The sequence below is a fragment of the Plecotus auritus genome, assembly GCF_963455305.1.
Source record: "Plecotus auritus genome assembly, chromosome: 7".
In the NCBI taxonomy this organism is placed as follows: domain Eukaryota; kingdom Metazoa; phylum Chordata; class Mammalia; order Chiroptera; family Vespertilionidae; genus Plecotus; species Plecotus auritus.
In genome coordinates, this window is record NC_137774.1 from 8480491 (window position 1) to 8541438 (window position 60948).

The 60948-nt window shown below is 43.2% G+C and overlaps 4 protein-coding genes across 22 annotated transcripts; all 4 read left to right on the forward strand.

Annotated features, from left to right (window-relative positions):
* Positions 1-2641: 2641 nt before the first annotated feature.
* On the forward strand, positions 2642-19792 carry LOC308254276 (uncharacterized protein; the record flags this gene model as incomplete). Of its 19 annotated transcripts, none has more annotated exons than XM_080680223.1 (3): positions 2642-3142; positions 6889-6950; positions 7221-7362. In XM_080680223.1, the coding sequence occupies 3 exons, from the start codon at positions 2642-2644 to the stop codon at positions 7360-7362; spliced, it is 705 nt and encodes a 234-aa protein (XP_080536349.1). The 19 variants fall into 19 exon arrangements, with proteins under 19 accessions (XP_080536349.1, XP_080536353.1, XP_080536341.1 ...); XM_080680227.1 differs by having other exon boundaries at positions 6919-6970; positions 7238-7362; XM_080680215.1 differs by having other exon boundaries at positions 2642-2709; positions 2965-3139; positions 6886-7362.
* A 9890-nt stretch (positions 19793-29682) lies between these two features.
* LOC308254759 (uncharacterized protein) lies at positions 29683-60624 on the forward strand (the record flags this gene model as incomplete). Its single annotated transcript, XM_080681151.1, has 5 exons — positions 29683-30082; positions 39319-39744; positions 50089-50161; positions 52394-52828; positions 60321-60624. 5 exons carry the CDS (start codon positions 29683-29685, stop codon positions 60622-60624), a joined length of 1638 nt encoding a protein of 545 aa, XP_080537277.1.
* LOC308254310 (keratin-associated protein 2-2-like) lies at positions 44210-44596 on the forward strand (the record flags this gene model as incomplete). The annotated part of the gene is made up of 1 exon (XM_080680270.1): positions 44210-44596. One exon carries the CDS (start codon positions 44210-44212, stop codon positions 44594-44596), a length of 387 nt encoding a protein of 128 aa, XP_080536396.1.
* On the forward strand, positions 47739-48152 carry LOC308254308 (uncharacterized protein; the record flags this gene model as incomplete). Its single annotated transcript, XM_080680268.1, has 1 exon — positions 47739-48152. The coding sequence occupies one exon, from the start codon at positions 47739-47741 to the stop codon at positions 48150-48152; it is 414 nt and encodes a 137-aa protein (XP_080536394.1).
* Positions 60625-60948: the final 324 nt, after the last annotated feature.

Genomic DNA, 60948 nt, shown 5'->3' on the forward strand with positions numbered 1-60948 from the left:
TAAAATGCTGCATCTGGTTCACCAGCGTTATGACAACGCAGGCTCAGCACACCAGCCATACCTCCCAGCCGAGGTCCCGTCAGGAGCCCCGGTTGTTAGCACCCGGGGATGTCCACCTGAAAATCAGAGCCAGGGCAGAAGGAGAAACTGGACAGAAAAAAAAAGCAACATGAGGAGTTTGGTTTTATTCGACCTCTACATCCTTTACGGTAGAGAGGGCTCCTCAAACCCATGTCATCAAATCTCCACCACCTGGTTCTTGATTCTTCCTCTGTAAAACCAGCTTGGAGTTCAAGCTCTCCATTGACTATGCTTGGAGGCAGCCATTCCATAAACCATATTCACCATGGTGACTCAAATTTGTTTCTGTGAGACACCCACTTAGGCTATATCAGTCTATGATAGGAATCTGGGGAAAGTCAATCTTACATATAGCAACCATATGACTAACTGATTAGTGTTTAAAAAAATGAGGGGCACTGACAGATCATCTGTTAGCTCCTTATATACAGTTTCCCCTTGAGTCAAAGAAAGTCAGGGAGGGAGTAGGACACTTAGTATAAAATCTGTTTTGTGTGTGTGTGTGTGTGTGTGTGTGTGTGTGAGTGTGTGTGTGTGTGTGTGTGTTTGTATTATGTTCTACCAAATAGGTAACAGCTTCAACGTATAGTTTCTGGATAGCCATTCCTGTCTTGGACTAGCCATCCTGAGAACAGAGCCAAGGACATCTCAACTTGGTTGGGAGTCTTCTCATAAAATATGTAAATGAGAAGTAAAATGAGAGTCTTTTAATCAAAAGATTTGGAGGCCATGATGTTGAGGACAATAGAATATGCTGAATGACAGAATCTGGTTCAAAAAGCCCTAGACATCCTTGCACAAGACTGTAAATCCCGCAGGATGAAAGGTCAGAGCCTTTCGGAGGTCTAGATGAGTAGTTACTAATGCACATAGCACATGAGTTGGGTAGTTCTAACTGTATTTAAAATTTTGGGCTCAACTAGTGTGGGTCAGTGGTTGAGCGACAGCCTATGAACCAGGTGGTCACGGTTCAATTCCTGGTCAGGGCACATGCCCAGGTTGCAGGCTCGATGCACGAAGCAGCTGATCAATGAGTCTCTCTCATCATTGATGTTTCTATCTCTCTCTCTCCCTCTCCCTTCCTCTCTAAAATAAAAATATACTTTTTTTATTTGGGAGAAGAACTGATTTGAACCACCACACACCCTAACATTACATTTCCTCTCAGTGCCTCTTCCCGAGGTGTACCATCATCAGTAAACCTGTTATCAGGTAGAAGAAGAGCTTTGAGAACTGCTGGTCTATACTCTACCTACTGCAAATCTGTAAGAAAGATCGAAGCAGTTTGTAATGAAAAAGACATAGATGTGTACAAGATATTAATTTCCAGGATAAGCCACCCGTACTGCTGACCACTGTTGCCATTAAACTCTGAATTCCAATACTGATACAGTGATGAAAGTGTATGTTACTCAGCCTTAAATAAATTCTGCCATGTGTGACAACATAAATGGACCTGAAAGACATTATGCTACGTGAAGTCAGTCAGTCACGGAAGTACAAATACTGCATGCTCCACTTGCTGAGATATTTAAAATGGTCACATTCATAGAAGCTGAGAATAAAATGGTGAATTTTAGGACCTGGGGGAGGAGGAAGTGGGTTGTTACTGTTCAATGGGTACAGAGTTAAAGATATACAAGATGAATGAATTTTAGAAATTTGCTATACAACATTGTGCCTATAGTTAACAATAATAGTATGATGCACTTGTTAAGAAGGTAGATCTCATGCTAATGTTTTTAACACACACACACACAAAAAAACAAAGGGACACAAAAACTCTTTACAGGTGAAGAATAGGTTTTTACCTTAATTTTGGAAATGATATTATGGTGCATGCATAAGAACAAACTCATCAGAAAGTATATATTAGACGTGTAATATTTTGTATATTACGTACTCCTCAATAAAGCTGAGGGAAAGGAAGAAACATCAAAATTTCATGACTTATTTTTTCCTCCAACACCAGTTACTTATTTCCCATCTAAATGTCTAGAAAGTGGTCCATGATTCACAGTGGGGAGAGGAAATACCCTAAGTCTTATTCTCATGCCAGTAATGCCCTGATTCACATTAAACACTTCTCTGCCCACCTGACCCACAACAAATGAGACATCAAACTAAAATGCAGCTGTATCCCCCCTGGTCACCAAAAGGAATGTGGCTTATTATCACCCAAAGGGAGACATGCTGGGCTGTGCAACATGAGACACACATATATGGTCTATATGCATAAATCACGTGACAGCTTTCTTTAAGGAAGATGAATCAAGAAAGACACAGAAGAGATGATCCAGGAAGAGCTGAAGTGAGGAATCCTAAGCCATCAGGAAAAGGAAACAAGGTTTTCCATCCATCTTGAAAAGGTTAGCCAGGAAAACAAACCTGGCTCATTTCATAATCACTGTTAATTAGGACAACAGGACAAGGAAAGAGCACAGCTTCTGATGACAGCAGCCCTTAGCAGGGTATAAAAGGGGACCTGGGGCAAGCGGACTTCCAAACCTTCCAACACACCTTCCTAGAAACTCACTCAGAACCTCCACCCTCCGACACCATGGTCAACTCCTGCTGTGGATCCGTCTGCTCTGACCAGGGCTGTGGCCAAGGCTGCTGCCAGGAGACCTGCTGCCGCCCCACCTGCTGCCAGACCACCTGCTGCCGCCCCACCTGCTGCATCTCTAGCTGCTGCCGCCCCAGCTGCTGTGGCTCTAGCTGCTGCCGCCCCAGCTGCTGTGGCTCTAGCTGCTGCCGCCCCACCTGCTGCCGCCCCACCTGTTGCATCTCTAGCTGCTGCCGCCCCACCTGCTGCCAGACCACCTGCTGCCGTCCCAGTTGCTGTGGCTCCAGCTGCTGCAGGCCTACCTGTTGCATCTCTAGCTGCTGCCGCCCCACCTGCTGTGGCTCCACCTGCTGCCGCCCCTCCTGCTGTGGCTCCAGCTGCTGCCGCCCCTCCTGCTGTGTGTCCAGCTGCTGCCGCCCTTCCTGCTGCACAACCACCTGCTGCAAGACCACCTGCTGCCGCCCCACCTGCTGCCAGACCACCTGCTGCCGCCCGGTCTGCTCTAGCGGTTCCTGCTGCTGATCATCGTGACCTGTGCCCACTGGTTTTCGTCAGCCAGTCTTCTTGCTGTAGTCCAAATTGAACTGAGTCAGGAGAGTCCAATTGTCAAAACTCAGTTTCAACTGATTCTTTAACTGATTGTGGCCTCCAAATATAATGCCCCCATGCCCCCATATGTTACTCTCTCTCTCCCAAATGAATAGAAAGCTTCAATTTTCTCTGAAATTCTTCAATGACTATGTCATCCCAATTGATATATTTCTTCCTTACCACATTTTCTCATATGAAGATGTCCCCAAATCTTAAATAAATCTTAATTTCCCAAGCATACAAATACAAGAGCATTATGTCTCATTTTTCCTTCTTGAATCAGCATTCTTATCTGTCCACTCTTCTGTTGTTCTCCTCAGAAAGCAGACTATAGCAGGTGATTTTAGAATTTCTAACTTTAGTCCCACATCATCCTCACTCTATTATAGGAAGATGGTTTCCTACAGCAACCACCTGGAACTTCCTCAGTAGAGAAATTCGTGCAGATGAAGGAGCAAGCTCTGGGCAGGCCAAAAGTCAGAGTTAATGTCTCTGGGAACATTGTTCAACCACTGGACGGGAGTTTTTGGTCAATGCTGTAGCTTCTTTTTTCTCTAGTGGGGCATACTGTTGCAGTTTCCAGAGGTTCTCAGTGGGATTGCACCCTAGTTGTCTATAGGAGTCATCTTCTCATTAAATCATTTATATTGTGGGTCAAGCATCCAGATGCAGCTCAGCTGACCTCTCCATTTCATCCACTTTCACAACTCTGCAATCGAGGTGTTAGCTGGCCACTGGGGTCCCATCTAAAGTCTTGCCTGAGCAGGAATCCAGTTCCAAGTTCACTTATGTGGTTGGTGACAGGGTTCAGTTCCTTGAGGCCCATTAGAGTGAGAGCCTCAGTTCCCTCTGCTTGTCAGCAGGGACTGCCCTCAGTGCTTTGCTACATACTTCTCTCCCACACGGCCGCTTACTTCCTTCAGAGCCAGTAAAGGAGAGAAATCTGGATAGTCACCATCTTTTGTAACTTAGTCACTCGATGTTGATTAGAAGCAATTTTCTCACAAGGAGGGAAATATGTAAGACCATGAACACCAAGAGGTAGAAATCACTGGGACACCTAAGGGCCTACCACAGCTCTTACATAATATTGAGTGAGAGAATAAAAACACACAATACACAGATGAAGATTCCACTTATATAAAATTTTAAAACATGGAAAACTAAACTACAGTTATTAAGATGCATACCTAGGTGGTAAAACTGTAAAGCACATCAGTGAAAAGATTACTTTAAAAATCAGAACAGTAAGAATCAGGGGGAAGGAAAACGATGTGTTAAAGAGAAGACACATCCCGGGCCCTCTTGGTGACAGCAATGTCCTATTTCTTGACTTGGGTGTTGGGATAGATAGATGCTTGCTTCATAATTATTTATTACTAGAGGCCCAGTGCATGAAATCTGTGCATGGGAGGGGGGGGGGGTCCCTCAGCCTGGCCTGAACCTTCTCTAATCCTGGACCCCTCGGGACTGCTGGCTCCTAACCACTCACCTGCCTGCCATCCTGATCCCCCTAACTGCTCTCCCCTGCCTGCCTGATCCCCCTAACTGCTCTCCCCTGCCTGCCTGATCCCCCTAACTGCCTCTGCCTCAGCCCCGCCACCATGCTTTGTCTGGAAGGACATCTGGAAGGTCTTCCGGAAGATGTTCAGTCTAATTAGCATATTACCCTTTTATTAGTATAGATATTACACATGTATGTCTTATACACTTTTCAGTATACAGTAGTTTCCCCCCTTGAATCTGAGGTTTTGTTTTCTGTAGTTTTAGTTACCCACAGTCACCCATGGTCTGAAAATAGTAAGTGGAAAATTCCAAAAATAAATAATTCATAGTTTTAAGTTGCACGCCATTCTGAGTAGCAGGTGAAATCTTGTGCTATCCTGTTCCACCCCACCCAGGTTGTGAATCCACCCTTTGTCCAGTAAATCCATACTGTATATGCTACCCACCTGTCAGTCACTTAATAGCTGTTTCAATGGTCAGATCAACTCTCTTGGTGTTGCAATGCTTGTGTTCCTTATTTACTGCTGCTGGTCATCGTGACCTGTGCCCCAAAGCGTAAGAATAGTGATGCTGGTAATTCAAATATGCCAAAGAGAAGCCCTAAAGTTCTCCTTTTCAGAGAAAGTGCTTAATAAGAAAATATTTTTTAAAGCATATGCTGAGGCTGCTAATTTCTACAGTAAGAATGAATCTTCTGCCCTAGCCAGTTTCCTCAATGGATAGAGCACTGGCCTGCTGACTGAAGGGTCCCGGGTTCAATTCTGATAAAGGGCACCTTCCTATCTAGGGCACATGCCCAGGTTGTGGGCTCAATCCCCAGTAGCGGGCATACAGGAGGAAGCTGATCAATGATTCTCTCTCATCATTGATGTTTCTATCTCTCCCCACCCCTTCCTCTCTGAAATCCATAAAAATATACACTGAGTGGCCAGATTATTATGATCTCTGAACTCATAATAATCTGGCCACTCAGTGTATTTGTATCTCAAATGGGTACCAAAAGTATTCTAGACTTTTGCAGGAGATCAACCACCTATTTGCCCTGAGCTTTCTATCAGGCACTGCAAAGGGGAAAACTGACCAGGTGCACGATTTATAGTATCTTTGATATCAAATAAATGAGGTACTCAAGAGAAGTACACTGAGTGGCCAGATTATTATGCGTTCAGAGATCATAATAATCTGGCCACTCAGTGTATATACTGTATATATTTTTTAAAAGAATGGATCTTCTATCCACAAATTTTGATGAAGGAAAAATAAATTTGTATTAATTTGTTGAGAGACCACATTCACGTAACTTTTACTACAGTATAGTCTTATAACTGTTCTATTTTATTATTAGCTATGTTTGTTCATCTCTTACTCTGCCTAATATACATATAAATTAAACTTTAACAAAGAGACCAGCTGGAGAGAGATGCTGCAAACATATATGCCAGCAAAATAACAACGTAATAAACTGTGGGATGTTGTAGTCACCAGAGCCATGGAGATAAATTGTCTGCCATGGTTTAGGATACAGAACATGATCCAAAGTTTGAAACATCTAAGGAAACCCATTCCAGTGGCATAGAGGCCACCAACATCACACACGTACAGCGGTCCCCTTCCTCATTGCTCACAAATGACCCACAGGGGTCATTTTTCTCTTGTCCCATGCCCGATGCCACACTATGCTGATGGAATTTCCTCCACATTAGTCACTGGAAGAAATGCACAACCAGCAATATGTCTGCCCAGATCTCATCCTGAGGGGAGAGTAAGGAATGTAGTCCCACATGCTAAATGGAGGAGGAGAGTAGAACATACCCGCAGGTATGACTCAGAGGAAAAGCAAATCAGACAGAATTTAGCATATCTGGAAAGGAAAAGGTTGTTTCCAATAAGTTTAAACCATTAAACAGATAAACATTAATGTGTAATGTGATAATTACTCAAACATTAGGTAAACAAAAACAAGGAAAGATGTGGACAGCTCACACTGTTCAGACAGTATATAAGAGGCCTTGCCACAAGAAGACCCCCAAACTCAAGAACCTCACTCTCCTGGAAACCCACCAGAACCTACACCCTCTGACACCATGTCCTGTTGTGGCTCCGTCTGCTCTGACCAGGGCTGTGGCCAAGGCTGCTGCCAGACCACCTGCTGCCGCCCCAGCTGCTGTGTGTCCAGCTGCTGCCGCCCCAGCTGCTGTGGCTCCAGCTGCTGCCGTCCCTCCTGCTGTGGTTCCAGCTGCTGCCGCCCCAGCTGCTGCATTTCTAGTTGCTGTCGCCCCTCTTGCTGTGGCTCCAGCTGCTGTGGCTCCAGCTGCTGCCGCCCCAGCTGCTGCATTTCTAGTTGCTGCCGCCCCTCTTGCTGTGGCTCCAGCTGCTGTGGCTCCAGCTGCTGCCGCCCCAGCTGCTGCATTTCTAGTTGCTGCCGCCCCTCTTGCTGTGGCTCCAGCTGCTGTGGCTCCAGCTGCTGTGGCTCCAGCTGCTGCCGGCCCTGCTGCTGCCCCTGCTGCTGCCTCCGCCCAGTCTGTGGCCAGGTCTCCTGCCACACCAATTGCTATCGCCCCACCTGTGTCATCTCCACCTGCCCCCGCCCCATGTGCTGTGCCATCCCTGACTGCTGAATCTCTGCCTATAATCTGTCACACTATGGATGTCCTTACAAGTCACCTAAAGTCTGTTGAGCCAGCCAGTGACTGGGGAATGAACTCTTAGCTGCCAACTCTTCAGATTTGGCATTCAGAGTTGGTGTTCAATTCCAGGAAATGATAAATGAAAACACATTTGTCAAATGGTTTTAACCGAGGCCCAGATGCATCTATTTTTGAACCAACACTGTCTCATCCGAAGTATATACTGTATGTGATGATCTCATATAACATTGTCTCCATATGTTCTTAATAAACAGCCATTTTCCCTAATATCGAAATCTGCTGATTTGTTAACTTGATGTGTGTGTATGTGCATGTGTGTGTGTACATGTGTGTCTTTATGACTTCACACTAAGAAATGTTGCATGAAATGCAGGACAGTAAGTTTGGGAGCAGTTACTTATTTTGGAATCAAGATTCCACTGGGCATTCCTTGCATGACACAGGCAAAGCTATTTAATATCTTTAGGCCTCAGTTGTTTTTTTCTCTGTGAAATGGAGATAATGCATCATGCTCTTCAAAGGTTCAAAGACATAATCCATGTAATAAATACACTTAGCACAGAGGTGAGGAGCATGATGTAAGCTCTCAGTAAATATCATTTTTTATTGTTACTATTATTGAAACACTACCCTGGTTGAGAATACTACCTTAGTATCATGTTCTCTTTGACGGAACCACAAAGTTTGTATAATCGTTTCACTGTCCTCTAAAACTTGTCCCGTAAAAACTCCAGTGAGTTGAATATCATACAGACATCTAAATTTCACTGGACTATATTTCTACTTGCAGTATGTCCCATTATTGGTTGTGTTAATAAATTTGGGTGTTTTACTTAGCTGGAGTACTTCTTCCTCCCTCCCTCCGCCCCTTCCTCAATTTCTCTCTAAATAATAAACTTTATCTCAGAATACTAAGTGTACATTCTAAATACAGATTTCTGGAAATGTATTAAAGTCCATGGCAACTTCTCCATAAAAATTGTAAAACTTTTAAAAGTATGTTTTTATTGATATTTATTTATTTATTTATTTATTTATTTATTTATTTTAGAGAGAGAGCGAGCTAGAAAACATCAATTGAGAATCACTGATCAGCTGCCTCCTGCATGGCCCTACTGGGGATCGAGCCCACAACCCAGGCCCACAACCCTGACCAGAAATTGAATCTCAGTGACCTCTTGATTCAGGGGTTGATGCTCAACCACTGAGCCACACAGGCTGGGCTTTTAAAACTGTTTATTAATAGATGTTCAAGCCCAGATGAAGTGGCTCATTTGGTTGAGCTGCTGTCCCATGCACCAGAGGGTTGCCGTTCATTTCCCAGGCAGGGTACACCCCTGGGTTGCAGGTTTGATGCCCTGTTGGGGAGTGTATGGGGGGTAGTCTACTGATGTTTCTCTCTCACGCTCTTGCTCCCTCCGTTCCTTTTTCTAAGCATGTCCTAAAATTTTAGTATTTCAAACAGAAACTCCCTCACAGTTTTAGCCTCTCATGTCACTGAAGTTTCCTCTCTTCCTGACGGTTTTACTCTCCCGACTTAGGCTTCTGTCACCTTGCTTGGTCTGACATAAGAGCACATGTGCAGGATCGTTCTTTGAGACTCAGTTTTCTTATCACCAAAACTTAGGTGAGAGTGCTTCTCCTTAGCTGCGAAAACATCTCACAAAATATACAATAATATCATTTTTATCCTATATAATAAAGAGCTACTATCCTAATTACACTGAACAGCAGAACGACCATCCAGGCCTCTAGTACTAACATCAGGGTCTATAACTTTTGGTTCATAATCTGAAGTACATTAAAAAACATTTTAAATTCAAAATTTGTGTATATCAGAGTTTTATATATTAGCTGGGTTATATTTCCAAAAAAACAAATGCAACTAAGAGTTATTATTTCTGAAAAATTTTTTGAAAGTTCTAAGGTGTCAAGAAACAAACCATATAGAGGTTGATATAAAATGGGCTTCACCCCAACATAAGTTGAGTGTTAGGGTCTTAGTGAGAGGGTTAGCTTGACACGCAGGCAGACAGGGCATGGGTCCAGTGGGAAACAAAGGCAGGTGGAACATAGGCAGGGGCAGACATGGCAGTTTGAGCAAAGCCTAATCATGGAAACCAACCATGCAGAAACAATAAAACGTTTCTGGACTCCAAGCGGGAGACGTGTGAAACTAGGAAGGGTCTGCAACAATAAGTTGAACTGATGCATAGAAACAGGGAAAGTTCAGGTCCGTTGCTGGGCAAGAACATTTGAGGGAATCAATCAGGTGATGACACAGATAGATACAGAGCAGGCCTGTAGCCAATATATACTCCTAGACTACAAAGCTTCATGGGCAACCCATTATCGGACCCCTCCCCGTTCGGGAAGTCTGAATCTGCTTCTAATAAATTTTCCACACTTTTGCTTAAATCTTCTGGTCTGTGATTTAATTTGGCTTCAGGAGACATGACCCTGGGGAAAAAAACCTTGGCTCCCCACCCCAATTATCAGTATGACTATGTAATGAAGCCTCCAGAAAAACCCAGAAGAATGGTGTTCAGACAGCATCTGGTTGGTGGACATTTAGAGCACCATTTATCCTTTAAAATTTTTAATTGTTGGCTTTTAGGAGGCAGGTGTCATAAATTATACACATAGGTAGTTATAAAATATATAAATATATAGTTAAGGTATCTTTTATAACTTTTCTGAAAAACCCTCCTTATATCTCCATTTTCAATTTGACCCAATTCTCTTCTGATTCTTTCTTTAAAATAACTATTATACTCATTTTATCACCTGATGCTGTGAACACACCTCCCACTCTGCCCCACTTAAACCTTTTAAGCAACATCTCCCCCCAGAAATCCAAGTGTATTTTGACATTTCTAAAGGCAGATCAAAGATTAAAATAAATCATATATAATAAATATATTATATTACTTCTTGCCTAAAGGCTTTTAATAGATCTTCACCATTTCTTGTGGAATTCAAGGCTACCCACAACCCTTCCCACATTCTAGAAACTTCACCATATCTCTCACTATTTATTAAAATAGACCTTCCAGACATATCCCTCTCATCATCACGAGCCAGGGTTATGCCTACTCTCATTTGTATGTTCTCTTTTTAGTTCTTTTTCTGTCTATATATGTGAATAACATGTTCTCAACATCAGTGTGTCATTTTTTATGACCTAGACAAACTCTTCACTTACTAAAATAAATACTCCTTTATCAAAAATGTGTTCTATTTCAAGCTGGGGGATAAAAAGGTGAGTAAAATACTGCCCTAGTGGAGTTGACATTCTAGAGAGAGCTAGCTATATACATACATTTCTGGGAGAGAATGCTATAGAACCCACACATACACAAAGCACAATAGAAGGTCAATGGAGGAAGAACTTTGCTCTGCATCGGCCAAGAAAGACAATGGGGGAAAATGGCATTTGAACTTCCTGATAAAAGATAACTAGGAGAATGCTGAGCTCATGAGAGACTTTGCAGGAAGAGGGAATATCATGAGGGTAATTTGTTCTTTCCTTGAATTAGTTTTTTCCTGAATGCCTGTGGCACTGAAGAAGACCTCTTATTATGACTATAATCATATAGGCAATGATTACAAAACCATTTATGGATGCAATTTCTGTGTACATGTATGTATGATGATGAATATGGCATTTCTATCCCTCTTAATTCATCTAAGAAAATCTTAAATATAAGTGATACTACAAAAACTACTAGATTTTTTAGCTCAGAATGTTTAAAAGAGATTTTAAGAAAATGTCCATAAAGTATAACCATGACATATCTTGATATTTTGGGGGGGATAAAAAAATTTTGTCCCAATTACTCTACCTGACCTGAGAGGAGATTTATGAAGATCAAAAGTAATCAATCCCAGATGACTCTTTGCTATTTAAAAACACTGAGTCACTGCTAACTGTTTCAGAGTACATCAGGGTGATGAAAAATAACACAGCTTGGAATGCCCTAGTAATTTTATTAGCTCAATGGACACCCAGAAAACACAATGAATCATTAGTTTCCTTATTTCTCAAACTCAAAAAAAATGAGCTTACTTCCTTCTTTCCTATCAGCATTCCGTCTGATCGAAACACAAAATTTTCCACCAGAAAACCTAGCCCCATCAGAAGCGCTCCCAAAATTATGTCAAGGTGAGGAACAGACAAGAGATAGTGGCCCGCCTGTGTCACATGATACCCAGGAAGTGGAATCTTATGACACTGCAAACAAGGGAAAAACACAAAAGGTGATTCATGTGGGAACACAGGGAACTTGATAAAAGGAAATAACTGTGTTCTATATAATGAAAGCTTTTACTAGAAAAATGCAATGATATTATTTACTAAATGCATTCATAGTCATATAAACAAAAACAAGGAAATAGTATTTTCATAATCATAGAAGTCCCTCAGCTGGGTATAAAAGGGGACATGTGGTAAGAAGACATCCATAGTCAAGAACCACACTCTCCTGAACACCCACCCAGAACCTCCACCCTCTGACACCATGGTCAACTCTTGTTGTGGCTCCGTCTGCTCTGACCAGGGCTGTGGCCAAGGCTGCTGCCAGGAGACCTGCTGCCGCCCCAGCTGCTGTGGCTCCAGCTGCTGCCGCCCCTCCTGTTGCATCTCCAGCTGCTGCCGCCCCTCTTGCTGTGGTTCCAGCTGCTGCCGCCCCTCTTGCTGTAGTTCTAGCTGCTGTGGCTCCAGCTGCTGCCGCCCCTCCTGTTGCATCTCCAGCTGCTGCCGCCCCTCTTGCTGTGGCTCCAGCTGCTGTGGCTCCAGCTGCTGTGGCTCCAGCTGCTGCCGCCCCTCCTGTTGCATCTCCAGCTGCTGCCGCCCCTCTTGCTGTGGCTCCAGCTGCTGTGGCTCCAGCTGCTGTGGCTCCAGCTGCTGCCGGCCCTGCTGCTGCCCCTGCTGCTGCCTCCGCCCAGTCTGTGGCCAGGTCTCCTGCCACACCAATTGCTATCGCCCCACCTGTGTCATCTCCACCTGCCCCCGCCCCATGTGCTGTGCCATCCCTGACTGCTGAGCACCGTCCCTGAACCCACTCTTTCTCCTGCATCTTGCTCATCACAGAAGCAGATCCTGTGCACCTTAGAGATGCCTTAGGACTGCCCATTCCCTTCAACTCTGTGTCCATATCCTGACCTCAGGCCAAACCCTCTCTTTAGTTGACTTTTCTCTGATGTGGATCCAGAGGATGAAATTAGGTGGCATTTATAATAAGCAATTATTAGATTTATGCACATTCTGTATCTGATCTTTTGATTTCTGGGTTCCAGGTCATCCTGTCCAAAATATGGAAATTCCTGTAGGGCCTGTAGGGCCACTGATGTCACAGCGTCAGATCTGAAAACCTTAGAGGGCCTTATCTTGTATTTCCTTTAAGAGGGATGCTTCAGTATCTTATTGTTGCTTCTAAATAAAGCTCTCTTTCTTGCTTAGAAATACATTGTTCTTGTGTCTCTTACTTTGTGATGATTGTCCTCATTTCCAGGGAAATTATATCCAACACACAATTGAACCAGGTTTTGTAATTCTTGTTCTCACCTTCAGGAAAACCCTAACATGTATTAACATTAAAAGCAAACAAGTCCAGAAATAATAACAATACATAGATGACTCCAAAAGCATTAAAGAATAATAAAGATTTTTATTTAAAATGTGTGGGGTTATATCCCACAGCAAACCTTTCTTAAATATTTTTAAGAGCATATCTTTCCACTCCTCTCTTAGTTGCCTTCATTCTCCTTCCCTCTCTCTCTTTCCTTCTTCTTTCCCCTCCCCACACCCATCCTTTTACCCCTCTTTTTCTTGGAAAACTAGAGTCCTCCTCAAGGTTTATACATCTCTCATGTAACCAAATTTATTATATTCTCAGCTTCTCTAATTTCAGCTCCATCCATTAACAACAAAATAGTTCTCTTTTGGAAATAAATCAACCTTCCTGAGAAGTTGGGGAGTAGCAGAAAATGGAAAACACTCACATTTTAATATTTTCCCATCCGCTTGGCTTTTCCGGGATGTTTATTTGACGGTATGGCCTGGAGAACCATGGGGAATGTGGAGACTGACAAGAAACCACTTAATGGACTAGTTTGGTTCTTAGGTAAACCCGGAAGGCTCCCAAATTCCTATGAACACTATCCTAGGAAAAATAAGGTAAAAATAAATTTCTGAGGGACGCATGGTAGTGAAAGTAGGAGAAATATTTAGAAAGCTTTGTATGAAATGCATATTCTAGGAGTTGTAGGATTAATAAGTAATATCGTTTTTTGAATCATGAATATGCTTGACTTCCATAAATTTTACACATGAGTAATAAAGATAATGAAAAAATAATTTAACTTGTGTAGGGGCATTATTCTCCAACCCCACTCAAGGCACAGAACTCCTGATAGAGCAGAGATGGTAAATGATAATTGGTTGTACCTTCAGTTGGTTTAAGCATAAACATTTTTTGGTTGTTGTGTGTGAGAGGTGTTTGTGTGTGTGTGTGTGTGTGTGTGTGTGTGTGTGTGTGTGTGTGTGTGTGTTTGGGGGGGGGGCTATATCAGTACATTTTCCCCCAAAAAAGATGTAAAGAAGTGAAAAAATTGAAAAGGAAACAAACAAACAAAAAAGACATTTTTTGCAGATAATCTGTCTTCATGAAAAATCTAGGAGAATTTCACATGTATGAAATTGGTATGTGTATTAGTTATTTAGCATCGGTTAAAACTCAGCAGTTTAAAAGGACAAACATTTATTATCTCACACACTTCTGGAGGGTTAGAAATTCAGCAGTGGCATGTTGGGGTCTCTCATGAGCTTGCAGGCAAGTGTCTGGTCAGGGCTGCATTCATATGCACAGAGGAAAATCCATTTCCAAGCTCACTCACACGGCTCTTGGCAAGAGGATTCAGTTCTTCCCCATGTGGGCTGCTCACACAACATGGCTGCTGGCTTCCCCCAGAGTGAGAAGGATCTCAGAAAGCCAGAGCAATAGAAGGAAAACCCAAGATGGAAGCCACAATCTTCTTATAATAACCTAATCTTGAAAACGACTTCCTCTTCCTACTGCTCTATTCCATTTATTCATTCGAAGTGAGTCACTGTATCCAGCTCACACTGAAGGGGAGGGGATTACACAAGGACATGAGCACAGGAAAGCGGGGACTGCTGGAGGCCCTCTGAAAGGCTGCGAGAGGAGATTACAATCTAAAGTGGTTTTTAATGCCATGAGCCTGTAGGGGGTGTCCTGGGTCACAGGAAGTTAAGTGGCTGAAGAGAAGATGACTATGACCTGAGCTATAGGAAACACCAACGTTTGTAAATTGAAAAAGGAGTGACAGCAACCACAAGGAGCCAGAAAGGACTAGCCAGAGAAGTGAGAAGACAACTAGTAGCATGCAGGGTCCAAAAGACAGCAGCCACTTGAAAAGTTGAAGGACAGGACTCCACATCCAGCTATGACAAAGCAGCTAGTATCACACAAATCGCTCAATGAAACTAACTATGAGAATTGGAGAAAATTAAGAAACAATTGTTTTAAAGCATTGGAAACTGACCTATGTGGGCAGGATTGAGGGCCCAAGGTCTAAGTCAGTGAAATCATTTCCGGTGGAAGATAAATCGCCTTAAGCCTCTGAAGTGTTTCATGTTCAATATCTGGCATTCAATTTAAAAAATTACCAGATTTGCCAGAACATAAAGGACCGAATGACTAAAAACAGGGCAAAAGGCAAAGAAAAGATAATAGAAATAGATTCAAAGGTGATACTTATGTAGGTGTTAAAAACTACATTTAGAATAACTATGATTAATATGTTTGAGATAATAGATAAAAATAATAAATTTCATCAGAGAATTGGAATCTGTAAAAAAAAAAAAAGATAAACGAAAGTCCAGTGGAAATCCTAGAACTAAAAAAACTCAAAAACTGAAATTCGGAATTCAATAAATGATTAGACGAAATAGAAGATTATATTGAACAGGTCAGACAGAATAGAAGAGAGAAAAAGCAAAATGGAAGCAGAAAATGTCCACACTGAAGTACAGAGAGAAAAAAGGTAAACGGTACAGACAAGAACATTAGGCAGTGGAGTACAGGGGGAAGGTCTGAGATATGTGTAAGCCGGGGTCCCAGGAAGAGAGAACAGGGCAGAAGCTCTGAATGAAGACACAGCGATGGGCAACTTGACAAAACCGTTGAAACATTTCAAGCCACAGATTCAAGACCCTCTTTGAACCCTAATGGACGTATAGTCTCCTTCAGAATCTTCAAATCATCTAAATTCTTGGAAGTTACACTTCCTTTTCCTGCATTTACTGTGCTACTTATGGTGGGTTATTTTCTGTGTATTTCGTAACATCTCCCCTGTGGACATCACATGCAGTCTCTGCGTGGTCTCTTGGAGGTTTATCTGTTCTGTGGTTAACGCTTTTTCAAGTTGTACTTCTATGGGGGTTATTTCTGTGTGCTGTGATTTTTACTCGTGTTTCTGATGAGTCCAAGGACACTCGCTATTTCACAATAGTTCCTCTCCTTGAGGTTCCTCACTAAGCATATAGTGTAAAACAGAAAACTTGGTGACGTTTCTGTGGTTGAGACGTTCATGGGAGCCTTGATTACCACTTACAATCCCTTGTGGGCAGACTAAGTTTTTCTTGTCTCCATCTTACAAGGTAAGAATGCCAACTTTATTCTGAATCTGGCCTTGTGACAACCTGAGGAAGCATTTCTTGCATCCGCCTGGGTTTTTGACTACCAGCCTCCAATTATGACAGCCTGTAACTAGATACCGAACCTCCAAAGGCCACAGGACATCAGCTACTGTTTTCAGTTTGAGTTGCCTTTTTGTATCTGGAAAATGAGAACTTTTCCTCTCTTTCTTTAAGTTCAGCTTTGTACCTGAAATCTTCCAAGAGATCAACCAAAGGACTTGTATGCATGCATATAAGCCTAACCAGTGGTCACGGACAACAGCGGGGTGGGGGCATGCGTGGGGAGGGGTTTGGGATGGGAATGGGGAGATGAGGACAAATATGTGATACCTTAATCAATAAAGAAATTAATTTTAAAAATAGATTAATTAAAAAAATAAAAAATAAAAGTATTTTTCAAGCATTTCTATTCGCTTGTAGCTGCAAGTAGACCTGTCCATAGCAGCTTATTCAGCCACGCTGCCAGAAGTCCTATATGATCAGGGCCTCAAGAAGAAGAAAGTTTACTGCATTGGTTAGAAATATAAGAAAGGGATCTTTGAGTAGAGGCTCTTACAGAGTAAAATGTATCAAATACTTTCGTATTTCCCCCAAAAGACACAGAGTACTTATTTTTAATACACTAATACTGCAGAAAAAAAATATTTTCAATCCCAATCCCCTTTGATATTTTTTACTTTTTATTTTTGAACATTTTCAGATATACAGAACTGTGCCAAATAACTCCTTTATGCCATTAGCCTTTACCCTGATTCAACCTTTTGCCACATTTTGTTTCTCTCCAATAGAGAGATATGAGTAGGCAGGTAAGTAGATAGATAGATCATGATCTGCTTTAGAGACAGATAGATTTATATCCTAAGACTAAGAACATTTTTTTGCATAACCACAGTACAGTTAGCAAATTAAGTGTTGGTACATTACTATTATCTAACATATGTCTACCATGTAAATGACACTGTCAGTGTGTGCCGTTGATCCCGTGGTGAAGGTTATGCTCTCAAGTTTCTCTACAGTATGGTTAGTACGTCTTCCTTTGAAATGAATAAATAACCGAGGGAGAACTATTTTGAAAGTGTGCAAATAGCCTATTACCTGTCAAACTTTAACCCAACAGTTATAGCATCCACTGATAATATTTACTTGAATCAAGCTTTATTATGAGGGTTGTAAATGATGATTTGGTAACTCTGTTTTTATTCTTCTACATTTATTAGTTGATATTCTACTGTCATAGATAATTGTCTCATCTTCCTTTTAAAAATATTTTTATTTAATTAATCTCACTATGGAGTCATGGATTTTTATTTTATTTAACGAGTAAAATCCATTACTGCCATTATTCATGTTGGTGCTTACACTGCTCCATATTGAGTGAGAGTATCTTTTAATATTTAAAAACAACTGAGTCATTGGCAATGGTTTCCAAGTGAATGCAGGAAGTAGTACTTAGTACATATTTGGGGGCAGCCAGAGAGTCCACTATCTAATGAGCATCCTTGTCTCACAGATAGGTTGTCTTCCTCATTGCACACAGGTAACTCACAAAGGAGAGCCTTTTTCTTTCTATCCCCTACTGTAATTCTGCCTCTCTTTTAACATCAAAGAGATCTTGGCATAATGAGAATAATTGATCCAAACAGCATCATGGGATGATATACAGATCACAGGTGACTGAATCATGTGATGGCCCTTCTCGACCAACAAGAAAGTAGGAAAGACTATTCTGAGAAAGACCAGATTGGAAAATCTTTAACACATCAGAAAAGAGAAATCGTCTTTTTCTTCATCTTAAAAATCTTTAACCAGAAAAACACGATGCCCTAAATTTAGACTAATATTTATTTAGAAAAATAAACTAGAAAATGGTCCAGGACCTGGACACAGTACCTCAGCAGAGTATGAAAGAGGACATACAGCAGAGGGACTTCCAAATTCGCTCAGTTCACTCTCCTACAACATCACAACCTCCATCCTCTGACACCATGGTCAGCTCCTCTGACCAGGGCTGCTCTGACCAGGGCTGTGGCCAAGGCCGCTGCCAGACCACCTGTTACAGGACCACCTGCTGCCGCCCCAGCTGCTGTGTGTTCAGCTGCTGCCACCCCTCCTGCTGTCCCCCTGCTGCCGCCCCTGCTGCTGCCTCCACCCAGTCTGTGGCCAGGTCTCCTGCTGCACCACTTACTATTGCCCCACCTGCTTCATCTCCACCTGCTCCCCCTCCCCCGCTGAGCTGTGCCTCCTCTTGCTGTTGAGCCCCCTGCTCTGTAACCACTGTCTCCATTTACCTCTGTCCTTACAGATGTAGACCCTCCTTTTGTGTGGACCATTGGGGCACATGGAGTGGGGCTGATGTCGCTCAACTAAACTGGGCCTCATAATTCCAATGAGGCACCAGGTCCTGGGACTGCAGATGGATATGGCCTGGAGCTGCTAGCTATTGTCAAATCTTCCTGGGAAAAGTGGAAGCGTGCCTGTTTTTACATGGTCTCACTATCAGAGGATGTTGTCAAATTTTGGATTTTGACAATCTGCCATATTTTCAAACTGTTTTAAATCAAATAGATTCAATAAGAAAAAACAGATAGGAACTTTGTTTTGATCCTTCATACCTCACTGACAATCCAGGAAATCCAAAGGAATCACAGTATTCTTAATTGCACACAAATAACTGCCCCCCCCCCTTTCCAAGATGGGTCTTCCATCCGATTTTACTACCAGTACTTGGTATGACTTACTCTTGGACAGCAGAGATTTAGCGTCATAAATCCATTCTCAACATATTATTCTGGAGTCAAATAGAGAAATGAAAAATTAACCCTTGCGAAATCCAATGAAGCGGTGTCATGTAATGGGTCTACTTGAGAAAACACATGGGACAGAGAAACATGGGCGCTGATTCACCGGCCATTAACCAAACTGGACAGCTCATTAGACTACAGGAAAAGGAAATGGTGCTGTTCCCATAAATAGGGACATTTACCAGATAAACACAATTACCTAATTTACTAAAACTAACTGATTTTCGACTAGGATAAACAGCAACAAGAAGGGTCCTGCACTTGGTCACCGCAGCCGTCAGCAGGCTATAAAAGCAACAGAGGGCAAGGAGAGATCTCACTCAAGAACCTCACTCTCCTGGACACTCACCCAGAACCTCCACCCTCCAACACCATGTCCTGTTGTGGATCCGTCTGCTCTGACCAGGGCTGTGGCCAAGGCTGCTGCCAGGAGACCTGCTGCCGCCCCAGCTGCTGCATTTCTAGTTGCTGCCGCCCCAGCTGCTGCATTTCCAGCTGCTGCCGCCCCTCTTGCTGTGGCTCCAGCTGCTGCCGCCCCAGCTGCTGTAGTTCTAGCTGTTGTGGCTCCACCTGCTGCCGCCCCTCCTGTTGCATCTCTAGCTGCTGCCGCCCCTCTTGCTGTGGCTCCAGCTGCTGTGGCTCCAGCTGCTGCCGCCCCTCCTGTTGCATCTCCAGCTGCTGTCGCCCCTCTTGCTGTGGCTCCAGCTGCTGTGGCTCCAGCTGCTGTGGCTCCAGCTGCTGCCGGCCCTGCTGCTGCCCCTGCTGCTGCCTCCGCCCAGTCTGTGGCCAGGTCTCCTGCCACACCAATTGCTATCGCCCCACCTGTGTCATCTCCACCTGCCCCCGCCCCATGTGCTGTGCCATCCCTGACTGCTGAACTTCTGCTTTGAACACACCACTTCCTCCTTGCCTCCCTCCCCAGAGATGCAGACCCTGCTTTTCAAAAAATGTGTAACTGATCTCTTGGATCCCATAGCAAACCCCAGCCCTACTCATTCTCTGCTTACATCCCAACTTCTGTCCAAACTTCCTTCATTCATTCAGAACCTCCTAATAAATTAAGTTCTCCCAACATCTCTCCCTTTATCTCTAAGACATCCATGCTTCATGCTTAAGGAATTTGAAGATTGTCTCCATCACTTGTGGGGCCACAGATTCTAAATCCTCTGACATGGAAGTCCAATGATGCCTTTTTCTTGTACTCCTTTGCAAAGATTTTCTTATACCGAAATAAACCCCTTTGTTCTGGGCACTGAAAACTAAATGTGATTGTAGTCTCTTTTTTTTTTTAAAGGTTTTATATGTGGGTCCTAGGTAATTGTATTTTGCCTGCACCTGTTGGACAGACAGCAGAGACTATTCAACCTCCAACAGAGGTCAAATGTCATTGGTTGCCAGTTTTCTCTAGAGACCTTTTTAGTCTTAGGCAAACCAACTAATCATTTTCTGGTGTTTAGGGGAGAACATGCAACTGAAGTCATGGTGCACCCATGACGATAATGAGAAAGGTTTACAAAGATTGAACATAAAATGTGATCTTTTAAAACACCATCTTTCAGGGTTCTTTATTCACCAATAAAATGCAGCTAATAAATACATACATAAATAAATAGATGTGACTTTCCTCAAGTGTAATTATGATCCCTTTGGAATATTTCTCCCTCTTTTCTCCATTAATCAAAAGTTACATATTTTAAAAGGACCATTAGATGCTCCTATGCCATCAAAAGCCTTCGTTTACTCAACAGACATTGGTCACTAGTGTCCTCTGCCCCAGCCCTGTTTGGAACATGATGGGACAAAGTAAATGTCATAGCTCATATCATCAGGGCATCCGCATTGCAAATGGGGGAGAGACAGAAGCAAACAACTGATACAGAGAGTTAGGGGCACAGTGCAGGGAACAATCACATATGCATGGGGCAGATTTTCAGAGAGGGTATCATTGAGGAGGAGGCATTGTCAGCTGGATTTTTTGACAGATGAATTGGAGTCTGCGGAGCTGACAAGAAAGAAGAAACATTCCGGGAGGATGAGACAGCTTCGACAAAGGCTTGGAAGTGTTACTCTTGGTACCTTCCTCGGCTGCTCAGAGATTAAGACAAGCTTACTTTCTGTTTAATCTTAAAGAAGGTTTTTTTGTTTGTTTGTTTGTTTTTTTCCAATTGATCTCAGAGAGGGAGAGGGAGAGAGAAATAGAAACATTAGTGATGAGAGAGAATCATTGACCAGCTGCCTCCTGCATGCCCCCAACTGGGGATTGAGCTTGCAACCTGGGCATATACTCTGACCGGGAACCGTGACCTCTTGGTTCATAGGTTGACGCTCAACCACTGAGCCACGCCAGCTGGGCTTACACAAGTTTTTTTCCTCGTACTTTCTCTGTGTTTCTTTTGCCTATTCCACTAAGAGAGTAACATGATTACATAGTACTTTATATCAGCGGTCGCCAACCTTTCGGACCTGAGAGACCACCAGTGGTCTGTGGACCACCGGTTGCCGACTGCTGCTTTACCAGTATATGGTTGCATTAAAGATTAAAAACAAATATTAGATATTCAGCGTCCCTGGTACAGAGTGAATACTTCACAATGATAGATGTTAATATTTTCTCCACCTTTACTTACATACTGTATTTTTATTAAAATAAGTAACATTGTTTTAATTGATGCCAAACTCTGTTCCCCATACATGTCTTATTCTCTTTTTTTAAATATATTTTATTGATTTTTTACAGAGAGGAAGGGAGAGGGAGAGAGAGTTAGAAACATCGATGAGAGAGAAACATCCATCAGCTGTCCCCTGCACACTCCCCACTGGGTATGTGCTCGCAACCAAGGTACATGCCCCTGACTGGAATGGAACCTGGGACCCTTGAGTCCGCAGGCCAACTCTCTATCCACTGAGCCAAACCGGTCAGGGCCATGTCTTATTCTTATACAAGAAAAATTATGAGGGGTTTTCATCATGCCCCCCTAGTACCTAACAGAATGTCTTGGATATGTGCGTGTGTTCCATGCTGTTGAGTCAGCTCTGACCACCGGCGACCCTGTGAATGAGTGATGTCCATAGTGTCCTGTCCTCAATAGCCCTGCTCGGCTCCTATAGACTCATTCCTATGGTTTCTTTTATGGCGTCAATCCACTTCATATTTTATTCCTCTTTCCCTGATGCCTTCTATTTCCCTCAGCATTACTGTCTTTTCCAAAGAAGCCTGCCTTCTCATGATGTGCTCAAAGTAAGACAGCCTCAGTTTTGTCATGGAAACATGGTGCTGAAGGCCTAATAATTGTAAATATTGTTTATATAACAAATGCTTCTGTAATAAAATATCCACTATGAAGGTTTAACAATCAAAAGCTAAATAAAAAATTTCCCACCTTTGCCGAAACCGGTTTGGCTCAGTGGATAGAGCGTTGGCCTGAGGACTGAAGGGTCCCGGGTTCGATTTCGGTCAAGGGCATGTACCTTGGTTGCGGGCACATCCCCAGTGGGAGATGTGCAGGAGGCAGCTGATCGATGTTTCTCTCTCATCGATGTTTCTAGCTCTCTATCCCTCTCCCTTCCTCTCTGTAAAATATCAATAAAATATATTTAAAAAAAATTTTCCACTGTTAATGTCCTATCATGAAAAATATACAACAGATCCAGGGCTAAGTACCTCAGCTTGAAACAGTGAAGTAAAATGACACAGAATTTGAAACTTCCTTGGGGTCCAGCTATTTCCCTGACCCTTCAAGATGCCCACACAGGATCAGTTATCCTCCTTATAGATTGTTCTTATTCCCCTAATCAGCACGCGTTCCCCTCATCTTTGCTGACAAAAAATAGATTAGCATTGTAAGAACCATCCTCCATGATTTTCACGAAGCAGTGTACAGATAGGAGGCAATGTCCCATTCAAAAACAAAATGTCAGAGTCATGTGACAAGTGCCTTGTAAAAGTCATTGCATCTGTCAGAAACAAAGATGACACCCATTAAAAAAATGTGCCAAGTCTTTTAATTGGAACACAGAAACTTACCAGAAAAGGGAAATGTGCTATTTCTTCCCATTTTTGGAGTACTTCACTAGAAACACACAATTATGAAATTAAATAATTAAGCTTTCTAGTGGGGTAAATAACAATAAGGAAATAATGACATAGTGAGAGCAGCTCTTCAGCAGGGTATAAAAGGAGATGTGGGCCAAGGAGACCCCCAAACACAAGAACCTCACTCTCCTGGAAACTCACCCAGAACCTCCACCCTCCAACACCATGTCCTGTTGTGGATCCGTCTGCTCTGACCAGGGCTGTGGCCAAGGCTGCTGCCAGACCACCTGCTGCCGCCCCAGCTGCTGTGGCTCCACCTGCTGCCGCCCCAGCTGCTGTGGCTCCACCTGCTGCCGCCCCAGCTGCTGTGTGTCCAGCTGCTGCCGCCCCTCTTGCTGTGGATCCAGCTGCTGTGTGTCCAGCTGCTGCCGCCCCTCTTGCTGTGGCTCCAGCTGCTGTGGCTCCAGCTGCTGCAGACCCTCCTGTTGCATCTCCAGCTGCTGCCGCCCCTCTTGCTGTGGCTCCAGCTGCTGTGGCTCCAGCTGCTGCCGCCCCTCCTGTTGCATCTCCAGCTGCTGCCGCCCCTCTTGCTGTGGCTCCAGCTGCTGTGGCTCCAGCTGCTGCCGGCCCTGCTGCTGCCCCTGCTGCTGCCTCCGCCCAGTCTGTGGCCAGGTCTCCTGCCACACCAATTGCTATCGCCCCACCTGTGTCATCTCCACCTGCCCCCGCCCCATGTGCTGTGCCATCCCTGACTGCTGAGCCCCCTTCTCTGTAACCGTCATCTCTATTTACTTCTGTCTGCACAGATGTACACACTTCTTGTGATGACCCTTAGGACATATGGGATCTGGCTAATCTACTGGGCTTCATGATTCCAATGAGCTCACCACCGTCCCACTGCCTCTGTGAGCACATTCTGGTCCATTTAAAACTCTCTCCCTTGCTATCTTTTCCTTTTGATATTGACCAACTCTGTATTAATTTGTAATCCACCAGATAAGAAATTATCCCAATCCTCTAAATTTCTCATTCTTCCTTATCTTCCTTTGGGGACTCTAGATTATCCTTCCAGCAAGGTGGACCTTATCTACAGCCCCTGAGTGACACTGATTTGACACTCTCAGACCTGGGGTCCATTTATACCCTGTATATTCTCCTAGAGTGAATTTCTCATGTTTTGTTGTTTCTCTGCTTTCTAATAAACTTTTTTTGCACATAAGAATTCATTGGCATTGTTCTCTATTGTTTTTATGATCATTTTACTCGGTAATTAGGCAGATATGGAAAGAATAACCCATGTTGAAATCACTTTGAAGTTTCAAGGCTTTTTAAGGCTTAAATTTCAGAACTTACACAACTCATCCACCATGTTCTATTGGTCAAAATAAATCATAAGGCCAAACCAGACACAAAGAGTAGAGAAGCAGAATCTAACTCTTGATGGGAAGAGCTACAAGACACTGCTAGCCCATGTGGGGAAGTTCTGCCAAGCCAATGTCAGTCCTGAGGATCCTTTTCTTCCTATCTTACATTCATCTGAATACTAAGTAAAAGCATTTATGCAGGTATGTTGGATCCTCATGTGTATGCATTACAATCAGCAAATTTTAGCTAAAATTATTGGCAGAGATGGGGCTACAGGTAATGACAACTCTTTATATGTAAGACAAAGAAATAGGGAAAACGAGAACTTCCAGATTGCAAAATGACCCCAGCTGACATCAGTTGCTCCTGGGTTGGGAAAATTTCTTATCAACTCATTGTAATGACAGAGATGGTCCCTTACACACCTGAGATATCATATGGCAAAAAAAAAAAAAAGCAAAAAGTATTTTTTTTATTTAAAAATAAAAGTAAAAATGTCAAGAGGCATATAGTATCATCTTTTTTGCTTCTTTTTTTATCAACAAATTAAGACTATTGAAACTTTTTAGTAAAAGCTAAAAGAGACCCAGAGGTAGAGTTTAGTGTGATTCTCAAAAGACAGAGAATTCAGAACATCTCTTTAATTTAGGAAGAAGTACTACAATTGGATCACCTGTCAAAGATGATCTTTACTTTAGGTCAGTGGTTCTCAACCTTCCTAATGCCGCGACCCTTTAATACAGTTCCTCATGTTGTGGTGACCCCCGACCATAAAATTATTTTCGTTGCTACTTCATAACTGTAATTTTGCTACTGTTAATGAATCATAATGTAAATATCTGTGTTTTCCGATGGTCTTAGGTGACCCTGCTAGCGGTTCTCAACCTGTGGGTCGAGACCCACTGCTATAGAGCCTAAGACCATCGGAAAACACAGATATTGACATTACGATTCATTAACAGTAGCAAAATTACAGTTATGAAGTAGCAACGAAAATAATTTTATGGTCGGGGGTTGTCACCACAACATGAGGAACTGTATTAAAGGGTCGCGGCATTAGAAAGGTTGAACCACTGCTTTAGGTTAAAGGAATAATTACTGTCCAGTGCCCTCCGTCTCCTCCCCCAACCAAAAAAGTGATCTGACCAAGGAATGCCATGCAAAGGCTTTGGGAGCCGCTATTTCACTGTCATCCACATGAACCACAGATGGGGGCGGGGAGTAGAGGGGCGGGTAGGCAATCACATGGATGAAGAAGTAGAGATTTGTCACCATAACACCAAACAAACTAAGAAGAGCAGAAGTCCCACTATTCAGACATAAGACTGATAATTGGTTGGTTTATAAAAAAAATAAAAGCATAAGGGCACTTCCACATGCAAGGAAAATGCAATTCTTATAGTACAAACAATTCCTGAAGAATATTAACTCATGATAAAAAATGACGCATCACGCAGGGAAATGGACCTCTATCCTCATGATGGTTTTGTTTGAGTGTGCTACTGCTGGGAGTCCCAGGGGTTTCTCTAGCCTGAGACAAATAATTTCCTCAGCTTGGGATTCCCACACCACAGAGAAGTCTAAAACTGGAATCCCAACTCACTTAAATTGTAAGCTTTCAGTTCTGAATGTAGAATTGTCATTTCTTCAATTAACATTCACCAAAGAACAAGATGAACTGGGCTTCTCTTATTGAGATTTTCCAGTTCTCTTATCTCAGATGGGAGATCCCACCAGAGTCTCAGGTTTTCATGGTCCCCAAGTAAAGTCTTTCAGTCCCGTGAGGAAGTTAAAACCCTGGCCCGGAGTCATTGGTTCACATCCTAAAAAAGTTGCAGCACCAGATCCCAGATGGAACAGTCTGACCTTAAGTTCCTTCTTCATTCTGGCACCTGGGGATTTTTATTTTCTTTCCTTTAAGCTCAGAAATTTATTACTTTAAAACTTATATCCAGAATCTCCAGATATAGGTCATCAGAAGGGGATTTCATACTTAATTAGTATCTGTGTTACTGAAGTCCTTCATTTATCTTTCCCAAAAGAAAATTTTACCTGCTGGTCATTGGAATAAGTGGTACTTATATTAGGCAATGAAATATAATTTCTAATTAAATATTTGATTAAATCAAAAGACATTTTCATAAAAGTGGTGTTTCTCTTTTGGACATCTAATCAAATATAAACTAACAGGAGACTGACAACATGAATTTCTTATAGATAAATCAGGCAGTCTTTGTTTAATCAATGACATTTCTTGGTTGACCAGAAAGAAGAGGACAACGAGTAAAAGTAATCCTGTAAATGGAGACCTAGTAAACATAATCTTACTTGATTTTCTAGGAGGCTGTATCCAACCTCCACAACAAAGATTATTAAATTAACTAATTCACTGCTCTGGTAGATTATATCATTCTTCATTAATATTTACTCTTTTCCCCTCACACCCCCTGGAAGGAGGATCCTCTCCCACTCCCTACCCCGTGGTTTGAACTTCACCAAGTCACTTGCTTTGGCCAATGGGATGTTAGAGGACATGACCCAAGCAAAGACCTGAAATATATTGGCATGACTGGGATTGCTCCCTTGTGCTTGCGCTGTCAGAGGTAGGGTTGTCAGTGAAAATACAGGACACAGCTCACAGAAGTGGAATTTCAGATAAATAATGAATACTTATATGTTTGTTACTAAAAAAGTAATTGTTGTTTATTTAAAATCAGAATTTAACTGAGTTACCTGCATTTTTATTTGCTAAATTTGGCAACTCTAATTCGGAAAAAAGTTTAAAACCAACCCATAGCCAAAAGGCAAGACCAGCCTTAAACAGCCAAAACCCAACTGACTTGCAGACACATGACCAAGAAATAAATACTTGTTATTGTATACTCAGGGTTTGGTTTGTGGTTGCTTGTTATGCAGCAACAGCTGACTAATGCAACTGTGGTGGCAATGAGAAACTGGCTTAATACATTAATCAGTATGAAAAGATTAAGCAGAGAGTTTTCTATAAAGAAAATAAAAATAAAGGAGTGCCCAAGTGTTTGTGCCAGGGTTGGTTTTATTTTAATAAACTTTCTGAAGGACATGAGTTAATAAATTTATGGGCTTATAGATAAAATTATGTTTTTATGAATAATACAAAGTGAAATACTATGTTACACTGAAGGGCAATCCCGTGCATTTTTGCAAGCATATTTGTTAAAACACAGGCTTACCAGTTGGACATGCTTAAGTTGAATCCAGACTTTGGGCAAACTAGTTAACCTCTATAAGTTTCAGATTCTTCATCTATAAAGTGAAGGTAATAATACCTAACTCGATTGTTATGATGATTGATAAGGTAGGTAAGGATACCTACCACAGTCCCTGGAACATACCAAATACTCCCTAATTATAACTTAAAGTTCTTACATAGTGGGAAGAAAAATGGAAGTTGTTATCCAGTATCAGCGAATAAAACATTACAGTACTATAATAAACTGTACTGAGAGGAAAATGGGTGTAAGCTTCCAGTAAGAGCCTAGTTAGAAAATAAAATAAAATTCCTTGTAAAACTATGCTATATGGTATCACTTCAAAGGACTGCTGAGGCCAAAAATGGCCATAGAATGTTGATCTTAAGTAAAAAGGCTATTTGTAAACAAATCAGAAAATATTATCCTCATACCAGATTATAATATGACTTTGCCTAGAATAGTGCATGTAATTCTAGCCACATAATCTTAGAGAATTATTTAATCTATACAGTAAAAAAAAAAATCAACTAATGCTATAAAGAAGCCAAGAGAAAATCTTGGCATAAGGAATACAGAGAATGAACTTAGTATAATTCACATCTATACCTTCCAGAATATCATCAAAGCAAAAATAGAACTAATTACCCATGACAAGAACAAAAAGCCTTCTCCTTGAAGCCGAGAAGGTAAGTTTAGCACAAATGACTATTAAAAAGCATTGGATTGGTGGTTTGCAAGCTCTTGGCCCTCCTTTTTTCATTTAGAGTAAGTGGGATTGACTGGGAAGATTTCTTTTCTTTTTTTAAAAATCAAATCCAAATAAAAGTGTTGATCTACTCCACCGTAAGAAGTAAATTTATGGCACTCATTATAAAGGTAAGATGTAGGGTGAAGGTACAGATAAATAACAATAGAAGGAATGAGACAAGCATATGCCTCTCTCACCGTGCCATGACGAGTTCCCAAGGGAAACCAGACTACACTTTGAGACTGACGTACAGAAAAGAAGTGACCCCCACCCCGCACCCCACAGTCCAGCTCTGCTGATCCTCAGAGAGAAACCTCTGTGCTCATGCACAGGTCTGACTAGCTGTCATGGGGTAAAGCACTTCCCTAATAACCTTCCCTTATCACTTTTAATGACACTAATTACTTCAAGGCTTGAGTCAGCCTCTCTTCCATCCCAAGACTCGGGTGGAGCCTGGTCAACATAAATCTCATGGAGGCTACTTATTGAGGAATGAGAAGAACTGGATCCCGGACCTAACTGTGTGACCATAACCCCTCCTGTAAAATGAGGGGATAGGTCTACGTATCCTCCACAGTCCCTTCCTGGATTGCACACATGCAATGAGTAATCCCAAATAAATGACAAAGACAAAAATTGCAACAGATCCTCGATGAGGGTTTTGTAATCAAGGTAGATGTTGATTTGGGGTTGGAAGGATGAGAACGGCATTCCAGGTGAATGTGGAGACATTACAATCATGGTAGGACAGCCCAGGGGTGGGAAAAGTTACTAAACCAGGGTGGCAGAGATCCAGGGTGCCATGTGGTCCCTCCTCATGGGAAAACCTGCCTTTCAGTGAGTGGTGGAAAGAGACATCTGGGAAGTAGATGACTGTTGGTCAGCACTGGGCGCTGCTATTAACCTGTTACTGTCATGTGCATGTGTGTAGAGAAGGCAAGTCACTGTTTGGGGAGTAATTATGAGAGTCTTTGAAGTCCATGAATAAAATACTAACTTTAGGGCCACAGGGCAGAGTGATTAGAAATTATACTGGTTTAGAAAACACATTCTTTTCTCTTTTATTTAGAAATATTCACAAGGAAATTCATCAGAATCTAATCCAATGTCTAGATTTGGTGAAAATAAACAATACAGAAAAAAGGAAAAACATTTGTGGTGTGGGTGCATGTACAGGTATGAGGTGAGGGTAACCAAAAGCACCATTAGTCAATGCTAAATCCTCACTTAATTGGCCAGGAAATTAACCAGGATGTGATTCTGTGGCCTGGGGGTCATCAGCACCAGGCCAGGGTATATAAAGGACCCTGTGGGGGAGGAAGACATTCACACCTGAGAACACCCAACTCCTCTCACCAGTCCAACTCATCCCACCCCCAGACACCACCATGACCGGCTCCTGCTGTGGCTCCACCTGCTCCAGCTGTGGGGGAGGCTGCTGCCAGCCCTGCTGCTGCCAGCCCTGCTGCTGCCGAGACCCCTGCTGCTGCCGCCCCTGCTGCTGCCAGACCACCGTGTGCCGCCCCGTGACCTGCGTGCCCCACTGCACGCGCCCCATCTGTGAGCCCTGCCGCCGCCCCATCTGCTGTGACCCCTGTGGCCTGCAGGTGGGCTGCTGCCGCCCCATCACCTGCTGCCCCACGTCCTGCACGGCTATTGTCTGCCGCCCCTGCTGCTGGGCCTCCACCTGCTGCCAGCCCATCTGTGTGCAGGCGCCCTGCTGCCGGCCCCCCTGCTGCCAGCCTGCCCCCTGCCGCACCACCTGCAGGACCTGCCCCTCCTGCTGCTGCTGAAATTCCATGGTCCCCACAGATCAATACACTGAAGCCTAAGCACCTATTCTGCATTTTAATCGGATTGAAAGAAAAACAGATTTTTCCATAAAGTGACAATCGTCATTTTTATATCCTACCATTTGGACACACGAGCAGATCTCTATTTCCACTCTCAGCCAAATTCCCAGTGTCCCCATCAGCAGAAGTCACCATGGATGGCAAGCCCACCTTTAAAAGTCCCTGGGGTGGACTTGGCAAACCCATCCTGAACTCTGGAGGCTGCTCAAAGCCTCCCAGCATCGCTTGTAATGTGCTGCTCACTTGTTTTCAATAAACTAATTTTTCCCGTAAACCTCATGGCTACCTGATTTATTTATTAGTGTAACAGATGAACAGACGATGAACAGGAAGGAGAGTGAAGAGGAAGAAGGAAAAAGAGACAGAGAGGATGAGGAAGACAGGAGAGGGAAAGAGAGAGAGGTGCTAGGAATCCTGGTATGAGTCTTGAGCAGCGGTACAGGACAGCCAGGCTAGCCCTCGGGCTGCTCACATGGGTAGGAAATCTATGCACACCAGGCCCTCATGCCTGTCCTTTGTCCCTGTCTCGAGGTTCATGTCTTAACACTCCTCACTAAGTTTCACTAAGCAACACTAAATTTCTCACAGTAACTGACACATGCCATGCTGTTCCATCTGTCTTTGTTTTTATCATGTTCTTTCATTTTTCACCACCTCTCCCCTCCACCTTCTTCACTTACCTAACTCTGATCCATTTCCAAGTTCAACTCGGTCTTCTCCTAACCCAGTGGTCAGCAAACTCATTAGTCAACAGAGCGGCGAACCGCAGCCCGTGAGCCACATGTGGCTCGCAAGCCGCAGTTTGCCGACCACTGTCCTAACCCCTCAACCACACACACACACACACACACACACACACACACAACACTAGGTTAGGTGCCCTAACATATACCAATAGTATCCTGTGATCCCATGCTTATCGCCCTCCCCATAAAGCATTGCATTGAGATTATCTACTTCTCTTCCTCCAAGAAAAAAAAAAAAAAAAAAAAAAAAAGCACAGTTTATTCATTCTGGCTCCCAGCACTGAGTTCAATGTTTAGAATAGATTCTCTTTGTTGAATCAAACTAAATTAGAAGGTAAAGGTCTTTATGACAAGAATTCTAAAAGGTAGATATTTACTCAATGCAAAAACTTCAGCATCAGCATAACTTAACTCCCCCCCCTCAGGTGTCCTCATCAGCAAAACAGGAAAATTAATGCTAATCAATGTAGATTGCTAGGGAAGTCAAAAGACTTTATGTATGTAAGTGCCTGGCACACAGTAAGCACCAGTACCATAAAAGCCTCATATAATATGCTAAGTGTTCAGTTGACTGGTGGGCCCTTCAACCAATCAAAGAGTAGTATGCTAATGATATGCTAAGGGCACTCAACGACTTGCTATGATGTGCACTGACCACCAGGGGGCAGCCGCTCCAACCAGTAGGTTAGCTTGCTCCTGGGGTCTGGCTAATCGGGACTGAGCGACATGCCCTGGAGTCCTCCCACAGTCCCTCCCTGGTTGGCCAACCTCCCACGTCTCTCCCGGGCCTCGATCATGCACCAGTAGGGTCCCTTGGGCTGGCCTGCACGCTCTCACAATCTGGGACCCCTCGGGGAATGTCAGAAAGCCAGTTTCAGCCTGATCCTGCAGGCCAGGCCAAGGGACCCCACTGGTGCACGAATTCATGCACCAGGCCTCTAGTTCATTTATATTCCTTGTTGCACATATGAGCATCACTATGTCATATGGGATCAAAATATGTGATATTTATTATATATCACGTCATGGAGAGTGGGAAAGTATTCAGGGAAGGCTTTTTTCTTTCCAGGATAGTCCACATCCACTGGCAGAAATAAATTTCCTAATAAATATAATAGAGAAGGCCAAACACTTCATCATCAGATCGAGACTGTCTTGTAATGAAAGGGCTCTTTAAAAGCTGACCTACAAGTCCACAGGAAGGAGTCCTAGATTACAGGATTTACAAATAGGGGTTTAGCATTGGGAGCAAAAAAGAGTCAGGGAAAATATATGTATCAGACAGACTTTCCTCTCACCCTGAGGCACCCAAAGGAATCACACAACTCCAAGCTATAAGAGACGCCAAAAGATGCCCTGGTTTAGTTTTCCCTAGCTTTAGGCAGATGAATATCTAAACCACTTAGAAGATATATTTCTTCCTTAAATTCCAGAAATGAATCCCACCAGTTCCCTGATCATCTAGAGTTTCCTGTCTTTTCCAACTAAAATATTTTCTCTTCTCAATGATATCTATCTTTCACATTTGTGTAGATTTTATGATAAACCTGGCCTGTGAAGTCTTGCCATTTCACAGATGAGGAAACTGGGGCTGGCAGGGTATAAGCACTTGCTCTAAGTCACACAACTGCTAGGTGGTGGAGGAAGGATCTGAATCCTTCGTCTTCCCCATCCTCCTCCCATCCCTCCCTGTTAATCTTCCTCATCCCCATTTCTAACTCTTATGATTGCAGGATATTTTAAAGATCACTTCGGAAGACAGTGTTTAAAATGATGTTCTCATAATTTTGAAAGTGTCCTAACATCCAGTGGCCCCACAACTAGTTCCTACCAAAACACAGCTTAGGAAACTATTAAGATGAGGGCATGGGTCAGCATCACAAAAAGTCATCAACACTACATTCTTTTCAATCCAACCACAAAATATCCTACAATTGATCACCACCACAGTTAACATTTATTTGCTCCCAGTCTGGTAATTATGTTCTTGCCGAACCTGTAATTTGAATGATGTGACACAAAAAGCCCCTGTGATGAAGACCAGGGCCACATCTCTTACCCCATAAGCTCAGGCTCATTAATGTGTTACAGCGAAGGAAACCACACAGTATAGGACCACCGAACGCAAGAAGAGGAAAGGTTTCTGTAGGATTTTGAGAAATAGTGGATGTCGGTGAAATTACATGAAATGGTGTTGTGCTCGGCTCAAAGCAGAATAGGCTTTGTGCAAAAGAATTAGCATCAGGACTGGCCTGTGAAAAGCCCTGTGGTACTGTTAAAACTCTGCCCCTCTCTTATCTGAGTGACTCTGAGAAATCATCTCACAGACCTGGCCTTGGCCTTCCAACAACTGTGATGGCGTACGATGGTCCACAAAGCCAAAGGCCTTCAGATACTGTGTAGATAAGATAAATGCCAATGTCCTGTCTGTAGATCTCTTACCAGAAACTCTGCCTCTGGGTTGGATACGAAGGCTGTTTCTCTGTGTTAAGGTGACTAAGATCCTGGTCAGGAAAGAGTAGGTTCGTACAGAGGTGACTTCAGACAGCCAAGTTTCTGACAGTCTGTAATTTTAAAATGCAAGATTTCTTAGTACTATGCATTTTTGTTAGTTAAAAATACAAAACGCAGTGAATAAAGTAACAGATATATTCCTGTTCCTCATATTTGGATCTCTGTATATAGTCTAAGCCAGATAACAATATGCTAAACCATAAATCAAGCAAGTTCTTATTTCACTATATGGGATAGAATTTCTGATAACTACTAGTAGTACATTTTCACTACTTTAAAGTGACTCAGAATTGGGCAAAGACTAGGAGTCAACCACCAGTGTTTGCTTTGTTTTGTTTTTTTCAGAGAGGAAGGTAGAGGGAGAGAGAGAGAGAAACATCCATGATGAGAGAGAATCTTTGATGGGTGGCCTCCTGAACGCCCCCGACTGGACATCGAGCCCCCTATCCGGGCACATGCCCTGACCGAGAATCAAACCGTGACATTCTGGTTCATAGGCTGACGCTCAACCACTGAGCCACGCCAGCTGGCCAGTGTTTATACTCCACAAAGCCCTGTGGTATTGTTAAAACTTTGCCACTCTCTTATCTGAGTGACTCTGAGAAATCATTTCACAGACCTGGCCTTCTGACAACTGTGATGGAGTACGATGGTCCACAAAGTCAAAGGCCTTCAAGGACTGGGACTCTGGTGGACCAAAGAGTGTATAAAATGATTAAATAAAACCAAACATAATTTGAAGACAAATTCCATCTGACAGCCATCAGCATCCCTTGGACAATGTTATCTTTAACCTACCTTTCAACTATACATTTATTTTCTATACCCCCATTTTCCTTAGCCGTGGCTAAAAAAGACAAAGCTATGTTATCAGTCATCAGTTCCCTTAATTCCCCTAGCCTTTTCAGAAGCCCAACTTCATCCTTCATAAGGAACAAAACCCTCAGCCGACAAACCTAAGCATCTACTACTGAAATATAATTGATTCCTTTACAAATATTTTCAATATACTTTGAAGAACTCAATACGCATGCTTATGTCACACGTAAAAAGTAAGAAATACCTCAATTTAAATTTTTTTTTCTAAATCCATATCAGACACAAAATCAATAAAATCCACATTTATTTTGGCCTTATTGTCCCGTGAAGAGTTCTTCTCCTTCAACTGCTTTATCTGCCTTTGTCCTGCCTTCCTAAAATGTGTAATTACTGTGTGATCAGAAACTACTTAGAACTTATTTTTCTTTCCTTTCCCTCTCCACCCCCCAAGGAGTATAGCACTGTTTACATAGTTAGTGTCTCATAAGTCACTATGAGTAATAGGCCAGCTCTAATGGCCTATAACCATGCCACTCTCGTGGTTTGGGTGGTTATTTCCATATAAACATGGAGAAGCAACATGTTGTTTCATGTACAGAGGCACTGCACCATTCTTTTCATAGCAGAATTGGTACACATCTTTTATGAGCCAATTTAGTTTTTTGGGTTTGTTTTGTTTTTTTTAGGAATTCTTGCCTCATTGCAAGAAATCAGGCCTGTGAATATTATAGTCTCACACTTGGTCATGGATAGTGAACAAGAGAAAAGTGTGATGGTGGCAACACTGGATTCTTCAACTTCTCACATGGTCTGTAAAAACTGCCTATTCAATGAGTAATTTTTCTAAAGCTATAAACCATCAAGTATTCATTTCAAGGGGAAAAGCAGGAAGAAAGGAAAGCATCCCTCAGTGATATTGGAATTGCTGCCTCAGCAACTGGATCCACCAATCTGGAGTTCTCATTTCAATGGGCAACCACAGCTTTAGGAAATGACCTTGTGTCCTGGTGGTTATCAGCACCAGACCAGGGTATATAAAGAGCCCAGAAGGGGAGGAAGATATTTACACCTGAGAACACCCAACTCCTCTCACCAGTCCAACTCATCCCACCCCCAGACACCACCATGACCAGCTCCTGCTGTGGGGGAGGCTGCTGCCAGCCCTGCTGCTGCCAGCCCTGCTGTTGCCGAGACCCCTGCTGCTGCCGCCCCTGCTGCTGCCAGACCACTGTGTGCCGCCCCGTGACCTGCGTGCCCCGCTGCACACGCCCCATCTGTGAGCCCTGCCGCCGTCCCATCTGCTGTGATCCCTGTGGCCTTCAGGAGGGCTGCTGCCAGCCTATTGCCTGCTGCCCCATATCCTGCACGGCTGTGTTCTGTCGCCACCGTATCTGCTGTGAGCCCTGTGGCCTGCAGGAGGGTTGCTGCTGCCCCATCACCTGCTGCCCCACGTCCTGCACAGCTATTGTCTGCCGTCCCTGCTGCTGGGCCTCCACCTGCTGCCAGCCCATCTGTGTGCAGGCGCCCTGCTGCCGGCCCCCCTGCTGCCAGCCTGCCCCCTGCCGCACCACCTGCAGGACCTGCCCCTGCTGCTGCTGAGCTGCCCACAGAAAACATTCCAAGTGTTCAGAAATGTACAAATTTTCCCACCCCAATGGGTCAGATGAGAGATAGCACCTTTGCAACCTACCTGCTCTTCAACAGCTAACTCAACAGTAAATGTCTATCCATTTTCCATATAATTATACAGCTCATTCTGGCCCTCCTTGAGAATATTTAGAAAGATTCCAACTCTCATCATTTGAGTTTCTAGCTTTAAAAAAATGAGTAAACAAAGACCAAAGTTCCTCTTGAATGACACTCTACCCTACTGACTCATCATCATTCCTCTACTGTTTCAAGATGGGATATTATTCTATGAATAGATTACATTTATGCTGGTATTTTTGCACAGTAAAATAATAAAATTTTACTTCTGGGAAGCAAATGTGTTTCTCTCCATTGCTTGTTAATCTTCAAAAGCTTAGTTTTTTGCTTAAGTTGTGGTATGCAGAAGAACCAAAGGAAAAAGGACTTTCCATGGCCATATTTTTAGCTTTAGAAACAATTCCAGTACACGGTCTGTAATTTTAATAACAATTCAAATAATTCAGAACATCTTAAGTACCTTCATATTTCAAGCCACAGGTTTTGTGGTGATGCTGAGGAAATGGAGAGACTTCAGCAGGTCTCTCTGACCATGAACTTGACTCATGAATCATTGGCACATGAGGGAAGGGGGAGGAAGCCTAAATCAGAGCTCCTCTAATTCCCTGATTTAGAAACTACACAGTGATTAATGTCAGTTGGTACCTGGGAATCCCTAACAATTGAATGCCTACGCTGGAAGGACCATATCCCAGCTTTTTCCATGGTTCCCACCAGCATCGCTATGGCCAATTCCAGTATCAGTGGAGTCACTGCTGCTGAGCAGAAAGAGAGAAATGTACCTTGGATGGAAACATTCCAATTTAGAACTCCAAGTAATTTTACCATTAAAACAATGCTAACGCAGTTGAAATAGTGGTAACATAAATCCACATTGGATATGTTGTTGTTAAAAACCTTGATTCTGGCCAGGAAAACTATTATTGTGTTACTGAGAAATATGTATTGAGTTTCCAACATCTGATCTATAAGCGTTTTTGGAATGTGCTGCCTGTATACTTGGACATATCTACCTGCCCAGTGAGGGCAGTCAGGCAAGATAAGCTTTGTGAAGGCCTAGATCTTAACTGACTTTGCTCACTACTGGATTCCCACTGACCTACACAGTACTTGGCACACAGTATATGATCAGAAATTATTTGTTGAATCATTGAATAAGTTCTAAGGGTTGGAAGAGAGTGATCCCAACTATCTCCTCATGCTAGACATGGGCATTCTTACATTAACACAACAAGCCATCTCAAGAGGAAAAGTATTTTTCTTGAAATATGGTAAAAGTTTCTCAACAGAAATTCCATTATATTAAAATCTTAACATTGTCAGTTCATGCACAATGGAGTTTTCTCTTTACTAAGGGTTTAATAGTTTACCAATGAATAGGCTCACAGGTCCAATTTCTTTCTACATATTCCTAATGGCCATTCTTAAAATTCTCTAACTTCATCTGTTTTCCTTCATCCCAGAATTTTTCTTGTTAGCCTTCCAGAGACTTCCTCATCCTAAAATAACTTCTCAGATTTAGATTGCTTTGTTTCCTCCCAGGGTCATCATTATTATTGGATCATGTTTGCTTCCACAGTAACTTCATGCCTAGTCAGCCATGGTGGCTGGTGCAGGTCTGGGTAAGTTGCAAGGGACTGTGCGAGCAGAATGATCAAGAATAAGGATTCAACTGGAGCCTCAGCCACAGACCTAGAACAGACTTAGTTATAAAGCAAAAGGTTAGAACCAAGCAAATCCAGAGGCAGAAGTGAAAAAGTTGCTAAGTGACAAGATTCTCCTACAGACAGTTTGAGACAACTGAAATCACAGCTGGTTCTGTGGGCAGGGAGAAGCTCAGCACAGTACAGGGGGAGACAGTGGAGCAAGAGGTGTTGGGGTATGCACTAGGTGCGCCTGGAGACCACCTCTGGCTGGGTTCACTACCTGGGGATTTGTCATGCTGGACTGCATCTAGATTGTGGTTTTGTTCAGAGTGCCCCATGGCTACTCAATTATGTCCAATTTTTATTACTATCTCCTTAGGAATTTTGAGAAGGCTGCCTGGGCGATAATTCTCCCAATTCCTAATATTGGTGAGACATAGAGTCCTTTCAGGTGACTAGAAAAATTAGCCATTTCACATATAACAATGATAGAAAAATAAATTCACTGATAGTATTCCTAAATAAAACAGATGTTGCTTAATGACAAGAAATATGTTACCCACAATTCCATTCTTCAGTTTCTTGGGCTTACAATGTAATGTTCCCACAGATGTTTTTGAAGTATTGGTTATCTATACAATACTTGACCTTAGGGAAGCCAATTTCTAGTTCTTTATGTGTAAAATGAGGACTATAATAATACCTACCTCATAGGATTGTACAAAGAATAAAGTAAATGCCTTTATTGCTTTTGCATAATGTTTGGAACAGAGTTAGAACTCAGTGATAGTGGCTAGCATGAAGGTTATAAATAATGAAATTCACCTTGGTATGGGAAAATATAATTATGAAAATCAATGAGCATGTAATTTAAGACTAAAAAAAACCAAATTCATAGAACGGAATGGTGGTTACCATAGGCTGGGTTTGAGGGGAAAGAGAAGATAATTTTTTTTTAAAGAAAGTACAGTGGTGGTTGCCAGGGGCTGGAGAGACAATTGGTGTTTAATGGGTAGAGTTTTAGTTTACAAGATGAAAGAGTTCTGGAGATGGATGGTGGTAATGATTACACAATAATATGACAGTATTTAATGCCACTGAACTATATAAGAAAAATGGCAAAGATAGTCAATTTTATGTTACATGGATTTTACCAAACGTTTTTAAAAATGGAATAAAAGGAAACATTGATGATAGACGTTTATGAAGATGCATTCCTGTAGCTCCAAAACATAGACTGAAAAATTCTTCTTTTCCTGACCAACCATGACTTTAAAAACATTCCTTAGTATTTTTCTGAACTTGTTTTGCGCAGGAGGCTTAGCAGTGCAAAAGGACACTCAACTCGGGAATCCACTTCCTGATCAGTAAGTAACCCTAAGAGCAGGACAGCTACTTTTGTGCTATCAAAACACCAATTGGGAAAAGCATCGCTAAGTTATAAAGATAATTGGAGACTTTGAAGTTAAGGTCATTAAGTTCAGATTTGAACCATAAATAGCAAAACATAATGAGTCTTGACTAAAAAAGGAAAACAAACAGTCTTTTATGAGTACCTGAGCACCAAAAACAGTGTCTAGAGAATTTATTAGCCTATCAGTGCCATTTCAAAATAAATAAACAAAAACAAGGAAATAATCTTGTGTCGTGGAGATCATCAGCACCAGGCCAGGGTATATAAAGGACCCTGTGGGGGAGGAAGACATTCACACCTGAGAACACCCAACTCCTCTCACCAGTCCAACTCATCCCACCCCCAGACACCACCATGACCGGCTCCTGCTGTGGCTCCACCTGCTCCAGCTGTGGGGGAGGCTGCTGCCAGCCCTGCTGCTGCCAGCCCTGCTGCTGCCGAGACCCCTGCTGCTGCCGCCCCTGCTGCTGCCAGACCACCGTGTGCCGCCCCGTGACCTGCGTGCCCCACTGCACGCGCCCCATCTGTGAGCCCTGCCGCCGCCCCATCTGCTGTGACCCCTGTGGCCTGCAGGTGGGCTGCTGCCGCCCCATCACCTGCTGCCCCACGTCCTGCACGGCTATTGTCTGCCGCCCCTGCTGCTGGGCCTCCACCTGCTGCCAGCCCATCTGTGTGCAGGCGCCCTGCTGCCGGCCCCCCTGCTGCCAGCCTGCCCCCTGCCGCACCACCTGCAGGACCTGCCCCTCCTGCTGCTGAGCAGTGCATCATCCCTAAGGCCCCTCAGTAGATGGCCGGGTCCATCCTGCTGTCCCTTAGCTTCACTGCAGAACAACATGGCTTTTCTTGAGAAGACCATTTCTCATTTCTTCAAATAGCTTATAGAGACACTGGAGACACCTTTCTAGGCTAACTACCAATGAAGAGTATCCTGGTCAAGCTCCAAATCATGGTGTCTGTTTTCTAATAAACTTTGTGCTCACAGCATGGGAATCATGGTCGTTGTGGTATATCCTTTCAGTGGATTTCTGTCGCTCTGTTTTGACCAGAGAACTTCAAAACAAGATGCCAAATAAGCCTCTTACATTGTTTTATGCAATAATCTATGTCTGCTTAGTTTCCTTGTTATCCTTGTAAACGACATTTATAAGGCCCAGGAGCTGAGTGAGAAAGGTGGACATGACTATATTTTCATCATGTATATAGAGTTACTTGTGTTCATTATTCAGACACACAAAACACCTTCCGAATGATCAGTAAGGAGGCTGCTCTTGTCTGACATATAGAGTCCCAGTCCGAGGGTTCTTTCACTGACCTGGCACCTGTTAGCACAGCATAGAAAGCCCAGTACCTTAGAGGTAAAAGGAATCTTAGGTGACATCTGGCCAATCATCTGGTTTTGAAGCTGAGGAGCAATGAGTAATGAGAGATGAAATAAATTCTTACTAATAAAATTTTAATCCTACCTAATAAAGATGGAATATGCTAACTAACCATCACTCCATCACAAAGATGGCTGCACCCACAGCTGAGGCCAAGTTCCCATAAGGAGCCTTAACGAGCAATCAGCAGGGACCTGAGGCTACACCATCCCCTGCCCCCATGAAGCTTGACAGGGGACCTCAGGCCGCACCCCACACCAGTCAGGGCTTGACAGGGGACCTCAAGGTGCGCTTCCCGTCCTGGTACTGGGCTAGGGGACCTCAGGCTGCTCCCCCTGCCCCAGTGCCAGGCTGGGGGACCTCAGGTCATGCCCCCCACCAGGTGGGGCCTGACAGGGGACTTCAGGCCACACCCCCCACCCAGCAGGGCTTGACAGGGGACCTCAAGGTGCACTTTCTGTCCTGGTTCTGGGCTTGGGGACCTCAGGCCGCACCCCCCTCCTGGCAGGGCTTGACAGGGGACCTCTGGCCATGCCTCCCACCCAGCAGGGCTTAACAGGAGACCTCAAGGTGCACCCCCAGTGCTGGGTTGGGGGAACTCAGGCCGTGCTTCTGCCCAGCAGGGCTTGATGGGGGACCTGAGGCTACACCCCCCTGCTGGTGGGGCTTGACAGGGGACCTGAGGCTGTGCCCCCCTGCCTTGGCAGGTCTTGATGGGGGACCTCAGGCCACGCCCCCCACCCAGCAGGGCTTGACAGGGGATCTCAGGTCATGTCCCCCACCTGGCAGGACTTGACAGAGGACCTCAAGGCATGCCCCCCACCCCGGTCTGGGCTGGGGAACCTCAGGCCACGCCCCCCATCCTGGCACCAGGCCAGGGAACCTGAGGCTATGCCCCCTGCCCGGCAGGGCTTGACAAGGGTGGGACTGGCCGGGTCTGGATCTAGCCCATTGTGGGGGAGCAAGCTGGGTCTGGGCCTCATGCAGTTTTAAAGTGCATGTGGGTGGGGACTTGTCTCTGGGTCCTGTGGTGAGCCCCAGACTCTGACAGGAGGAAGGTTTTCATATACATTTTACTAATTTTCTTTCATCTCTGACACTTCTATTATAAAGAAAGGGCAAATAGCAATATTAAATTATTTCCTCTAATTAATCCCCTTTTAATGTGCATGAATTTCATGCACCAGGTCACTAGTGTAATTATAATCACCAAGGCTCAGAAAAGACCCAAGAGAGGCAAGCCCCCTGACAATAAGCCTTTAAGTCTAACAAGCCCTTTAAGTCAAATAAGCCCTTTAGTGTAGTTCCTCTGGCCAGAGGAGCTCTCCCGTCTTCCGTGACCAAGTGTAACTGCACCCAGATAATGCATTCCCTGCAATGTTAAGGATCTGATTGTTACTTAGAATGTTATTCACAGTGCTGACTCTTGTGGATTGTAAATCCACACCAACTCCCAAGGGCTGTATCTCTGAACTTTGGGCATTAATGGCATTATACACTGAGTGGTCAGATTATTATGATCTCTGAATGCATAATAATCTGGCCACTCAGTGTAGATCCTATATAATAAAAGGCTAATATGCAAATTGTCCCCTCGACCAGGAGTTCAACCAGCAGGCAGGCTGGCCAACTGCCCATGTCCCCTCCCCCTGGCCAGGCTGGCTGGACCCCACCCATGCACTAATTCATGCACCGGGCCTCTAAGCTTTAAGATATATATATATATATATATATATATATATATATATATATATATATACACACACACACACACATACATACATATACATACACACACACACACACATACATACACACACACATACATACACATACACACACACACACACACACACACACATACTGAGTGGCCAGATTATTATGCGTTCAGAGATCATAATAATCTGGCCACTCAGTGTATATGTAACCAAAATCATAGAACTCATGGGAACAGAGCATGGAAAGGTGGTTGCCAGGGGCTGAGGAGCAGGAGATGGGGAGATGCAAGCCAAAGGATACAAACTTTCAGTTATAAGATGAATAAGTTCGGGGATCGACATGTACAGCATACAATACAATATAGTTAACAATACTATATTGTATACCTGAAAGTTGCTATGAAAGCAGAGCTTTGATGTTCTCACCACCACCACAACAACAAAATAATTATGGGAGGTGAAGGATATGTTAATTAACCTTACTGGAGTGAACATTTTGCAACAGGTATGTGTCAAGTCGTAACAATATACATTTTACTTATTCAAGGTTATATATCAATTATACCTTAATAAACCTGGGGGGAGGGAAGAAAGCAGAATATACAAGTTTTTATCTAGGCTCTGGTTACTGTTTTGAAAAAATCACGTGTGTCTATGGACAAGAGAAAGAATGTGACATGTGAGCGACTCAAAGGTCTTCACTGACGAGACCGCTTGACTTCTCCCTCCTCTGTTTCCCCCAGTGGTGACTATATGTTTAGTCATTTTACATTCCTTTTAAAGTTTTGAAATTATGTTTGAAATCACATTTAGGGAGCTTTAGCTCCTGGGGCCCAAGGCACATTCTTCTGAAAAATGAGAAAGATCCCGAAGTGATCTCCAACCCTGGCTGGTGACTAATAGGAGGGGTGACACAGAAAAGTAATGTGATTGTTTCCATGCAGTTCCTTACTGCCTCTGCCTCTGCCTCCAGGAGAAGCGTGTCCATCACATGTCTGCAGAGCCATGGCAGAGCAGCTGTGTGGGCTTCCAAGGCAATGCCTCTGAATAAGGTATTGCACATGTTTGCATTGCTGGTGGGAAACCCCCACCTTGTCACTTCTTAGTCATAGCACCATGTGCAGGTAAATGAAGAAAAAGCTTCTCATGACATCATTCTTGATCACATACACAAGAAAACCAAATATAAAAAATGCCACATCTCTTGCCCGGCTGGTATTGCTCAGAGGTTGACCGTCAACCTATGAAACAGGAGGTCACGGTTCAATTCCCCACATGCCCGGGTTGCTGGCTCGATCTCCATTAGGGGGCATGAAGGAGGCAGCCGATCAATGATTCTCTCATCACTGATGTTTCTATCTCTCCCTCTCCCTTCCTCTCTGAAATAAAAAAAACATACATATTTTTAAAAATGCCATGTCTCATGATCAGCATTCTGTGATCAGAAGGACCAGAGATGTGCACAGCATGAACTGGAGAAACGAAATAAAAAATAGATGGCAGTCTTGGATGCTTTATTCCAATACTTACGTGGTTTACAAAAACAAAGTTTTGTGCTTCCCATACAAGTATATGAGTTGCAGTCTTATTCAAAGTATATATACATTCCATTATAGCAAGCAATATGTAGTTCCAAGGAAGGACATGTGCAATACCTGTGTGATTAACATGTAGGCTTTTCAGAGAGCTCTTGAGGGTCAAGGTTAGGACCCAGTCATTGTTCTATAAACCCCTATATTATGTTTAATTTCTTTTAAAAATTGCAATTCCTACAGAACCATTTGTCCAGGATTCATCAGGTGCTATCTATTCAAAATGAGCATCAAGAGTTGCTATCACCTGAAACGACTGTCACTGCCTAAATTTTCATGATAAATAGCATGAATATACCCATATTTAACGCACAAAAATAGTTCTTTAATGAGATCATGAGTCTGTCATGAGCAATGCAACCATTAGTCAAAACAAACTTCTCTTTAATTGGCCAAAATATAAACAAGAGGGGTCATCAGCACCAGGCCAGGGTATATAAAGGGCCCTGTGGGGGAGGAAGACATTCACACCTGAGAACACCCAACTCCTCTCACCAGTCCAACTCATCCCACCCCCAGACACCACCATGACCGGCTCCTGCTGTGGCTCCACCTGCTCCAGCTGTGGGGGAGGCTGCTGCCAGCCCTGCTGCTGCCGAGACCCCTGCTGCTGCCGCCCCTGCTGCTGCCAGACCACCGTGTGCCGCCCCGTGACCTGTGTGCCCCACTGCACGCGCCCCATCTGTGAGCCCTGCCGCCGCCCCATCTGCTGTGACCCCTGTGGCCTGCAGGTGGGCTGCTGCCGCCCCATCACCTGCTGCCCCACGTCCTGCACGGCTATTGTCTGCCGCCCCTGCTGCTGGGCCTCCACCTGCTGCCAGCCCATCTGTGTGCAGGCGCCCTGCTGCCGGCCCCCCTGCTGCCAGCCTGCCCCCTGCCGCACCACCTGCAGGACCTGCCCCTCCTGCTGCTGAGCTGCCTGGAGCAAGCAATCAACCTTCTCTACCCAACAAAATTCCTGCCCTGAGCCATTAAGACCTCAAATCAGCCAGAAGTTGCATGGAGATCCAAATTCATCTATTAAGATTTGGGCTGTTCTCAAGTCTTTGTAATAGTAGCAACTTCTTTCTTTCCATCTTAGATCTTAGGTCTTTCTGGCATGTTTAGTTTCTAATAAACTTCTCTTCTTTGGCCTAGCAATCACAGCTTTGGTTTTACTTATTCATTCTAATTTTGTTCATTACATTTTAATAAATGTGTTGATTTACTACCATCTGCAAGTTACACACTGTATGGTATATAATAGAAAGTAAAATTGACTTTAAAATGTTCCCCTCTTCAAGAAACTTCCAGAAAGGTGAATCAAATTAATAATCACTCAACTAAAAATTAGAATATGAAAAAAAATCAAAGCACAACACCCTGTTTGGTATCAACAAAAAGTCACTATTGGAGAACAAGAAAGACTGAAAGGAGAACCCAGCATTTTATAAGCGTTAAGATTTTGGGGTACAGTTCTGAGGGAAGATGGCATTCTCAACTATGGAAACAGTATGCACACAGGTACAGACAGGCTGTTCAGAGGAGAGTTGCCTGGGAGCACTGGATATATGTAGACTAATCGTGGAAGGTACATTTGGAAAATGTGTGTGCTTTGCATATTAACCAAAGAAGTTTACCCTTAAGGCAATAAAAACTAAGGAGCTGTTGAAAGCCTTGAGGCAGGGGAATGGCATGACAGGAGTTGGACATTGGGGCAGTTCCTACAGTCACTGCTTATAAAAACAGAAGACCACCGGCTATACATATGATGACTATACAGAAACAAACTGAGAGCTGAACTAAGATGATGGCAACAGAATAAAGAAGACACAAAGAGGATGGCAGACCTGGAAACTCTGAAGGAATATTAGCTAGTCTCAATGTGGGAAATAAGAAACAATTAGGAAGCAAATGTGATTTATTGCAGTTCTGGAGGGAACTCTTTTGATCAGCAGACACCTGAAAGAATGTTAACATACTTATGCTTATTTACTGTGTGTTTAAAATCACCACTCTACCGGGTTTTCTGCCTTCCATTAATATTCACATTCTTGAGCTATTGAAAAATATTTTTAAAACAGAAGACAATGAATTTTATTAAATCTAATACTGGACAGCAGCAGAAAATAAAATGAACAGCTTTAGAAGCGAAGGATAAGAGTTTTATACCCAGCTCTTCTGGCTATGTACTGGCTATGTGAACGTAGCAAGTCAATAACCTCTCCAAAATGCAGCCATTCCTAGACTCAATGGTATTTTAACATCAACTGATGTTCAGAGGGAATTAAAAGTAGTTCATAACATTAGTACCAATGTCCCAATTTAGAACTTTGAGATTAAATGGGTTTATATTTGACTCTTTTCCTTGAATAATCCCTCCTATCAATACTATACTGATTTGTGCACTAGAACAAAATGTGAGGCAAGCAGATTAGGTTTTGCTTTCTACATAACCCTTTAGTACCTCATACATAATAGGATTTAATAAACTTGTGTTATTTATAAAAAGAATGATGTCAATTTCTGTACCTATAAAATTAAATAGTTGGACAAGATGATTTATTAAGGTTTTAATCTCTAATATGTAATGATTCCATTTAACCATTTTTCAACTTCATACCTACAGTCATAGTTATCATCTGACATGAACATCTTTATTGACACTGGCATGAATCACTTTTTAACTAATCACTTGTATTAACCAACACCTCTACCCCATAAAAGCTAACTATGTACTTCTATTTATGATTAGAAGAAAGGAATAAGCCTGCCATAAATAGCAACACTATGTTATTTTGGCCATACTTTTTTTTTTCATTTATCTCCCTGTAACCATAAACATCAACTTTTTTTCTTTTAGCAACTACCAGGAATTGTTTCTATTTTACTTTGCACATATTGAACAATATTTGATCATCCATTTCCTGTCCTGCCCTATAAGCACTGTGATCCAGAAAAAGTATTTCCAAGTTCCTGCTATTTATTTTATTGGTTCACCTTTATAAATTAAATTGTTTTGCTCTTTGGTCTGATATTCTTCCATAAGACATAAGGTGTAGTTACATGACATAAACTGAAATGAATCCCACCTCTGAGAAATCAATACTATCCAGATAACCTGTATAGCAATGATTTTCATGTTTCGTAGAAATATAAATTACACTTAAATTTTTTTGTGATTTTTTTCCTAATTACTAGATATGAATTTTAGCCCTTATTTTAAATTTTTTATAACAAAATATTTATAGTAAACTGGAATGGAACAGGTTTTGTTCTGTATATCCTTCTGAGTGATAAAAGTTTCCTCAAGGCTGAATGTGTGAAGTTCAGGAGAGAAAGATCTATGAATTTCTATGAAGTGGAGTTTATCAGAGTTTCAATGTGGGTGATTGTAGGGACTGATATCTTATTAATCTAAACAAATATAAAGACAGCCTTACATAGCCCGGCCAGCATGGCTCAGTGGCTGCGTGTCGACCTATGAACCAGGAGGTCACGGTTCGATTCCTAGTCAGGCCACATGCCCGGGGTTGCAGGCTCAATCCCCACTGTGGGACATGCAGGAGGCAGCCGATCAATGATTCTCTCTCATCATTGATGTTTCTATCTCTCTTTCCCTCTCCTTTCTTCTCTGAAATCAATTAAAAAATACATATTTGGGGGGAAAAAGATAGCCTTACATAAAGGCAATGGTTAACAATAACAGTCAATGGCTAAATTTTTTTTCTGAAGACTTGAGTTTTGGTGAGTGAGAGTCACTTTGTCAAGTAAAAATTACAGCATTGTTTGTAGACAAAACAAAAAAAACAACTCTACCAAGGACCACCGGACACATTTAGTGAGTACTACCAGCTGAGCAATAAGGAAAAACCAATTTGGACATATATTTAAAATAACTCAGTACCTGAATAATCAGAGGGCCCTGGGAAAGCTTGTTTAAAGAGTAACAAGAGAAAAATGCTATCCATGACACAGAACTACTGGCCAAAGCCTATAAAAGGCCCGAGTGGAACAAGCAGCCCTAACTCAGAAACTCCTCCAAGCAACCCACCTCTCAACCCAACTCCTGACACCATGGCCTGCTGTCAAACTAGCTTCTGTGGATTTCCCAGCTGCTCCTGTGGGACCTGTGGCCCCAGCTGCTGCCAGACCAGCTGCTGCCAGCCAACCTGCTGCCAGACCAGCTGCTGCCAGCCAACCTGCTGCCAGACCAGCTGCTGCCAGCCAACCTGCTGCCAGACCAGCTGCTGTGGCACCGGCTGTGGCCAGGATGGTGGCTGTGGAGCTGTGAGCTGCCGCACCAGATGGTGCCGCCCTGACTGCCGCGTGGAGGACACCTGCCTGCCCCCCTGCTGTGTGGTGAGCTGCACCCCCCCAACCTGCTGCCAGCTGCACCATGCCCAGGCCGCCTGCTGCCGCCCATCCTACTGTGGACAGTCCTGCTGCCGCCCAGCCTGCTGCTGCTACTGCTGTGAGCCCACCTGTTGAGAAACCTCCTTCTGATGGGAATCCTGAGAAAATGGCACATCCAAGCTAATTAACGTTAGAGTCTCAACAAACTTCTGAGCTCCAAATACTCACACCCCAGCTTGCAACCCAGCTTGCAACCTCTTGTCACAAAGCTGCATAATTCCCCTAAGATGTAAATTAATGTATAATAGGAGACCAAAAGTATTTCATAGACCTGGATATCAACCGAAGTCCTATAATCTGAAAAGAGGGCATGATACATTACCATAAATATCTCCTGAAATATTTCAACAGGTTTGGTATTTAATAAAAATTTTCATTCTTCAGTGTTGAAGTCATTGTTGAAGAGTTCTTTTCTTTTAAACTTGTTATTGATACTGGGGTTTTCCAATATCTCAATAAATGTGGCATAGCCCTGTGTGTTTTCATTACTATGCCTTTAATAATGGTCTTTAAAACGTCGTTTTTCTTTGTTTTGCCATTAAGTGGTCCAATATTCTGCAGCCAAAATATATGATTAAAAGAATTTCACCTCAATTTTTTAAAAAGTCAAAGAGAAAGAATTCTCCACTAGCACAACATTACAAGAATTACACAGCTTGTTGAGCCTACAGCTCTTTCCTTCCTCTAAGTGGACATAACACCCCATCAGGGCACAACCTACACATGCATATACAACACCTCTATTCCCTCCTCTGCCACTCTCCTGTCTCCCATCATGTTGGGATGATTTAGAGATGCATCTTTTACTTACAATGGCTTCAACTCAGAAACACCAAAATGAGCCAGGCTGGAATTCAGGAGAGAAGAGAAAAATCTTGTTACATGATTTAGGATAAAAATTTGAGGGTGTTCATTTGCATCAACCGTGTCTTACCTCTCAGGTATTTAAGAAAGGCAGCTGCAACTGATGCAGAGAACTGATTAAATGCAGCTTAAGAAATTGAAAGAATACCCAAAACTTATAACTAGAAAATGGAACCCTGACCAAAAAAGAAAAATAATTCAATAGATTAGTATCTATAAAAATTTGAGAATAACATCTTCTCTTCTTATAGTTCTGGAATTGTCTGAGCACCATAACTTAAATAAAATTATTAAAATCAAAAGGAATGGGCACAGTAATTTTAAAAAGCTTTAAAGTGTAAAGGTACTGGTATTTCCCCTCCCTCCCCCAAAAAAAGGCCAGCAATAGAGTATCCAGCATTTAAACAGAATAGAAAATCTACACAGTGGGAGATCACAAATGATTAAACTTCTTACTCTTTATATGAGAATCAATCAGGAAGCAAGGGACTTAAGTGGTAGGACAAAAATCTTGATTTTCTTTATTTAGGAAATGTAAGGGAATGTTCAGATTAGTCTTCATTCTATGGCAGAGAGGTAAAATTCTCAAATTTTAAGCATCATGCGTTATGTGATGGTTGATTTTATGTCTCAAGTTGATTGGGCTAAGGGATAAACAGATAACGTTATTTCTGGGTGTGCCTGTGAGGGTGTTTTCAGAAGAGATTAGCATTTGGCCTGCATACTGAGTTAAAAAGATGAGCCACACTCACCAACACAGCCAGTCATCAATTAATCCACTGAGGGCCCAGATAAAACGAAAAAGGCAGAAGGGCAAATTTGCTCTCTTGCTCAAGTTGGGACATCTGTCTTCTGCCCTCAGATCAGTGCTCCTAGTGGGACTTCTCAGCCTCCCTAGTTGTATGAGCCAATCCCACATAATAAATACATATATTTTCACTTATATGTACAGGGGTGGGCAAAAGTTGGTTTACAGTTGTTCATATGGAAAAAGACACTCCAGTTTGATTACTATAATAGCTTTATTAACTCAAAAAAAATGTCACTCACAACCTGCTTTTGCCCACTCCTGAATTTATATACCTTGTTGGTTCTCTTTCCCTGGAGAATCCTGACTAAAACATCTTATTCTTAATTATTCTCTAAGGGCATCTAAAGACCAGAAACATGAAAACTGAGTTAAATTTTGCAGTGAGAAAGATGTTGAAAGCAATGCCGTGGTAGAGAAGCACATAAATGGAAATATGATATATAATGCTACTCTATCTCCAGTGCCCTTGTCAATATGAATTTTAACTCCTCAAACATCTGAAATGTGTGCAAGGAAAGATAAATCATTTTAGTATCAAAGATTCTGCCAAATTTAGGTATGAATTAGCTCCTGAGATTGTAGTAATGAGAAATCCACATAGTTAAAACATCCAATGTGGGAATATTAGCTAATTAAAGAATTGGTGATACAGATTTGCTAATGGAGAAGAAGCAAAAATATTCACAAAGAACCATACCTTTCAATTCACATTTGATGTCGAATTTGAAAATGTCTTAATTCACCTGGGAAGAGTTATGATCTGAACTGAAAGCTGTCATTTCTAGAGAAGCAGAATTAACATTTGGTGTTCTGATTCAAACTCCCTACGTGGCATTGGATTAGTCTCTAACAACTACAGTAAACTGCACACTCTAGGTCTAACACACCATAGTATGCCACATACTCCAGTTTTAATATATTAAGAGTGTGATTTTTATGCAGTTAGGAGCATTTATTCTCAGCACAAGAAAAAAATTCTAACTGTGTGGTGATGGATCTTAACTTACTCTGGTGATCATTTCACAATATATACATACTAGAGGCCCAATGCTCGAATTCGTGCACAGGTGGGGTCCGGCTGGCCTGCCCAAATCAGGCCGATCAGTTCTGGCCCACTGGGGGGAGGGACCACGGGTGGTTGGCCAGCCCTGCCCCTGATGCGGGGGGGGGGGGCATGGGGGGGTATGGGCTGGGGGGAGGGGCTGGGGGTGGTTGGCTGGCTGGCCCTACCCCCTGGTCAAACTCCCGGTTGAACTCCTGGTGGAGGGGACAATTTGCATACTAGACTTTTATTATATAGGATATCAAATCATTATGTTGTATACTTAAAACTAATACAATATTATATGTCAATCATATCTCAATTTTAAGAAAAGAACATTTAAATCTATTGGATGAAGTCACAAGTCAAGTAGTCACAAGTTACATGTTAACTCTTTCAGCACTTAAGATTTTCTTGAAGTATACCTATTATATAGTTTTTAAAAAATAAAATCTCTTGCCCAGATGGCATGGCTCAATGGTTGTGCATTGACCTATGACCCAGGACGTCACAGTTCGATTCCTGGTCAGGGCATATGCCCGGATTTTGGGCTCAATTCCCTGTGGAGGGTGTGCAGGAGGCTGCCAATCAATGATTCTCTCTCATCATTGATATTTCTATCTCTCCCTCCCTCTCCCTTCCTCTCTGAAATCAATAAAAAAATATTTTTAAAAAGTAAATTAAATAAAATCTCCAGAGAAATCTCTAATCACAGAGTTATTACTCATGCTAAACTCTGTCTTTCCTCCCTCTACTCTCCAAAAGTCTGTAAGAAATAGGGCAAATTTCCATTGGTTTTCCCTAGAACACCTGCTTACGTGGAAAAGACTGTAATAGTTGCAAGTTTAGTCTGGAGTCAGATGGCATGGTTCAAATTTCAGATTCACCATTTGTTAGTGTGAACTTGGGTGAATGACTTAAATTTGTTTGTGGCTCACTGTCCTCATAGAGATGGTATAATAGCAATGACACCTACCCTGTAGGGTTGCTGTGAAAATTAAATGAATTGATGCAAGCAAAGTACTCAGAACTGTTTGGACACATAAGTGTTTCAAAAATGTTTTCAGTAACAATTCATCCATATTTCCCAGCCCCCAATGAAAGCATCTGTTCTGTCCAGCTGAATCACTCTGCTGCTCTGGCAAAGTGAAGAAAAGAAAGGGTAGGGAAGGGGCAGCTGTCAACATTGGAAGCCACGTGGCTGAGCATTGAACTGTCATGTGAGACCCAAAAGCTCAATTATTAGGGTCAACATTGAGTAATATTGACACTACTTAAAGGTGAGACATCAGCCAATTATTCTCTGGGCAATGAGCATATTGTAACGAATATGGGAAATTAGGGGTTATGTCCTCAATGAACGCTAATGACTACTGGGCCATGGTAAAGAATCCTAAATGAAGACCAAATAAAATAAGCCTTTAAAGGCTTTCAGAAGATTGCACAAATAACTCAGGGACAGGGCAATTATCATTCACAAACAAGTTATTTAAACACAAACAAGGAAGAGACTTCGGGAATTATGTAAATAATAGCTGGCCAAGGCTTATAAAAGGCCCAATGTAGAAGTCAACACCAAACCGAAAAAATTTCTCCAAGCAACCCACCTCTCAATCCAACTCCTGACACCATGGCCTGCTGTCAAACTAGCTTCTGTGGATTTCCCAGCTGCTCCTGTGGGACCTGTGGCCCCAGCTGCTGCCAGACCAGCTGCTGCCAGCCAACCTGCTGCCAACCAACCTGCTGCCAGACCAGCTGCTGCCAGCCAACCTGCTGCCAGACCAGCTGCTGTGGCACCGGCTGTGGCACTGGCTGTGGCCAGGATGGTGGCTGTGGAGCTGTGAGCTGCCGCACCAGGTGGTGCCGCCCTGACTGCCGCGTGGAGGACACCTGCCTGCCCCCCTGCTGCGTGGTGAGCTGCACCCCCCCAACCTGCTGCCAGCTGCACCATGCCCAGGCCGCCTGCTGCCGCCCATCCTACTGTGGACAGTCCTGCTGCCGCCCAGCCTGCTGCTGCTACTGCTGTGAGCCCACCTGCTAAAAGCCAAGTTAATGATTTTCAACCTGAAGTTTCAACTTCCAGCTCAATCCATGAACTAATTCTTTCTTCAACCATCCCTGGACCACTAACAAGTTCTGGAACTTTTGTTTGGCTTTTGTTGTGGGAGTTAGCAAATACTTGGGCCTCACAGACCTGATCTCCTCACTGAGGCTGCCAAAATACAAATTTGACTCAAGAAATGGGAAAACCAATTTGCACTTGGCCTGACCTTCAACAAGTATTCGATCCCACGCTCCAGGACTCAGTGCTGCCGAGGCCGGGAGGAGCTATCTATACTTCTCAGAGGCGTTCGCCTCCTCTCCTCTACCATCCTGCAAACTGCACTTCCACAAAAGAGGAATACTATCCTAAGGCCTAATAAATTATATTTATTTGGTGCAGCAGACATATCTCTTTTTCTTCATTGAGTGTGCTCATGATGTATATTTCATAGAAAGTCATGCAAAGTATTTTAATCTGGTTGTGCTACGCCGCACTGCTCTTCTTATACAATGTTGGGAAAATTTTTGATGAGATCCAATGGAGGTTAATCCCCATAAAAACATCCAGAAAAGGCAGTTCTAGGGCCGCAGAAATGGCTCAGCTCTATGACCAAGTCCTGACCTCACACAGTGCTTTCACAACCAGAAAGCTACAGAAGCCAGGAGCTCTGAATCTAGCGCCAGAATATGAGTCATTTTTTTCACATGTGTTAAAGGAATGCTCTTTCAGGCAATCTTCAAAACTGGTAATGTATGCTAGTAAACCCCACTCTTCCATTTACATGTGGTCTTGCAGAATAAAGCAAGTGAACTACAAGTTGAGGAAGCCTCTCTGAGGAAATACGCTTTTAATTGGATGGAGATTTTTACTCCAAAAACTTTTCTTCCCTAGTTTCTATACTGAAAGTGAGGATAACAAAGATTTTTTAAAAAAATATATATTTTATTGATTTTTTACAGAGAGGAAGGAAGAGGGATAGAGAGTTAGAAACATCGATGAGAGAGAAACATCGATCAGCTGCCTCCTGCACACCCCCCACTGGGGACATGCCCGCAACCAAGGTACATGCCCTTGACCGGAATCGAACATGGGACCTTTCAGTCCGCAGGCCGACGCTCTATCCACTGAGCCAAACCGGTTTCGGCAGGATAACAAAGATTTTGCTCTAATTTTAAAAGCAACATATTGTACATTGGCTTAAAATGTATGCTTAACAGAAATACATATGTATTATACATATACATGCATTTATATGTAATACATATATACAATGAATTTAAACACAAGTATCGCAGAATATTTCACAAATTTTTGGGAACGGATCAGGATTAATTCATGGTTTCTTGGGATTAGAACTGGATGAGACTGAAGGTATTCTTTTTTATTAAGAATACTAGGGGCCCAGTGCACGAAATTCATGCACATTAAAAGGGGATTAATTAGAGGAAATAATTTAATATTGCTATTTGCCCTTTCTCTATAATAGAAGTGTCAGAGATAAAAGAAAATTAGTAAAATGTATATGAAAACCTTCCTCCTGTCAGAGTCTGGGGTGCACCATGGGACCCAGAGTCAAGTCCCCGCCCACCCACATGCTCCTCAAAATTGTGTGAGACCCAGACCCGGCCACCCCCCCACCATTGGGCTAGATCCAGACCTGGCCAGTCCCACCCTTGTCAAGCCTCGCCAGGCAGGGGGCATAGCCTCAGGTCCCCTGGCTTGGCACCAGCATGGGGGCATGGCCTGAGGTCCCCCATCCCAGACCAGGGTGAGGAGCATGCCTTGAGGTCCCTCGTCAAGCCCTGCTGGGTGGGGGGCATGGCCTGAGGTCCCCCATCAAGCCCTGCCAGGCAGGGGGGCTCAGCCTCAGGTCCCCCGGCCCAGCACTGGGAGGGGAGGCGCAGCCTCAGGTCCCCCATCAAGCCCCACCAGCAGGGGGGTGCAGCCTCAGGTCTCCTGTCAAGCCCCGCTGGGTGGGGGGGCATGGCCTGACTTCCCCCGACCCAGCACTTGAAGTGCACCTTGAGGTCCCCTGTCAAGCCCTGCTGGGTGGGAGGCACAGCTTGAGGTCTCCTGTCAAGCCCAGTCAGGCAGGGGGGTGCAGCCTCAGGTCCCCTGGCCTGGTGCTGGGGTGGGGGCATGGCCTGAAGTCCCCTGTCAAGCCCCACCTGGTGGGGGGCGCAGCCTGAGGTCCCCCGGCCTGTTACCGGGGTGGGGGGGGGGCCCAGCCTGAGGTCCCCTATCAAACCCTGCCAGGTGGGGGGCACAGCCTGAGGTCCTCCGGCCTGGCGCTGGGGCAAGGGGAGCAGCCTGAGGTTCCCTAGCCCAGCACCAGGACGGGAAGTGCACCTTGAGGTCCCTTGTCAAGCCCTGCCGGGTTGGGGGCACGGCCTGAGGTCCCCTGTCAAGCCCTGTTGGGTAGAGGGTGCGGCCTGAGTCCCCTGTCAAGCCCCATGGGGGCAGGGGAGGGCGTAGCCTCAGGTCCCTGCTGATTGCTCGTTAAGGCTCCTTATGGGAACTTGGCCTCAGCTGTGGGTGCAGCCATCTTTGTGATGGAATGATGGTCAATTAGCATATTCCCTCTTTGTTAGATAGGATTACTTTGGCCCTGACTGGGTGGCTCAGTTGGTTGGAATGTCATCCTGTACACCAAGAGGTTTCAAGTTCGATTCCCAATCAGGGCACATACCTAGGTTGCAGGTTCATTCACCCATCAGTTTGCATACAGGAGGCAAATGATGTTTCTTTCTCTTTCTCTCTCTCTAAAATCAATAAACATATCCTCGGGTGAGGATAAAAAAAGAAAGAATATTACTTTGGTTAAAATTCCAATGCTTTATTCATTTATAGATTAATAAATATCAAGTAATTAGAAAGCATGAATAAAGGATAATATGTAATCAAAGAATCACTTTCCCTGACGCAGCACCTAGAAACCTGATCCAATCCAGAAAACACCCCTTGAACACCAGAACAGAAAGGAAGACGAGATAAATAAATAGATAGATAGATAGATAGATAGATAGATAGATAGATAGATAGATAAATGGACAAGTGACTTTAGTAGGATGCAAATTCGGATGTTTATCATTACCATACACTGCTCATCATTCATTCCCTCTTTAATTCAACAAGTGCATACTGAGCATGGACGCGCAGATGGTGCAGAAGGTACTATCTAGGAAACCAAGGCGAACCTGACATGGGCAGATCATGCCCTTAAGGGACCAATGATCTGGTGGAGCAATAGCACAATTTTCGCCCTGGAGGTGTCTGAGAGAGCATCTCATCCTACAGATGAACAAACCAATGCTCAGAGGGATTAAGTGACTTTTCTGAGGTTCAGTCACTTAATAGTAGACCCAGTTTGAGAAGCCTCTTTGGTTGAATTAATTTAATTCTCAGTTAAGAGGTCAGTTCCCTACATCATGTGACCACCTCTAATCTCCTAACTCTGGACTTGTTTAAAGTTACTTTTGAAAGGGAAGAGACTCCATTTTTGTGCTAGGCCCTTCCCCCTGTCCCCAGAATAACCTCCCTTCCGAGAAAAAATACAAGAAAGCAGCTAGGCCCAAATTGGGCTATACCGTAGCATGCTCCTTCACCCATCAGGTGCCAGGGCCAGCCTGACAGGTTGAACCGGGCTGAGGTAGGGAGGTGGGAATTGAGAAAAGAAAGACAGGAGAGTGGGATCGGGAGGACTACAGGTCATCGAGAGACTGCAGCAAGTTTATTAACTGCGTAATGCCTTTTGTGCACAAAACACTGAATCTCAGGAGGTCTGTCAAGAGGAATGTATTATTTGTTCCTCTTAATCTCTAAGGGAGAGACAGAGCAGAAGGACAAATTCTCAGTACAGCAAATTTCAGTAAATAGTTACAGACTTCTTGGTAAGCTATGAAAGGTTGCTCTCATTCTACTGGTAACCGCCATCCAAACAAGCCTGGGAAAACTGTGTGGGTAGCAGACAGCCTTGCTAGTCCCTTCAGGTGACCTGGGACTGACCAATCAGGGTCAGACAACTCAGGGGACCCTCCCCCTGCCCCAGACCCCTATAAAACCTTTGTCCTGTTGAAGCTCTCTCTCCACCTCGCCGCTGCGCCGGTGTGTGTGGGACTGAGCTCGAGCTAGCTCGAATAAAGGCTCTTTGCTTTTGCATCAGACTCGGCTCCCTGGTGGTCTTTGGGGATCACGAAATCTGGGCATAACACTTTCAGCTTAAAATTCTATGATTTTTGAAAACTAAAAAGCACAAACTAAAAACAATTGAGATTTTATCAGTAGGGGATGACTGAAGAGAGTGTGGTGTGATCATACTCAGGAATACCACATAGCTATTTAAAAGAAACAGTAATAGTATGTATAGGATAGGTCAACAAATTGAATAATCTAGATGAAGTGGGTATTTCCTATCAAAACTGAATCATGGGGATACAGAAATCTGAACAGAGCTATAGCTAAGAAGGAGACTGAATCTGTAATAAACAACCTCCTAAAAGAGAAAATCCCAGTATCAGACGGCTTTACTGATGAATTCTAACAAACACTTAAAGAAAATGAAAGGAGAAACACTTCCAAACTCATTCTATGAAGCCAGCATTACCTTGATATCAAAGTCAGACACTACAAGAAAAGAAAATTACAGACCAATATCCCTGATTAATATTGATGCAATATCCCTTGACAAAATACTATCGAACAGAATTCAAAAGCACATGAAAGGATATACACTATGACCAAGTAAATTCTCAACATATGAAAATCATTCAATCCAATACATCACATAACAGAATGAAGGAGGGAACACATGCTTTTATCTCAATAGATGCAGAGAAAACATTTGATGAAATTCAACAGTCTTTCATGATTAAAAAAAACCTAACACACATACTCAACAAACTAAGAACAGAAGGAAACTACCTCTGCATAATAAAAGTCATATATGAAAAGCCCACACCAACATCATACTCAATGGTGAAAGTCAAAGTTGTTGTGTTGGGGGGTTTTTTTGCTAAATATCAATGTATATTTTTATTTAATTTTTTATTGAGGTATTACATATGTGTCCTTATTGCCCTGTTGCCCCCCCACCCAAAGTTTTTTTTAATAAAATTTTATTTTTATTGTTGACAGCATTACAGAGGTCCCCCAATTATTCCCCCTTTACCCACCTTCTCCCAGCCCCTGCCACACCCCAGGCATTCACCACACTATTGTCTGTGTCCTTTGGTTATGCATATATGTATATGAGTTCTTTGGTTAATCTCTTCCTGTCTCCCCCACCCTCCCCTCTGGGACATGTCCGTCTGTTCCATGCCTCCCTGCCTCTGGACCTATTTTGTTCATCCGTTTATTATATTCATTAGATTCCACTTGAGATCATATGGTATTTGTCTTTCTCTGACTGGCTTATTTCACTTAGCATATTATTCACCAGACCCCTCCATGCTGTTGCAAAGGGTAAGAAATCCTTTTTTACAGCTGCATAGTATTCCGTTAAATACACTACAGCTTTTTTATCCACTCATCTACTGATGGGCACTTGGGCTGTTTTCAGACCTTAGCTGTTGTAAATAACACTGCTATGAACATGGGGGTACATATATTCTTTCTGATTGGTGTTTCAGGCTTCTTAGGATATATTCCCAGAAGTGGGACCACTGGGTCAAGTGGTAGTTCCATTTTTAATTTTTGAGTAAATTTCATACCGTTTTCCATAGTGGATGCACCAATCTGCATTCCCACCAGCAGTGTACTAGCATTCCCTTTTCTCGACATCCTGACCAGCATTTGTTATTTGTTGCTTTATAAATCTGCCACCTACTAATATGGAATGGTCTGCCTCTTTCTTTTGTTTCTCTTTGACCTTCGTGTATGTGGGCCAGTTTGCAAACCAAAATCAGTATTAATCATATAGCCAAAGGTGGAAGCAACCCAGTGTCCACTGGTGGATGAATGGATTAAAAAAACTGAGGTGTATGCATACAATGGAATATTACAGATGTCAGAGGGGTGGGGGTGGGAAAACTGGATGAACAAAGGTGAAAAGATTAGCCAAGGAACATATAGGCATAGCCCAAGGACACAGACAACAGTGTGGTGAAGGCCAGAGGAAGGAGTGGGGAGGGGCTGGGTGGAGACGGGCAAAACGGGGGTGAGTGAATAGGGGACATCTGTAATAGTGTCAACAATAAAATTTTAAAAAGGAAACTCTGACACATTCTACAACATGGATGACTCTTGAGAACATTATGCTAAGTGATATAAGTCAGTCACAAAACAGACAAATACTGGATGATTCTACTTGTATGAGGTACCAAGAGTGGTCAAATTCATCAAGGCACAAAGTAGAATGGTGGTTGCCAAGGGTTTGGGGAGGAGAGAGGAGAAAGCTGTTTAAATAGAATTTGTTTTGCAAGATAAAAAGAATTCACAATGTGAATTTACTTAACACTAGTGAGCTGCACTCTTAAAAATAGTTAAAATGATAAATTTTATATGTATTTTACAATTAAGTTGTTTAAAAATAAGTAGTATAGGAGACCCCAACTACCTAATTAGAAGATCTATGTGCATAGATGCTGCTTCATGTTTACAAAAACAGGAAGAAAGGTATTGAAGAACAGGTACCAAACTTAATATTAGTTATCTTCTGGAATACTACTTTTGGAAGGGATGTGTATTTTGGCAAAGGGAGGGAAAATATTAACTTTTGGTACTGCCTGACTTGTTAAAATGTGTGTTCATTACTGGCATATATTCTTAATTTAGTACAGTCAGAAAACAATCTACAAGCTGAAGTCATTAGGGTCTCAGTTGGGAATATGTACATTGATGATGAAGACAAATGCCCGCTAGAGCTCTGAGGATCCTGGAACTTGCACACTCGGATCACAGAAAGGCATACTTCTTTTGGATATTGATGAACCAAGTGAGTGACAACGTGTTTATGAATCATGATCCTAATTGAGTGACCACCTACAAAGAAAATGTTCAGTTTAGATACACTCTGCTTGAAGGTTATCAAAGGACAGATTGGACAAAGCAAGCCTGGGCAGTGGTTGGCTCAAGTTTGGTCCTTCATGTGACTAACATACATAGGAGCTGCCATGACTGGCTTCCACAATGAGGCTTCACTTGCCCCACAGGGCAAAGAAGAAACGTAATGAGACTTAATTGAGCAATGACCAAAGCAGGCTATTAAAATGCTATTTATAACTTTCTAAACAACTCAGGTATTAGCCAATCAGAGACTGACTTTGCAAATAGTTTCAAGGAAAGATGCTAAATGTTAGGAAAATAGGTGTCTCTGGGGACTATATAAAAGGCCAGATGTAGAAGGTGCAGCCAAAACTCAGAAACTTCTCTAAACAACACACCTCTCAACCCAACTCCTGACACCATGGCCTGCTGTCAAACTAGCTTCTGTGGATTTCCCAGCTGCTCCTGTGAGACCTGTGGCCCCAGCTGCTGCCAGACCAGCTGCTGCCAGCCAACCTGCTGCCAGACCAGCTGTTGCCAGCCAACCTGCTGCCAGACCAGCTGCTGTGGCACCGGCTGTGGCCAGGATGGTGGCTGTGGAGCTGTGAGCTGCCGCACCAGGTGGTGCCGCCCTGACTGCCGCGTGGAGGACTCCTGCCTGCCCCCCTGCTGTGTGGTGAGCTGCACCCCCCCAACCTGCTGCCAGCTGCACCATGCCCAGGCCTCCTGCTGCCGCCCATCCTACTGTGGACAGTCCTGCTGCCGCCCCGCCTGCTGCTGCTACTGCTGTGAGCCCACCTGCTAAAAGGAAGGTTGCTGAGTACTTAAGAATGAAAGGAGCAACTCAGGAAAACTGCCTGGATCTCTGAAGAAGTGTCCGACTTTACTTGGATGCTATGGATCGTGATGTTTCTAAGCCGCTTAGAAATCCCAAGTCTTAGGCCCCGCTTGAGTGTGCTGAATTGGCCCACTGAAAACATGTATTTATCAGTGTCAGATCAATGACAGCTCTGTCCCCCTCCCTATTTCCTGATTCCCACACATTTTCAGACCTGCTTTCTCCTTCAATATCCCGTTCATTTAAAATAAAATGTTTAATTGTGCTAAGCAAACTGAGTCATTTTCTTCC